General features: G+C 47.5%; 1 protein-coding gene across 1 annotated transcript; it reads left to right on the forward strand.

The window, feature by feature from the left end:
• The first annotated feature begins 52555 nt into the window (after positions 1-52555).
• LOC141021937 (uncharacterized) lies at positions 52556-55017 on the forward strand. The gene is made up of 4 exons (XM_073497796.1): positions 52556-53279; positions 53859-54002; positions 54744-54894; positions 55005-55017. The coding sequence occupies exons 1-4, from the start codon at positions 52556-52558 to the stop codon at positions 55015-55017; spliced, it is 1032 nt and encodes a 343-aa protein (XP_073353897.1).
• Positions 55018-60948: the final 5931 nt, after the last annotated feature.

Here is a 60948-nt window from a genome sequence, read left to right on the forward strand (position 1 = left end):
TGGAGGCGCGGGCGGTCGGCGGGGCGCGTGGGGGGTCCCGCGCGGGGCGGCGGCGCCGATCCGTGCCGAGAGGGCCTCCCGCGGGCCCTGCAGGCTTCGCGGGAGGAGGCGGCGAAGTGGGGCGCGGTTCGCCACATGGCGGCGCGCGGTTGGACAAGGGGACGGCGGCGGACGTGCCCGTCGGTGGAGGAGAAGGTGTCCGGCGGCGCGAGGGGGATTTCTAGGGTTTCAACCGTGATTTTGGAGGGGGAGATGCATTTATATAGGTAGAGGGAGTTTGGAGTGTCCAAAAGGAGTGTAGTTTTCGGCCACGCGATCGTGATCCGACGACGGAGGACATGGGAGTGGTTCGGAAGGGTTATTGGGCCGTTTTGGAGGGGTGTTGGGCTGCAACACACATGAGGCCTTTGCGGCTCCCTGGTTAACCATTGGAGTATCAAACGGCCTCTAAATGGAACGGAACTTGACGGGTGGTCTACCGGTGGTGTACCAAGGCCACTTGGCAAATCTCGGTCCATTCCGAGAATGTTTAACACCCGCTCACGAAAAGAGATAAGAGGGTTGCGCCAGTGCATGTGGGAGTGTCGGATTGCGAAACGGACAACAGGGAAAATGCTCGGATGCATGAGACGAACACGTATGCAAATGCGATGCACATAATGACATGGAATGAAATGCATGACATGAACAAAATGCAAAACAAAGACAAAACCCAACCACGAACTGAATCTCATAACTTAAAGCCGAAAATGGCAAGAGTCGGAGTTACAAATATGGCAAGTTACATCCGGGGTGTTACAACACTCCACCACTACGAGAGGATCTCGTCCCCAGATCTAGGACTGAAAGAACTCCAGATATTCGGAATGGAGGTGGTCCTCGCGCTCCCAGGTGGCTTCTCAGTCGGAATGGTGTGACCACTTCACTTTCAGGAATTTGATTGACTTGTTGCGAGTCTTGCGCTCAGTCAAGAATAGCAACGGGGTGCTCATGATAAGACATATCTTCTTGGAGGTCAATCTCTTCGAAGTTGATGGTGCGCTCAGGCGTCTTGAAGCACTTGCGAAGCTGTGACGCGTGGAACACATCGTGCACTTTTGAGAAGATGGAGGGAAGCTCAAGTTGATAGGCGTGGTCGCCTCTTTTGCCAATGATTTTGAAAGGACCCACGTATCTAGGGGCAAGCTTCCCTTTGATACCGAAACGACGAGTGCCTTTCATTGGAGAGACGCGGAGGTAGACATGGTCTCCGATCTCGAAAGCCAAGTCACGGTGCTTGCTATCATAGTAACTCTTTTGACGCGATTGCGCGACTTTGAGATTTTCACGGATGACTTTACACATTTCTTCAGCCTCTATGATTAAGTCGTTGCCAAGCAGTTGGCGTTCACCCGTCTCTGACTAATTGAGAGGAGTACGACACTTTCTGCCATAGAGAATCTCGAATGGGGCCTTGCCCGAACTCGCTTGGAAGCTGTTGTTGTAGGAGAACTCGACATATGGAAGACAATCTTCCCACTTCATACCGAAAGAGATGACACAAGCCCTGAGCATGTCTTCAAGGATTTGATTGACTCGCTCGACTTGGCCACTAGTTTGAGGATGGAAAGTTGTGCTGAAGCGAATGTTAGTGCCCATGGCCTTCTGAAAGGAGTCCCAGAATTTAGAGGTGAAAATGCTTCCGCGGTCCGAAGAGATCAATTGCGGAATGCCGTGCAAGGAGACAATTCTAGAGGTGTATAACTCTGCCAGCTGAGCTGCTGTGATAGATTCTTTGATTGGAAGGAAATGAGCCACTTTTGTAAGCTTGTCGATGACAATGAAGATAGCATCATTTCCGCGCTTGGACTTGGGAAATCCAGTCATGAAGTCCATTTCGATATGATCAAACTTCCATTCTGGAATAGCAAGAGGTTGGAGGAGACCAGCTGGTCATTGGTGTTCTGCTTTCACCCTTCGACAGACATCACATTCGTTCACGAATTGAGCGATTTCTCGCTTCATTCGAGTCCACCAATACGACTGCTTGAGGTCATGGTACATCTTCGTACTTCCAGGATGAATGGAAAGAAGAGAATTGTGCGCTTCGTTCATTATGACCTTCCTTAGATCACCTTTAGGAACCACAATCCGGTCCTCGAAGAATAAAGTGTCTGTCATCAATGCGATAGCACTTGTATTTGGAGAGGCCCTTGGCAATACCATGTTTCACCTTCTTCACAATAGTGTCAAGGAGTTGTGCCTCACAAATTTGGTCTTCCAAAGTTGGAGTGACTTGAAGGTTGGCAAGAAAACCTTGAGGAACAACTTGGAGATTGAGTTTGCGGAAAGCTTCACCAAGATCCGGTTGGAAGGGCTTGAGAATTAAGCTGTTGCAGTAAGCCTTTCTGCTCAAAGTGTCTGCAATCACATTCACCTTGCCAGGAGTATATTCAATACTTGGATTGTACTCTTGAATCATTTCGACCCATCAAGTTTGCCTGAGGTTGAGGTTGGGCTGACTGAAGATGTACTTGAGACTCTTGTGATCGGTGAATATGTCCACTTTCCTTCCCAACAATAGATGTCTCCATGTTATTAATGCATGGACAACTACCGCCAACTCAAGATCGTGAGTGGGGTAGTTCTTTTCGTTGGGCTTCAACTGACGAGAGGTATAGGCCAAAACTTTCTTCTCTTGCATTAACACATCACCGAGACCTTGAAGAGAAGCATCACAGAAAACTTCGAATGGTTTGGATTCATCGGGAGGAGTCAAAACAGGAGCTGTGACTAACTTCTCTTTGAGGGTGTTGAAAGCAACGTCACACTCTGGCGTCCAGACATACTTAACATGCTTCTAGAGGAGGTTGGAAAGAGGCTTTGCAATCTTAGAGAAATTCTCAACGAATCTTCGACAATAGCTTGCAAGCCCAAGAAAACTGTGGAGCTGCTTGACATTCTGAGGAGGTTCCCAATTCACAATTGCAGACACCTTCTCAGGATTAACAGCGATGCCCTTGGCAGAGATGATATGACCAAGGTAAAGAACTTCATCAAGCCAAAACTCACATTTGGAAAACTCGCATAGAATTGATACTCTCGGAGCTTGTCGAGCACCAATCGCAAATGTTTGGCATGGTCCTTCTTATTCTTGGAGAAGACCAAGATATCATCGAGATACACCAGCACGAATTCATTGGTGTAGGGGTTGAAGATGAAGTTCATCATTCGAGAGAATGTTGGAGGAGCATTGACAAGGCCGAAAGACATGACAGTATATTCATAAGAACCAAAGCTTGTTCTGAATGCTGTCTTGGGAATATCCTGTTCGCGAATGAGAATCTGATGATAACCCATACGAAGGTCAAGCTTGGAGAATACTTTAGCACCTTTAAGTTGCTCGAATAGCTCATTGATGTTGGGAAGTGGATACTTGTTCTTTATTGTCTTCTTGTTCAAAGGGCGGTAATCGACACAAAGTCGGTCCGTGCCATCCTTCTTCTGGACAAAAAGAACACCACAACCCCATGGAGATGAACTCGGTCTGATCAGACCCAGACGCTCTTGTTCATCGAGTTGTTTCTTCAATTCCTTCAGCTCCTTTGGTCCAAGCTTGTATGGACGCTTGTAAACTGGTTCAGTGCCAGGCTCAAGATCGATAACGAACTCAACTGGCTGGTGAGGAGGCATTCCCGGAAGCTTTTCTGGAAAGACGTCTTGGTACTCACAAACGACTGGAATCTGAGAGATTGCGTCTAGCTCGCCCTTCTCATTGAGAGAAAACAACCGAATGGTTTCATCACGAGCGGCATAGATGATCACATCCTCAGAAGAGTGTGTCAATTGAATCTCCCTGGCAGCACAATCAAGTTGAGCCTTGTGCTTAGAAAGCCAGTCCATGCCGAGATTTAGATCAATATCCGAGTCACCAAGAACAACTAGAGAAGACAGAAATCTATAGTTGCCCATCTTGATGGAAACATCCGGAATAAAGCTGCTTGAACCCAACACTTTACCCGGAGAAACAATAGACAATGGCCTAGCCAAATCTTCAAAAACAAACTCATGCTTCGATGCAAAAGGTCTTGAAATGAAAGAATGCGATGCACCAGTATCAAATAAGACTTTTGCAGGAAAATCATTAACTGAGAGATTACCCATTATCACATCGGAAGATTCCTCCGCTTGAGCTGCATTCATCATGTTCACCTTTGCAAACTTGGGATTATGCTTGACCACTGCATTGCCAGAAGACTCACAGGAGGAGGAGGCGGAAGGCACCTTTGGTTGAAGCACTTGTTCGCATAGTGACCTTTCTGCTGACATTTGTTGCAACTCACCTCTGAGAGCGGACGATGATAAGGAGCATTTGACCTTGGAGCTTGATTCTGAGACTTGTTCTGATAGCCTGGGTTGGGTGGGTGGGAAGATCCATGGCCACCATTGTTCTTCTGCTGGTAAGGCTGACAAAACGGAGGAGGAGGAGGCAACCAGAACTTCTGTTGCTTAGCTGCCACTAGTGAGGAAGAAGAAGACTGAACTTCGTCCCTGACTCTCTTCTTAGAAGCCTCACACTTGAGTTGGGCAGATTCTTGCTTCTGTGCCATGTTATAGAATTGATCAAACTTAGTCGGCTCAACAAGAACGAGAGCTAACTGCAGATCTTCTCTAAGGCCACCTCTGAATTGATAGATCATACTCTTTTCATCAGGAACGTCTTGTTTAGCGAAGCGAGCAAGTTTCTGAAACTGGATGTTGTATTGATAGACGGACATGCTGCCTTGCTTGAGATTGTGGAACTCCTCACGCTTGCTCTCAACAACACTTTGTGGAATGTGATGAGCTTTGAAGTCTTGGCAGAAATCATCCCAGGTAATCACACGACCTCCTCTGGAATCTTTGTATTGTTGATACCAATCAGCAGCTTGGTCCTTGAGTTGTAAAGAAGCAAACTTGACAAAGTCCTCAGGCCTGACATTGCTACATTCAAAATGCTTGTTGATGTCCACGAGCCAATCATCGGCGTCTGTGGCCTCGGCACAGTAGCTGAAAGACTTCGGCTGATTTGTAAGGAACTGGTTGAGGGTAGCGAATTGAGGCTGATTGTGGAACTGCCCTTGACCTTGATTCCCTTGGTTGCCTTGGCCTTGGTTGCTCTCTTGCAAGAGTTGCAAAAGCATCTGGGCATTGACGTTAGTGGCTGCCATGACAGCTTGCCATGCCTCCGGAGGCGGAGGAGGTGGCGGAGGGTTCGCCTGACTCCCATCATTGCATTCCGGATTCTGACGCGTTGGCGGAGCCATCCTGAAGAGGGTGACATCCGTTAGCATCTTGATAGACAGATAGACAAGTTGAATCAACGGATAGAAATTGCAACATATAGTCTTCACAATAAACATTCGAACAAGGATGAACGAATGAATTCCAAAGCTAACATCACACGTCCATTAAGGTGAGAAGCCACTTGATAAGAGGTTGATGAAAGAAATACCAAGGTACGACTGGAACAAATAAGTGGTAAGGATTACCCAATCACAAACCAAATATCTGCGGGAAGAAATGCTAAGAGCTACTTGAATCCCACCTATAAACTCCCGAAACTTTCTGGTTATGCAATCAGGTGTTGGGGATACAGGGGACGCAATATATCTCACCCAAACTAACAATACCTAGATCCAGCTGTATCCATCCGTCAACACATAACCAAGAAAACTCCGAAAATCGTGTACCTCAACCATCGAAAAGCATCCGTTATACGAGTTATGGCAATACTCCCGAACTCCCGCCCCAGTACTGGGTGGCGTCGAGGTGATCTCACGAACAACTGCATAAAAGAGATTTTCGATGTCGGCGAAACTCAGGTATTCCAGAACTGCAACGATAAAATTGTGACGACAACACCTCGGAGCTCAACTCCCCGGGACACTGCCACAACCCCTAAATGTCAAGAGGCACCAAGAACAATGTTCTCATCACAAAACCATCGGAATGATTCCAAGATACCCGCGTGATCCTAAAAAAAATCATGAAATTTGAGGAGAGGAGAGTCAAAACTTCTACGTCAGGGGGCCTCACCAGAGCGACGAAGGGACTGAGGAGTAAAAAGAATCCTACTCTCCGATATATATAATCCTAAGACTCAAAACATTTTTTTAGACTCAACAACGCCAGCGATTCGATCAAGCAGGGGGCTCCTAAGTCGGAGATGGCTCTGATACCAACTTGTAACGCCCACGATGCGGCTATATCTCCCACGTGTCGAGGCACGACTTGGAGGCATAACCGCATGGTGGTTTTGTCGCAAGAAGGGTCATCTTCACACAATCCCATTTAATGAACAAGAATGAGATAAAGAGTTGGCTTACAGTCGCCACTTCACACAATACATAAATTAAACATACATCATTCAGAGTACAATCAAGGTCCGACTACAGAACCAAAATGAAAGAAGACAACCCCAAATGCTAGATCCCTAGTCGTCCCAACTGGGCTCCACTACTGATCATCAGGAAACGAAACATAGTAACAACGAAGTTCCTCGTCGAACTCCCACTTGAACTCGGTTGCGTCACCTGCGCTGGTATCGTCGGCACCTGCAACTGTTTTGGTAGAATTTGTGAGTCACGAGGACTCAACAATCTCACACCCGTGAGATCAAGACTATTTAAGCTTATAGGAAGGATGGGGTAATGAGGTGGAGCTGCAGCAAGCACTAAGCAAATATGGTGGCTAACATGCGCAAATGAGAGCGAGAAGAGAAGCAACGCACAACCGAGAAGCTAGAAATGATCAAGAAGTGATCCTGAAGCTACTTACGTACAAGCATAACACTAGACCGTGTTCTCTTCCCGGGCTCCACCGAAAAGAGACCATCACGGCTACACACGCAGTTGATGTATTTTAATTAAGTCAAGTGTCAAGTTCTCTACAATCGGACATTAACAAATTCCCATCTGCCACATAACCGCGGGCACGGCTTTCGAAAGATAATACCCTGCAGGGGTGTCCCAACTTAGCCCATCACAAGCTCTCACGGTCAACGAAGGATATTCCTTCTCCCGGGAAGACCCGATCAGGCTCGAAATCCCGGTTACAAGACGTTTCGACAATGATAAAATAAGAACAGCAAAGCCGCCCGACTGTGCCGACAAATCCCGATAGGAGCTGCACATATCTCGTTCTCAGGGCACACCGGATTGTCCAAACTTCCGGTAGGCGAGCCCAGAGTTGCCCCTGGTGGCCGCCGGCAATTGACAGGTTGGACCAACACTCACGACGAGCGCTGGCCCGGGGGGGGGGTAAAATAAGATGACCCTCGGGCTCGCGAAAACCCAAGGGAAAGGCTTAGGTAGGCAAATGTAAAACCAAGGTTGGGCCTTGCTGGAGGAGTTTTATTCAAAGGGAACTATCAAGGGGGTCCCATAAATCCCCAACCGCGTAAGGGACGCAAAATCAAGGAAATAACACCGGTATGACAGAAACTAGGGCGGCAAGAGTGGAACAAAACACCAGGCATAAGGCCGAGCCTTCCACCCTTTACCAAGTATATAGATGCATTAAATAAATAAGAGATATTGTGATACCCCAAAGTATCCATGTTCCAATACGGAACCAACTTCATCTTCACCTGCAACTAACAACGCTATAAGAGGGGCTGAGCAAAAGCGGTAACTTAACCAAACAATGGTTTGCTAGGAAAGGATGGTTAGAGGCTTGACATGGCAATATAGAAGGCATGATATAGCAAGTGGTAGGTAGCGCGGCATAGCAATAGAGCGAACAACTAGCAAGCAAAGATAGAAGTGATTTCGAGGGTATGGTCATCTTGCCTGCAAAGTTCTCAGAGTTGTCGAAAGCTTGATCCACGTAAGCGTTCTCAACAGGTTCCTCGTTCACGTACTCGTCTCCCGGCTCTACCCAAAGCAAGAACACAAGCAAAGGCCCAACAATCAAGTTATGGTGCAACGCACGAGCAACATGATGCAATACATGGCATGATATGCGAGATGTGATATGCAATGCATATGCGTGCTCCGGAAGGGAAAAGATGAACAAGGCATCAAATTGGCAAACCAAGTATGCTGCTGGAAAGATGAGATGATTTCGGTTGAAATCGATATAAAGATCACCGGAATCGGATGCACGGTTCGCAAATGGCAAGCAAAACAAGAATGGCACAATTCTGCGATAAACAGCATGATGCCACTTAGCATGAAACAAGAAACTAAGCTACTGCACTCCAACATATCAACAAGGCATATCACAGTGATGTACTCAAGATGCTTTACAAAACATGAACACTGAGCTGCGGCTAAATCACACCAGAGCAGGTTAAAACAAGCATAGCAAAAGTGCAACAGATATCAGCTTCACAGACTTTGTGAAAATACTAACATGCCAGAAATAACATCAAGAAGCCATGTTTAGAGCAAGAAAACAGCATACTACCGGAATATATCCTAGCAAATAAAGGCATGGCATGAATCTACTGAATGCATAGAACAAAAGTCCCTTACTGATCATGAGCCAAAAAGGCACCAAAGATATGATGACACCCATATAATCATAGCAAGTTTTATTAACAGTTCCAGACTTGGCAGAAAACAGAGCAATGCATAAACAGCATCATGAAGGCAACTTTGCGAGCTCAAACCACTCATCACAAGGTCTTGCATGACAAAACAAGCATATTAACAGAAAGATGACATATTCATGAAGCTAACCATGGCAAGAGCAAGTTCATAACATGCATGGATCACTAGCAACAACCGTGGCAAAATTGATTAACATGTAAACAATCTGCCAGGAACATTTTGTAGCAAAAGTAGAGCAAGAACAAGACATGCTAGGGCACTCCATAATTGCCAAAAGGGGCATGGATGGATAGATCATAACCATATGTTCAAAATATCCTTACTGAAGTATCCCAAAATGAGCATGGATTTTGCTGTAGCATCAGGTTTACATGGCATCAAAATAAGAGCAGAACAAGGACAGCAAAATTCTAAGACCCTGAAATCAGCAATATCACAAAGACTACTTTGCATGCTTGTGCTAGTCACCACAATGATCACAAAAATACATGGCAAGCACCCCTGTAAAGATGGCATGGCATAGATCAAAACACATGTAGAGATCATGCCCATATGAAGCACACAACAAATGTGACAAAAATGACAAATCAACATAAACTGATATGTAACAGGAGCTAACATTTTATAGCACTCTTTCATCAGTGATGTGGTCATCAATATGGACTCAAAAAAGCATGCCACAATGGAACGAAATGAAGAGCACATCATGATGAACATTTTGATATGTCATGCACATGAAACGGAGCTACGGTCACGGAGTTATGATGCAATGAATAGGGCATGAAAATGTTTGGGACTTGGAAGAAAAGCAACCTTCCAGATCTAGGGTTCTTCGCGGTGCACGAACCGAGGTTCGCCGGGGGAGCTCGAACTCGCCGGAGACGGACGCCAGGGTGGATGGAGATGGCCGGAACGGGCGGGGCTCGTCGGATCTGGAGGAGGGAGGAGGCACGCGGGGGCGGCGGGGAGCTCCAGCGGCGCTGGCGGGCGGCGGCCGGCGTGGAGGCGCGGGCGGTCGGCGGGGCGCGTGGGCGGTCCCGCGCGGGGCGGCAGCGCCGATCCGGGCCGGGAGGGCCTCCCGCGGGCCCTGTGGGCTTCGGCGGCGAAGTGGGGCGCGGTTCGCCACATGGCGGCGCGCGGTTGGACGAGGGGACGGCGGCGGACGTGTCCGTCGGTGGAGGAGAAGGTGTCCGGCGGCGCGAGGGGGATTTCTAGGGTTTCAACCATGATTTTGGAGGGGGAGATGCATTTATATAGGTAGAGGGAGTTTGGAGTGTCCAAAAAGAGTGTAGTTTTCGGCCACGCGATCGTGATCCGACGACGGAGGACATGGGAGTGGTTTGGAAGGGTTATTGGGCCGTTTTGGAGGGGTGTTGGGCTGCAACACACATGAGGCCTTTGCGGTTCCCCGGTTAACCGTTGGAGTATCAAACGGCCTCCAAATGGAACGAAACTTGACGGGTGGTCTACCGGTGGTGTACCAAGGCCACTTGGCAAATCTCGGTCCATTCCGAGAACGTTTAACACCCGCTCACGAAAAGAGATAAGAGGGGTGCACCAGTGCATGTGGGAGTGTCAGATTGCAAAACGGACAACGGGGAAAATGCTCGGATGCATTAGACGAACACGTATGCAAATGCGATGCACATAATGACATGGAATGAAATGCATGACATGAACAAAATGCATAACGAAGACAAAACCCAACCACGAAGGGAATCTTATAACTTAAAGCCGAAAATGGCAAGAGTCGGAGTTACAAATATGGCAAGTTACATCCGGGGTGTTACAGTAGGGCCACTGATGGAATACTAGCATCCTATACTAAGCATTTAGGATTGCAGGTAAGGGTAACAATTATAGCAACAATGACAGGCTATGCAGCAGAATAGGATTAACCGAAAGCAGTAACATGCTACACTACTCAAATGCAAGCAGTAGAGAGAAGGAATAGGCGATATCTGGTGATCAAGGGGGGTGCTTGCCAGGTTGCTCTGGCAAGTAGGGGTCGTCAACAACGTAGTCGATCGGGGCACCAGCAGCGGCGTCAATCTCGTAGTCTACCGGAGAGAAGAGGGGGAAGAAACAATGAATACAATGCAAACAGATGCATAACGATGCATGACATGACAACGAACAGTGCTAGGCGTGCCCTAACGCGGTAGGAGGTGATACCGGCGAAGGGGGGAAACATCCGGGAAAGTATCCCCGGTGTTTCGCGTTTTCGGACAAATGAACCGGAGGGGCAAAGTTACATGTTTGCTATGCTAGGGATGTGTGGCGGACGAACGGGTTGCGTATTCGGACTCGTCTTGTCGATCGTAGCAACTTTCATGTACAAAGTTTTTCCATCCGAGTTACGGTTTATTTTATATTAATTTTAAAAGATTTAATCAATTTCTAGAAATAACAGATTTAATTTAATTCGAAAATGCTTATTGCGTCAGCATGACGTCACCCTCACATCAGCAGTCAACCAGCCAGTTTGACTGGTCAAGCTGACGTGAGGGTCCCCCTGTCATTGACTGATTAATTAACTAACAGTTAATTAGGTTAATTATTGATTAGATTAATCTAATTATGAATAATTAAATTAATTAATTTAGTTAAATAAATAAATAATTAAATTTATTATTATTTTTAATCTTTTTTATATAAAACGTTCCAGGGGGTGGGCCCCGGCTGTCATTGGCCCATAGGCCAACCGGGGCGATTCGTTAGCGGGTGTGGGCCGGCCCGACTGGGTATTGACCCAGGCCAGCCACGCTGAGCACGGCCGGTGAGCGGCAGTAGTAGGGGAGGCAGTGCAGCGGCGGGAGCCACGGCGGAGGTGGAGGTGGCCTGGGCGAGGCCAGGGGTAGGCGGCTGCTACCTCTTGAGCACTGCGTTGGTTTTCCCTTGAAGAGGAAAGGGTGATGCAGTAAAGCAGCGTAAGTATTTCCCTCAGTTTTTGAGAACCAAGGTATCAATCCAGTAGGAGGCCACACACGAGTCCCTCGCACCTACACAAACAAATAAATCCTCGCAACCAACGCAATAAAGGGGTTGTCAATCCCTTCACGGTCACTTACGAGAGTGAGATCTGATAGATATGATAAGATAATATTTTTGGTATTTTTATGATAAAGATGCAAAGTAAAATAAAAGCAAAATAAACGGCGCCAGAAATAGCTTGTTGTCGGGAGATTAAATATGATGGAAAATAGACCCGGGGGCCATAGGTTTCACTAGTGGCTTCTCTCGAGAGCATAAGTATTACGGTGGATAAACAAATTACTGTTGAGCAATTGACAGAATTGAGCATAGTTATGAGAATATCTTGGTATGATCATGTATATAGGCATCACGTCCAAGACAAGTAGACCGACTCCTGTCTGCATCTACTACTATTACTCCACACATCGACCGCTATCCAGCATGCATCTAGAGTATTAAGTTCAAAAGACGAAAAGTGCGTGGTATTAGAGAGGCTAGCAATTGTGGAAGGAAGAAAAGTGCGTATAATCCATGGACTCAACATTAGTCATAAAGAACTCATATATTTATTGCAAAAATCTACTAGTTATCAAAGCAAAGTACTACGCGCATGCTCCTAGGGGGATAGATTGGTAGGAAAAGACCATCGCTCGTCCCCGACCGCCACTCATAAGGAAGACAATCAATAAATAAATCATGCTCCGACTTCATCACATAACAGTTCACCATACGTGCATGCTACGGGAATCACAAACTTTAACACAAGTATTTCTCAAATTCACAACTACTCAACTAGCATGACTCTAATATCACCATCTCCATATCTCAAAACAATTATCAAGCATCAAACTTCTCATATTCAACACACTCAAAAGAAGAAGAAAATTACTAGTCTTAAATGCCTAGCACAATTAAAGCAAATTACCATGCTGTTTTGTAGGACCCTCAAAATAATCTAAGTGAAGCATGAGAAAACAATAGTTTCTATAAAACAAATCCACCACCGTGCTCTAAAAGATATCAGTGAAGCACTAGAGCAAAAACTATATAACTCAAAAGATATAAGTGAAGCAGATAGAGTATTCTAATAATTTCCGAATTATGTGTGTCTCTCTCAAAAGGTGTGTACAGCAAGGATGATTGTGGAAAACTAACAAACAAAGACTGGAATAATACAAGACGCTCCAAGCAAAACACATATCATGTGGTGAATAAAAATATATCTCCAAGTACAGTTACCGATGGAAGTAGACGAAAAGAGGGGATGCCTTCCGGGGCATCCCCAAGCTTTGGATTTTAGGTGTCCTTAGATTATCTTGGGGTGCCCTGGGAATCCCCAAGCTTAGGCTCTTGCCACTCCTTGTTCCATAATCCATCAAATCTTTTACCCAAAACTTGAAAACTTCACAACACAAAACTCAGCAGAAAATCTCGTGAGCTCCGTTAGCGAAAGAAAACAAAACACCACTTCAAGGTACTGTAATGAACTCATTATTTATTTATATTGGTGTTAAACCTACTGTATTCCAACTTATCTATGGTTTATAAACTATTTTACTAGCCATAGATTCATCAAAATAAGCAAACAACACACGAAAAACAGAATCTGTCAAAAACAGAACAGTCTGTAGTAATCTGTAACTAACGCAAACTTCTGGAACTCCAAAGATTAATCCAAAATAGGAAGACCTAGACAATTTTCTTATTGATCAGCATCAATTGGAACCAATATTTTATCACGTTCTGGTGATTTTTAACAATTATTTTCGTGAACAGAAAGTTTCTGGAATTTTCAGCAAGATCAAATAACTATCATCCAAGAAGATCCTATAGGTTAAACTTGGCACAAACACTAATTAAAACATAAAAACACATCTAACCAGAGGCTAGATCAAATATTTATTCCTAAAAAGAAGCAAAAAGCAAAAAACTAAAAATAAAATTGGGTTGCCTCCCAACAAGCGCTATCGTTTAACGCCCCTAGCTAGGCATTGATAATTTTAATGATGCTCACAAGAAAGACAAGAATTGAAGCACAAAGAGAGCATCATAAAACACATGACAAACACATCTAAGTCTAACATACTTCCTATGAATAGGCATCTTATAGGAAAAAAATTATCAAGGCAAACAAAAACTAGCATATGCAAGGAAGCGGAAAGAAACAAAAGCATTCTCAACATAACGAGAGGTAATTTAGTAACATGAAAATTTCTACAACCATATTTTCCTCTCTTGTAATAATTACATGTAGGATCATAAGAAAATTCAACAATATAGCTATCACAAAACATATGCTTAACACGATCCACATGTATGCAAAGTTGCCACTCTTCCAAAATAGTGGGATTAACATTAGCTAAAGTCATGACCTCTCCAAACCCACTTTTATCAAAAACTTCATAAGATTGATAAAAATCCAAATATGTGGGATCTATAGTTGGCACTCTTCCAAAACCACTTTCAATAATATTTCAAACACTATTATCAATCTCATATTCATCATGAGGCTTAAATAAATTTTCAAGATCATAAGAAGAATCACCCCAATCATGATCATTGCAACAAGTGGTAGACATAGCAAAACTAGCATCCCCAAGCTTAGGGTTTTGCATATTATTAGCACAATTGACATCAAGATAACTTATAGTAAAATCATTGCGATCATGCTTTTCATCGAAGGAACTATCAAGTATGGGTGCAATAGCAACGATCTCATGTTTAACATAAGTAACTATAGCAAATTCATCTTCATAAATATTGGCATCATGGCCACAAGAATAGCAAGCATCATGTTCATCAAGGGATATTTCAACCAAATCATCGGAATCATCATTATCTATAGATTCATGCATATCATTATTTTCTTCCAAAGCAACGGTCATTCTTTCAATAAATTCTTGGACATAGACATTATGAGCAAAGTTTTCATTGCAATATTTAAGTATGACGGAATTTTCAGATTTGTTGAGAGTAAAATCATACTTTTCAATCAAAGAAGCAACTTCATGAGCACCCTTAAAAACGACAAATTCTTCAATTTGTTCGATATCATAGTAACTATAAACACCCTTTGCATAAGAAGATAAGATTTCATTATCATTGAACTCACATAGGTAGGGAAGGTGTTTTTTAGGGTTCTTAGAGCAACAAGTAAAATCACAAATTTCACAAAGATTCCAAGCATAGCATAGCAAACTATTTATATGATACCATAAGAGCTTCCCTTTTTCAGACAAACGATGACACACAAAATGAGCATGCTCATCTAAAGATTTCCCATCAACTAGGCTAGTTGGGGTTTCAGCACGAGCGCACAAGGATCGAAGATGATCCAAGTAGAACACTTTAAGTGTATCCATATCAATTGATTTTCAGCAAGCGAAGATGCAAGCATATAGAAGGCACATGGTAACACGAGCAAACAAAAGGACGAACGGAAAAGAGAGGGAAAATAAAACGGCAAGGGTGAAGTGGGGGAGAGGAAAACGACATGCAAATGGCAAATAATGTAATGCGGGAGATAAGGGTTTGTGATGGGTACTTGGTATGTTGACTTTTGCGTAGCCTCCCCGACAACGGCGCCATAAACCCTTCTTGCTACCTCTTGAGCATAAGTATTACCCGAGGGCCATAGGTTTCACTAGTAAACGGCGCCAGAAATAGCTTGTTGTCGGGAGATTAAATATGATGGAAAATAGACCCGAGGGCCATAGGTTTCACTAGTAGCTTCTCTCGAGAGCATAAGTATTACGGTGGGTAAACAAATTACTGTTGAGCAATTGACATAATTGAGCATAGTTATGAGAATATCTAGGTATGATCATGTATATAGGCATCACGTCCAAGACAAGTAGACCGACTCCTGCCTGCATCTACTACTATTACTCCACACATCGACCGCTATCCAGCATGCATCTAGAGTATTAAGTTCAAAAGAACAGAGTGATACATCTCCAACATATCTATAATTTATGAAGTATTCATGCTATTATATTATCCATCTTGGATGTTTAATGGGCTTTACTATGCACTTTTATATGATTTTTGGGACTAACCTATTAACCTAGAGCCTAGTGCCAATTTCTGTTTTTTTCCTTGTTTTTGAGTTTTACGGAAAAGGAATACCAAACAGAGTCCAATTGACGTGCCAATTTTTGACGATTTTTTATGGACCAAAAGAAGACCTAGGAGCAAAAGAGTTGGGCCAGAAGAGTCCCGGGCTGCCCACGAGGGTGGGGGCGCGCCCACCCCCTTGGGCGTGGGCCCCTGCCTCATGGACGACCCGGAGACCCCCCCTGACGTGAGACCTACGCCAAAAAATCCTATAAATACTGAAACCTCCAGAAAACAGAATAGATCGGGAGTTCCGCCGCCGCAAGCTTCTGTAGCCACCAAAAACCAATCGGGACCCTATTCCGGCACCCTGCCGGAGGGGGGAACCCTCACGGGTGGCCATCTTCATCATCCCGGCGCTCTCCATGACTAGGAGGGAGTAGTTCACCCTCGGGGCTGAGGGTATGTACCAGTAGCTATGTGTTTGATCTCTCTCTCTCTCTCGTGTTCTTGAGGTGATACGATCTTGATGTATCGCGAGCTTTGCTATTATAGTTGGATCTTATGATGTTTCTCCCCCTCTACTCTCTTGTAATGGATTGAGTTTTCTCTTTGAAGTTATCTTATCGGATTGAGTCTTTAAGGATTTGAGAACACTTGATGTATGTCTTGTCGTGCTTATCTGTGGTGACAATGGGATATCACGTGATCCACTTGATGTATGTTTTGGTGATCAACTTGCGGGTTCCGCCCATGAACCTATGCATAGGGGTTGGCACACGTTTTCGTCTTGACTCTCCGGTAGAAACTTTGGGGCACTCTTCGAAGTTCTTTGTGTTGGTTGAATAGATGAATTTGAGATTGTGTGATGCATATCATATAATCATACCCACGGATACTTTAGGTGAGATTGGAGTATCTAGGTGACATTAGGGTTTTGGTTGATTTGTGACTTAAGGTGTTATTCTAGTACGAACTCTATGATAGATCGATCCGAAAGAATAACTTTGAGGTGGTTTCGTACCCTACCATAATCTCTTCGTTTGTTCTCCGCTATTAGTGGCTTTGGAGTGACTCTTTGTTGCATGTAGAGGGATAGTTATATGATCCAATTATGTTATTATTGTTGAGAGAACTTGCACTAGTGAAAGTATGAACCCTAGGCCTTGTTTCAACGCATTGCAGTACCGTTTGTGCTCACTTTTATCATTAGTTACCTTGCTGTTTTTATATTTTCAAATTACAAAAACCTATATATACTATCCATATTGCACTTGTATCACCATCTCTTCGCCGAACTAGTGCACCTATACAATTTACCATTGTAATATTGGGTGTGTTGGGGACACAGGAGACTCTTTGTTATTTGGTTGCAGGGTTGTTTGAGAGAGACCATCTTCAACCTACGCCTCCCACGGATTGATAAACCTTAGGTCATCCACTTGAGGGAAATTTACTACTGTCCTACAAACCTCTGCACTTGGAGGCCCAACAACGTCTACAAGAAGAAGGTTGTGTAGTAGACATCACTCTACAGGTGTCTCCGATGGTACTTGTTGAGGGAAAAGTTATTTTTGGAAAGAAAGCAATACGGGAGACTTGGAGTGCACGTCAGGGGATGAACGAGGAGAGCACAAGGCAGGGGGCACGCCCACCCCAGCTGGGCGCGCCCTCCACCCTCGTGGGCCCCTCGTGGCTCCCCTTACCGACTTCTTTCGCATGTATATTCCCATATACCCTAAAACCTTCTGAGAGAAGAATAGATCAGGAGTTCCGCCGCCGCAAGCCTCTGTAGCCACCAAAAACTAATCGGGGCCCTGTTCCGGCACCCTGCCGGAGGGGGGGAACCCTCACCAGTGGCCATCTTCATCATCCCGGCGCTCTCCATGACGAGGAGGGAGTAGTTCACCCTCGGGGCTGAGGGTATGTACCAGTAGCTATGTGTTTGATCTCTCTCTCTCTCGTGTTCTTGAGGTGATACGATCTTGATGTTTCGCGAGCTTTGCTATTATAGTTGGATCTTATGATGTTTCTCCCCCTCTACTCTCTTGTAATGGATTGAGTTTTCCCTTTGAAGTTATCTTATCGGATCGAGTCTTTAAGCATTTGAGAACACTTGATTTATGTCTTGCCGTGCTTATCTGTGGTGATAATGGGATATCACGTGATCCACTTGATGTATGTTTTGGTGATCAACTTGCGGGTTCCGCCCATGAACCTATGCATAGGGGTTGGCACACGTTTTTGTCTTGACTCTCCGGTAGAAACTTTGGGGCACTCTTTGAGGTTCTATGTGTTGGTTGAATAGATGAATCTGAGATTGTGTGATGCATATCGTATAATCATACCCACAGATACTTGAGGTGACATTGGAGTATCTAGGTGACACTAGGGTTTTGGTTGATTTGTGTCTTAAGGTGTTATTCTAGTACGAACTCTATGATAGATCGAACGGAAAGAATATCTTCGTGTTATTTTACTACGGACTCTTGAATAGATCGATCAGAAAGGGTAACTTTGAGGTGGTTTCGTACCCTACAATAATCTCTTCGTTTGTTCTCTACTATTAGTGACTTTGGAGTGACTCTTTGTTGCATGTTGAGGGATAGTTATATGATCCAATTATGTTATTATTGTTGAGATAACTTGCACTGGTGAAAGTATGAACCCTAGGCCTTGTTTCCTAGCATTGCAATACCGTTTGTGCTCACTTTTATCATTAGTTACCTTGCTGTTTTTATATTTTCAGATTACAAAAACCTATATCTACCATCCATATTGCACTTGTATCACCATCTCTTCGCCGAATTAGTGCACCTATACAATTTACCATTGTATTGGGTGTGTTGGGGACACAAGAGACTCTTTGTTATTTGGTTGCAGGGTTGTTTGAGAGAGACCATCTTCATCCTACACCTCCCACGGATTGATAAACCTTAGGTCATCCACTTGAGGGAAATTTGCTACTGTCCTACAAACCTCTGCACTTGGAGGCCCAACAACGTCTACAAGAAGAAGGTTGTGTAGTAGACATCACAGAGTAACGCTTTAAGTAAGATGACATGATGTAGAGGGATAAATTCATGCAATATGATATAAACCCCATCTTGTTATCCTCGATGGCAATAATACAATACGTGCCTTGCTGCCCCTACTGTCACTGGGAAAGGACACCGCAAGATTGAACCCAAAGCTAAGCACTTCTCCCATTGCAAGGAAGATCAATCTAGTAGGCCAAACCAAACTGATAATTCGAAGAGACTTGCAAAGATAACCAATCATACATAAAAGAATTCAGAGAAGATTCAAATACTGTTCATAGATAAACTTGATCATAAACCCACATTTCATCGGACTCAACAAACACACCGCAAAAGAAGATTACATCGAATAGATCTCCACAAGAGAGGGGGAGAACATTGTATTGAGATCCAAAAAGAGAGAACAAGCCATCTAGCTAATAACTATGGACCCGAAGGTCTGAGGTAAACTACTCACACATCATCGGAGAGGCTATGGTGTTGATGTAGAAGCCCTCCGTGATCGATGCCCCCTCCGGTGGAGCTCCGGAAAAGGCCCAAAGATGGGATCTCACGGGTACAGAAGGTTGCGGTGGTGGAATTAGGTTTTTGGCTCCGTATCTGGTAGTTTGGGGGTACGTAGGTATATATAGGAGGAAGAAGTACGTCGGTGGAGCAATGTGGGCCCCACGAGGGTGGAGGACGCACCCAGGGGGTAGGCGCGCCCCCCTACCTCGTGCCTTCCTGGTTGATTTCTTGATGTAGGGTCCAAGTCCTCTGGATCACGTTCGTTTCAAAAATCACGTTCCCGAAGGTTTCATTCCGTTTGGACTTCGTTTGATATTATTTTTCTGCGAAACTCTGAAATAGGCAAAAAAACAGCAATTCTGGGCTGGGCCTCCGGTTAATAGGTTAGTCCCAAAAATAATATAGAAGTGTATAATAAAGCCCAATAATGTCCAAAACAGAATATAATATAGCATGGAACAATAAAAAATTATAGATACGTTCGAGACGTATCAGCGGCGCAGGCGCGGGGCGCGCGAGGGGGGTTGTGGGCGCGGCGACTGGAGGCGTCGCGGTTGGGCGAGGCAAGCGGCCAGGCGGAGTGGGGCACGCGCGGGGCGCCGCCAGGGGCGCAAGCAGAGGTAGCGAGCGCGGCGCCCAGCGACAGCAGCAGGCAGCATCGGCACTAGCAGCGGCGGCGCAGCAAGCAGGTTGCAGCGCGGGGAGTGGGGTGGGGGCCGGCGCGAGGCAGGGTAAGCCAGCGCGCGGGCGTGGCCAATGTGGGGCGCACGAGGAAGCAGGAGGCACGGGCGCGCGGCGCGTGAACGCGCGCGCGCTTCGGCGCGGCCAGGAGCAGGGGTGCGGCAACGCGGTTGTGCATGGGCGGGCGGGAGAGCGAGCTCGGCCACAGGGGCTAACGGAGGAGAAGGGGAAGCTCACGGGGTGTCGTAGGGAACGGGGCAGTGGGGCTCGAGGAGGAGGTCGGAGACGTCGTTCCGGCGGGGAGGCAGGCCGTCGTGGTAGCTCCGGGCGGCGGCAGGGTCCGGTGGACGGCGCCGGCGAAGGGCGAGACGGCGGGGACGGGTCCGAGCGGCGCCGCGGGGTGACGGCGACGACATGGAACGCCCCCAATCCCGATCTGGATCGTGGAGGGGTGCGGAGGGGGAGTGCGACGAGTGGGGTGGGCGAAGTGGGGCGACTGGGGGGTTAGGGTTTGCGGGTGGGATGGTCCGGGGTTTGTAGGGGGCGGCTGGGCCGGCCTAGTCGGCCTGGTGGCCAGCTGGGTCGTGTCGGGGGGGGGTCCTTTTATTCCTTTTGTGTTCCGTTTTATCTTTTCCTTTTTATTTATTTTCTTTTATGTTTTCTTTTAGTTTCCTTTTATTTTTGTTTTAGCAAAATAACAAAAATGGCACCTAATTTGATGTTACCAAATACGCCACTGCCACATTAACTTGCTACCCAAGCTAAAATAGTTTCGTAGTTATTTAATATTTAAAAGTACTTAAATAATATTTTTCGCTACTGTTTTATTCATTTTATAGTTTTTAAATAATTTTATAAAGGTGTGGTTTCCCCACCGTAATTACCTATGCAATATTTGGTTCACTCCGAACATTTTAGTATCAATATTTGAAAACCTTTATTGTGACTTGATTTTGAATTCGAATTTGAATCGGTTTCGAGCCAACGTGAGTTTTAACAACAATAACCATGGTGACGTGGCATCATTAGCAGGGAATTACTGTAGCTTAATCATCCGGGCGTCACAAGCATATGCAAGGAAGAAGAAAGAGACGATGGCAATCTCAACATGACGAGAGGTAATTTAGTAAGATAAAAATTTCTACAACCATATTTTCCTCTCTCATAATAATTACATGTAGGATCATAGGCAAATTCAACAAAACAGCTATCACATAACATATACTCAACATGATCCACATGCATGCGAAGTTGACACTCTTTCAAAATAGTGGGATTATCATTAACTAAAGTCATGACCTCTCCAAACCCACTTTTATAAAAAATGCCATAAGATTGAACATTCTCCAAATACGTGGGATCTAAAGTTGACACTCTTCCAAACCCACTTTCAATATTATTGCAAACACAATTATCAATCTCATATTCATCATGGGGCTTAAATAAATTTTCAAGATCATAAGAAGAATCACCCCAATCATGATCATTGCAACAAGTAGTAGATATAGAAAAACTAGCATCCCCAAGCTTAGGGTTTTGCATATTATTAGCACAATTGACATCAAGAGAATTTATAGTAAAATCATTGCAATCATGCTTTTTATTCAAGGAGATATCGTGAATCCCTTCATAAATTTCTTCATCACAATTTTCAGATTCATGAATTTCAAGCAAAACCTCATAAAGATAATCTAGTGCACTCAAATCACTAGAAATTGGTTCATCATAATTGGATCTCTTAAAAAGATTAGCAAGGGGATGAGGATCCATAAACTTTTAGCAGGCGAAGATGCAAGCAAAAAGAAGGCACATGGTAACACAAGATCGAACGGAAGGACGGCGAATAAAACGGCAAAGGTGAAGTGGGGGAGAGGAAAACGAGAGGCAAATGCCAAATAATGTAATGCGACGGATAAGAGTTTGTGATGGGTACTTGGTATGTCTTGACTTGTGTGTATATCTCCCCGGCAACGGCGCCAAAAATCGCTCGTTGTCAGGAGATCAAATCTTGACTTGACTTGGTGTACACCTCCCCGGCAACGGCGCCAGAAACCCTTCTTGCTACCTCTTGAGCATGCGTTGGTTTTCGCTTGAAGAGGAAAGGGTGATGCAGCAAAGTAGCGTAAGTATTTCCCTCAGTTTTTGAGAACCAAGGTATCAATCCAGTAGGAGGATACACGGAAGTCACCTAGTACCTGCACAAACAAATAAGAACCTTGCAACCAACGCGATAAAGGGGTTGTCAATCCCTTCACGGCCACTTATAAAAGTGAGATCTGATAGAGATAGTAAGATAAATATTTTTGGTATTTTTGTTGTATAGATTGACAAGTAAAGATTGCAAAATAAACGGCGACAGAAATAGCTAGTTGACGAGAGATTAATATGATGGAAAATAGACCCGGGGGCCATAGGTTTCACTAGTGGCTTCTCTCAAGATAGCAAATTCTACGGTGGGTGAACAAATTACTGTCGAGCAATTGATAGAAAAGTGCATAGTTATGAGAATATCTAGGCATGATCATGTATATAGGCATCACGTCCGCGTCAAGTAGACCGAAACGATTCTACATCTACTACTATTACTCCACACATCGACCGCTATCCAGCATGCATCTAGAGTATTAAGTTCATAAGAACAGAGTAACGCATTAGGCAAGATGACATGATGTAGAGGGATAAACTCAAGCAATATGATATAAAGCCCATCTTTTTATCCTCGATGGCAACAATACAATACATGTCGTTTCCCCTGCCGTCACTAGGATCGAGCACCGCAAGATTGAACCCAAAGCTAAGCACTTCTCCCATTGTAAGAAAGATCAATCTAGTAGGCCAAACCAAACTGATAATTCGAAGAGACTTGCAAAGATATCAAATCATGCATATAAGAATTCAGAGAAGATTCAAATATTGTTCATAGATAAACTTGATCATAAACCCACAATTCATCGGATCTCGACAAACACACCGCAAAAAGTTATTACATCGAATAGATCTCCAAGAAGATTGAGGAGAACTTTGTATTGAGACCCAAAGAGAGAGAAGAAGCCATCTAGCTAATAACTATGGACCCGAAGGTCTGTGGTAAACTACTCACACATCATCAGAGAGGCTATGGTGTTGATGCAAAAGCCCTCTGTGATCGGTTCCCCCTCCGGCAGAGCGCCGGAAAAGGCCCCAAGATGGGATCTCATGGGTACAGAAGGTTGCGGCGGTGGAAATAGGGTTTCGTGGTGCTCCCGGATGTTTTCGAGGTATATGAGTATATATAGGCGAAAAAGTAGGTCGGTGGAGCCACGAGGGGCCCACGACGGTGGGGGCGTGCCTACTCCCCGGGCGCGCCCTCCTACCTCGTGGCCGCCTCGTTGCTTCCTTGACGTCCACTTCAAGTCTCCTGGATTGAGTTTGTTCCAAAAATGACTCTCCCGAAGGTTTTATTCCGTTTGATATTCCTTTTCTGCGAAACACTAAAATAGACAAAAAAAACAGCAATTTGCACTGGGCCTTTGGTTAGTAGGTTAGTCCCAAAAAAATATAAAAGTGTATAATAAAGCCCATTAAACATCCAAAACAGATAATATAATAGCATGGAACAATAAATAATTATAGATACTTTGGAGACATATCAAAGGCCGGTACAATTATAGTCTAGGGATGTTATATTCTTTGAGGACATATCAAAGGACTGCAAAGTCTTTTGGTGATGATTTCCTCGTGTACCTCGTGGATGATGACACTCCCAGTTCCATTTCAGAAGCTTATGCATCTCCTGATGCTGACTACTGGAAGGATGCGGTCCGTAGCGAGATGGATTCCATCTTGGCTAACGGGACATGGGAAATCACTGATTGTCCTTATGGTTGTCAACCATTGGGATGTAAGTGGGTGTTCAAGAAGAAGCTTAGGCCCAATGGTACTGTTGAGAAGTACACGGCTAGGCTTGTGGCCAAGGGTTATACCCAAAAGGAAGAAGATGATTTCTTCGACACTTACTCACCTGTGGCTAGGCTGACAACCATTCGAGTGTTACTCGCTTTGGCTGCCTCGCATGGTCTTCTCGTTCATCAGATGGACGTTAAGACGGCTTTCCTTAACGGAGAGCTAGACGAGGAAATTTACATGCAACAGCGGATGGCTTTGTAGTAAATGGTCAGGAAAGAAAGGTGTGTAAGCTAGTGAAATCTTTGTATGGCCTGAAACAAGCGCCTAAGCAATGGCATGAGAAGTTCAACACTACTCTGACATCTGCTGGCTTTGTTGTGAACGAAGCTGACAAATGTGTATACTATCGCTATGGTGGGGGCGAAGGAGTTATAATGTGTCTGTATGTCGATGACATACTGATATTTGGGACCCACCTCAAGGTCATTGAGGAGGTCAAGGCTTTTCTATCTCATAACTTTGAGATGAAAGACCTGGGCGTGGCTGATGTTATCTTGAACATCAAGCTACTGAAAAATACTGAGGGTGGAATTACACTTTTGCAATCCCACTATGTTCAGAAGATTTTGAGCCATTTTGGATATTCGGACTACAAACCTTCTGCAACACCATATGATCCTAGCGTGCGGATTCGAAAGTTCGAGGGCACGGCTGTAGATCAATTGAGATATTCTCAAGTGGTTGGTTCACTGATGTACCTAGCATGTGCTACTCGTCCTAACATCTCATTTGCTGTATGCAAACTGAGTCGGTTTGTTTCCAATCCGGGAGATGTGCATTGGCATGCTGTTGAGCGAGTGATGCGTTACTTTCAAGGTACTGCGAACTATGGAATTCACTATTCTGGGTAACCGACGGTACTTGAGGGGTATAGTGACTCGAATTGGATATCTGATGCTGATGAGATGAAAGCCAGAAGTGGACATGTCTTCACACTTGGTGGCGGTGCTGTTTTCTGGAAGTCTTGCAAGCAGACGATCTTAACCAGATCGACTATGGAAGTAGAACTCACAGCATTAGACACATCATGCGTCGAAGCAGAATGGCTTTGAGAGCTTTTGATGGATTTGCCGGTGGTTGATAAACCAGTGCCGGCTGTCCTTATGAACTGTGACAATCAAACAGTGATTGCCAAGGCTAAGAGTTCAAAGGACAACATGAAATCCACAAAGCACATAAGAAGAAGATTGAAATCTGTCAAGAAATCAAGAAACTCCGGAGTAATAGCGTTGGATTATATCCAGACGGCTAAGAATCTCGCAGACCCTTTTACGAAAGGGCTATCACGGATTGTGATAGAAAATGCATCGAGGGAGATGGGTATGAGACCCATGTAAGTTGCCATGGGGGTAACCCAACCTATGTGATCGGAGATCCCATGAATTAGGACCTGGAAAAACAATCCAGCGGTCAACTGAGGAGAGTATCCTTAATAAACCCACTCCGTTGGAGATGCTGTAATACTCTCAATTCTGTAAGGCAGGCTGACTTTTGTCTTAATGTGTTCCAAAGCTTATGTAAGCAAGATGCTAACCTACAGAGCATTCTTTGGAGGAACGCACCTATGTGAGACCGACTGCTGGTCACAGTCTATGAGATTGGGTAATCTCTAGGAAGCTCATGAGAATGTTCGGAGTATGACTAATAAGCTCCGCCCGTGGGGTTTAGCCTTCGGCAGCCACGTATCAACTGACAATAGGCGAAACTTCTGCACGCCAAACTGACAATTCAAGGCATAGTCCATTGTTCAGTTGTGAAGAAGTCTAATCCTGTTGCTCTAGGTGGAAGTTCAACTTAACAGTCTCCACTGAAATTTCTGATATATCAAACATTGTTTGGAACAGTTGACAAACTTATGTGCCTCAAGATCTGGTGGGGGATTGATGGATTATGGATGGGCTTAGGCCCATATAAGACACTAATCCCTGGTTAATCTTGAGGCCCATGTATGAGATGGCAGGTGGTGAGAAGATTAGTCCCACCTTGCTAGTTGAGGAGAGTTGAGACCCCTTTATAAGGGCTGCTCTACCACTTGCCATTGGGAGCTTGGGAAGAGGAGTGGTACACGCGCGCTCCTCCTCCGCCGCCCGCCTCGCCTCGTCACGACGCGCGCGCGCCGCGGGTTGCGGGAATGAGCCGAGCCGAAGCTTATTTTTGCCGCTCAGGAACGAATTAATTAATCAAGGCCACCGTCCGAGACGTTGGACTGTTGCCGGGATTCGTCGACTCCTGCTCATAGATGGTTCGCTTCTATGTTCTATACGTGCTAGTATGCTTAGGTACCGCTATGAGATGCATACCTTTTATGCCATGCTTACTGTTTACTCGTGGATTAGTCTAATCGGGAAAGTGCTAATATTTCCAACATCATTCGTGTCCTTGGTGCAGGGAGTTGCGGTTGAGCCGTGCTAGACTGCTGGTGATGCTCGACACGTGACGCCACAGTCTACAGACGGCGGCGAACGCGGCTTGGTCACGGTGATTGTCGCCGACGCGTCGCATCCACGAGTCCTGGTCGAAGGCAGTATCTGCGAGCGCGCCTGGAAGAGGAGCAGAAGGTCCCATGGTTCGCCCGGACCAGCGGCGAGAAGGCAACGAGCATCGGCGAGAGCATACACGGACTACCGCGTAGCACTTGACGCCACCGATGTCTGCGAGGGCGTGCTTGCGTGCAGTGTCGTAGAGGTGCAGGATGTGCATGGCCGTGCTTGCTTGCTGGCAGCTCTACAAGGCTGAGCATCACCGGCGCCATGTATGCAGGCGAGCACGTGCAACTCCGACGCCTGGTCGTCGGGGACTTTTGGAATTTTGCTAGTAAGCCTTTTGCCCAAAGCCCAACTAAAATTCTGAAATTCTCTTGGCCCATTCATGCACACATGTGAGTGGAGTGAGTGAGACTAAAGTTTAGTCCCACCATGTAAGTTGAGGGAGAGTTGCACCTCTTTTTATAAGGTGAGCTCTTCTACCACTTGTATGAGCATGAGAAGGGGAGACCTACACGCGCGCTCCTCCTCCTCGCTCGCCTCGCCACGCCACGCCTCGTCACGATGTGCCGCATGTTGCGGGATTGAGCCTAGCCGAGGACAGAGCTATGCACGTTGTCTATATTTTTGCTGCTCGGGAAAATTTAATGAGTCATTAATTAATAATTAACGGATGCATTAATTACTGAACCGTTTCTGATTCTTTTGGATCGTGACGACTCGAACGTGGGGTTTACTCCCACGACCTACCCGGCCCACACTATATAGTCAGGCAGACGTCTACCCTAGCCGCCGCCGCTTCATATGGTTTCTCACCACCGTTCCAGATCATTGCGCCGCCAAGCAAGTCTTCTCCATCCCTCCTTTCGGCGTGCACCGGGAGAAGGGACAGCAGGCCTCCGGAACCCCGCCTCTCGTGATCCTGTACGGGAGAGGGGCGATCAGGTTTTTGGGGAGCGCACTCGCGCGACTACTGGCAGCGACGACTTCTTCCCCGACCTCGGCAACCTCATCCTCGACGAAATGGGCGACAACGTCAACACCAGCGGTGCTGCTCCCGCTGCACCATATGTAATTCTGTCCTTCCTGTTCGAGATCGTGGTAGAATTCATGTTTCTAGTATGTGCCTAGATGTGATCTGTTCATCTGCTATGCTAGTTCGCATGATTAGTTCAATCTCTGCTACTGTAGTCATGGTTTATCTTCTGTTTATTCGGATTAAATCTCGTAGTAATTTGCTCATATTTCCAACAATCCAAAAATCTGATAATAGGCAATTTACTCCGAGTGGTTTTGCTGCGCATCTGAAGCCGCCTGCCTTTAAGGGGGTGCAATATAAGAGGTGACGCACGAGAGCAGTCTACTGGTTTCAGACCATGGGCTGCTATGACGCCACTAAGGGCAAGCCTGAGGGCGATCTTAATCCAGCACAACTAGAAGCTTTTGAGTTCTGGATGACTCCATTGTGGATTCGTATATGTCGTTTGAAAACGGCAAGGACATGTGGGCTGCGCTCGAGGCCAAGTTTGGTGCCTCGGACGCTGGCAGCGAGTTGTACGTCATGGAGCAATTCTATGACTACAAGAAGACTGATGAGCGCTCTGTTGTACAACAGGCTCATGAGATACAGTCACTCGCAAAAGAACTTGAGTACTTCAAGTGTGTGTTGCCGGACAAATTTGTTGCCGGAGGCATCATTGCCAAGGTTCCACCTTCATGGAACAATTTTGCTACTTCCCTGAAACACAAGAGACAGGAGTTTTCCGTTGCGGATCTCATTGGTACTCTTGATGTTGAAGAGAAGGCGAGAGCAAAGGACACACTTTCTCGAGTTGCTGAGGGAGCTTCTAGTGCCCACATGGTACAAAAGAAGAACTTCCAGCCCAACAAGTTCAAAAACAACAAGAACAAAACTCAGGGCAAAGGCAAGTTTGATACAAAGAACAAGCCATCACATTCTACCAACTTCAAGAAGAATTCTCATAAGAAGGGGAAGGGACTTTGCCATGTCTGCGGTGATCCTAATCACTGGGCTCCGAAGTGTCCTAACCGCTTTGAGGAGCGCGAACATGAGAAGAGCGGCAAGTCTGCTAATGTTGTCATCGGTGATACTGATATGAAGGAATCAGGGGGATTTTTCCTACCATCCTTTCAGTATTTCAATCCCCTGATTGGTTAATTGATACCGGTGCCAATGTACATGTTTGTGCTGACGCCTCCATGTTTTCTTCTTACCAGGCCACAGGGACTTCTCCCGTGCTGATGGGGAACGGGTCACATGCCATTGTTCGAGGTGTTGGTACGGTCGATCTGAAGTTTACTTCGGGGAAGACCGTGCGTCTGAAGAACGTTCGTCATGTGTTGTCCATCAATAAAAATCTCGTTAGCGGTTCCCGTTTATGTCGAGATGGTTTTAAGTTGGTTTTCGAATCCAATAAAGTTGTAATTTCTAAGTGTGGACAATTTGTTGGAAAAGGCTATGAGAGCGGAGGCTTGTCCGCCTGTCTTTGTCAGATATTTGCACTAAATTTATTAATAATGTTTGCCACAATAATGAGTCTGATATTTGGCATTCACGACTTTGTCACATTAACTTTGGTTGCATGACGCGGCTAGCCAATATGAATTTAATTCCGAAAATCTCTACTGTCAAAGGCTCTAAGTGCCAAGTATGTGTGCAAGCTAAGCAACCTCACAAGTCCCATAAGACTGCAGAGGCAAGAGACTTGGCCCCACTAGAGCTTATACATTCTGATCTTTGTGAGATGAATGGCGTGTTGACAAAAGGTGGAAAGAGATACTTCATGACGTTGATTGATGACTCCACTAGATATTGTTATCTGTATCTTCTGAAATCAAAAGATGAGGCTTTAACTTTCTTCAAAAACTAAAAAGCTGAGGCAGAGAACCAACTTGATCGAAAAATTAAACGGCTTAGGTCCGATCGTGGTGGAGAGTATTTTTCCAATGAATTTGATCTATTTTGTGCGGAACATGGTATAATCCATGAGGGGACGCCTCCCTACTCACCTCAGTCAAATGGGGTAGCCAAAAGAAAGAATCGAACTCTAACTGATATGGTTAACACCATGTTAGACACATCGGGTCTTTCCAAGGAATGGTGGGGGGAGGCGCTAATGACTGCGTGTCATGTCCTAAACCGAGTTCCCACAAAGCATAAGACCATGACTCCATTTGAGGAATGGGAAAGGAAAAGATTGAAACTCTCTTACCTACGTACTTGGGGTTGTTTGGCGAAAGTCAATATACCAATTCCCAAGAAGCGCAAGCTTGGACCAAAAACCGTGGATTGTGTTCTTCTGGGCTATGCTTTTCATAGCGTTGGCTATAGATTTTTGATAATAAAATCTGAGGTATCCGACATGCATGTTGATATGATTATGGAGTCGAATGATGCGACTTTCTTTGAGGACATATTTCCTATGAAGGATATGTCGAGTTCATCAAACCAGGAGATACCTACTCCATCTAGTGGGGAATTCGCTGTAATTCCTGAACCCACCATTGCGATGGAACACGTTGAGAATCCTATTGAGGGTGACAATGGAACTCCCGTGAGGAGTAAGAGAAAGAGGACTGCAAAGTCCTTTGGTGATGATTTCATTGTGTACCTTGTGGATGACACACCCAGGACTATTTCAGAAGCCTATGCATCTCCTGATGCTGACTACTGGAAGGAAGTTGTTCGTAGCGAGATGGATTCCATCTTAGCTAACGGAACCTGGGAGATCACTGACCGTACTTATGGGTGCAAACCTGTAGGATGTAAGTGGGTGGTCAAGAAGAAGCTTAGACCTGATGGTACGATTAAAAAGTACAAGGCACGGCTTGTGGCTAAGGGTTATACCCAGAAAGAAGGTGAATACTTCTTTGATACTTACTCACCCATGGCTAGAGTGACCACAATTCGGGTGCTACTATCACTGGCTGCCTCACATGGTCTTCTCGTTCATCAAATGGACGTTAAGACGGCTTTCCTCAATGGAGAGTTGAAGGAGGAAATTTACATGGATCAGCCAGATGGTTTTGTAGTACCTGGTCAGGAAGGAAAGGTGTGCAAGTTATTAAAGTCTTTATATGGCCTTAAACAAGCTCCTAAGGAGTGGCATGAGAAGTTCGAAAGAACATTAACTCCTGTCGGCTTTGTAGTAAACGATGGTGACAAGTGTGTGTACTATCGCCATGGTGGGGGCGAAGGAGTTATTCTTTGTCTGTATGTCGACGACATATTGATCTTTGGAACCAAACTTGATTTAATCAAGGAGGTTAAGGATTTCTTATCTCGCTGTTTTGAGATGAAGGATCTAGGAGTAGCTGATGTTATCTTAAACATCAAGCTATTGAGAGATGAGAATGGTGGGATCACACTGCTTCAGTCTCACTATGTGGAAAAGGTCTTGAGTCATTTTGGGTATAGCGACTGCACGCCTTCTCCAACTCCATATGATGCTAGTGTGTTGCTTCAAAAGAATCGACGGATTGTTAGAGATCAACTGAGGTATTCTCAGATTAATGGCTCGCTTATGTACTTGGCGAGTGCCACGAGGCCTGACATCTCGTTTGCTGTGAGCAAGCTGAGTCGGTTTGTGTCAAAACGAGGAGATGATCATTGGCATGCGCTTGAGAGATTATGCGCTATTTGAAAGGCACTGCGAGCTATGGGATTCACTACATCGGGTATCCAAGGGTACTAGAGGGTTATAGTGACTCAAACTGGATATCTGATGCTGATGAGATTAAGGCCACAAGTGGTTATGTTTTTACACTTGGTGGTGGCGCTGTTTCCTGGAAGTCTTGCAAGCAGACCATCTTAACGAGGTCAACTATGGAAGCAGAACTCACAGCATTAGACACTACCACTGTTGAAGCAGAGTGGCTTCGTGAACTCTTGATGGACTTACCTATGGTTGAAAAACCAATACCCCTATCCTGATGAACTGTGATAACCAAACTGTGATCGTCAAGATAAACAGTTCGAAGGACAATATGAAGTCCTCAAGGCATGTGAAGAGGAGACTAAAATCTGTCAGAAAATTGAGGAACTCCGGAGTTATTACGTTGGATTATATCCAAACGTCGAAAAACTTGGCAGATCCCTTCACAAAGGGTTTATCACGTAATGTGATAGATAATGCATCGATGGAGATGGGTCTGAGACCCACCGCATGAGTTGTCCATAGTGGTAACCCACTCTATGTGATCGGAGATCCCGTGAAGTAGAAGTGGGAGACAAGCTGTTGGTCAGCTGAGAGGAGAGTATCCCTATAATAAATATCCCACTCCGTGAAGATGCAATACTCTCTTGATCTGCATGGCAGGTTGATACTTATCTTAATGTGTTCCAAGTGGCTTATTCGGGTAAGCAAAGATGTTGTCCTACAGAACATCTCCTGAGGAACACACCTATATGAATTTGACTGTTAAACGTCGCAGTCTGTGAGAATTGGGTGTTCTCTAATAAATTCATGAAAGGCCCTGGAGTATGACGTATACGCTCCACCCGCGGGGAAGCCTTGCGGCAGCCCAGTATCGGTCAAGAATTTGTGTGAAACTAGTCTCGCAGAAAACTTGTAGTTCAAGGCATAGTCCACTATTCAAGTTGTGATCTAGTGTAGCATAAATATCTAAGTGGAAGTTCAACTTCACAGTCTCCACTAAGCACCGGTATATAAACAATGATTTGGAACTAAATGATGAGATGTGCCAATGAGACTTTGTGGGGGATTGTTGGAATTTTGCTAGTAGGCCTTTGGCCCAAAGCCCAACTAAAATTCTAAAATTCTCTTGGCCCATTCATGCACACATGTGAGTGGAGTGAGTGAGACTAAAGTTTAGTCCCACCACGTAAGTTGAGAGAGAGTTGCACCTCTTTATAAGGTGAGCTCTTCTACCACTTGTATGAGCATGAGAAGAGGAGACCTACACGCGCGCTCCTCCTCATCGCTCGCCTCGCCACGCCACGCCTCGTCACGACGCGCCGCGGGTTGTGGGATTGAGCCGAGCCGAGGACAGAGCTATGCACGTTGTCTATAGTTTTGCTGCTCGGGACAAATTAATGAGTCATTAATTAATAATTAACGGACGCGTTAATTACTGAACCGTTTTCGATTCTTTTGGATCGTGACAACTCGGACGTTTTACTCCCACGACCTACCCGGCCTGCACTATATAGTCAGGCAGACGTCTATCCTAGCCGCCGCCGCTTCGTATGGTTTCTCACCACCGTTCCAGATCATTGCGCCGCCAAGCAAGTCTTCTCCATCCCTCCTTTTGGCGTGCACCGGGAGAAGGGACAGCAAGCCTCCGGAACCCCGCCTCTCGTGATCCTGTACGGGAGAGGGGCGATTAGGTTTTTGGGGAGCGCACTCGCGTGACTGCTGGCAGCGACGACTTCGCGAACGATGACTTCTTCCCCGACCTCGGCAACCTCATCCTCGACGACATGGGCGACAAAGTCAACGCCGGCGGTGCTGCTCCCGCTACACCGTATGTGATTCTGTCCTTCCTGTTCGAGATCGTGGTAGAATTCTTGTTTCTAGTATGTGCCCTAGATGTGATCTGTTCATCTGCTATGCTAGTTCGCATGATTAGTTCAATCTCTGCTACTGTAGTCATGATTTATCTTCTGTTTACTTGGATTAAATCTTGTAGTAATTTGCTCATATTTCCAACAGGGACAAGGTGCTCCAGCGTCCTGTGGCCGCTGCACAGGGACGCCTCTCTCTTCCTGCAGTACAAGACGATGAACACCGACCCAGCGATGGCAGTGCTGATCATGCTCCCCACTAAACATGGCACTGAAGTGGGCAGTGACACGGCAGTCAAACCCGAGCAACGTGTCAAGTTTTTAGTCAAAATCATGTCCACATCAGACGAAAACCACCCTAAACTGTATGAGGGACTGAAGTTATCTGGTTTAAGAAGTTGAGCGACTGAAATTATCTGGTTTGAGAAATTGAGGGACTAAGTTTTACTGGTTTTGAAGTTGAAGGACAATTTCTATACTTTCGAAAGAGTTAAGGAACGAAAAATATACTTCTCCCTTTCCCTTTTTTCGTAGATTCATTTATTCAAAACGTTTTATCTCTTAAATTGTGCGTCCAAATCTCGAACCGTTTTCACCGTTGGATTCCTCGCGTCGAGATCTTCAAAACTAGATCACATGTTGATAGATTTTGATGAACCTTTTTTCACGAAAAAAACGGATGAAAAACCCAATCCAGGAGCACGGTTTTTTCCCTTCCGAAAGAGACATGGCCGTGCCTCTGGTGAAACCACAATCGTGCCTCTCGCGGAAGGAAAAAACAGAAAACATGTTTTTTTTGCGTTCTTGAGAGGCACGGCCGTGTCTCTCGCGAAAGCACAACAATGCCTCTCGCAGAAGCAAAACCGTGCCTCTCATGAAGAAAACGCGTTCTTTTCGTTTCCGATAGGCACGGTCGTGCCTCTCGCGTAAAAAAACGAAAGCACGTTTTTTGGCGCAATTTTTTTCTCCAAAAGCTAAGAAAGACCGATGAAAAACCAAAACATCGAAAAAACCAAAAACACGTGCGGAAATATATAAAAACAAAATCCGGAGAAAGTGCCCAGAGTGCGACATGTGACGGCCTGTTTAAGAAGCCGTCTGGATCGGATTTTTTTGACCAGTCAGTGAATGGGGACGTTTGGGACGGGCTTAGGTGCCCGACTGTAAATGCTTCTAGTCTAGAGATGGAAAAGTCATGCGGACGATTGGGCCGGTCTGCCGGGCCTAGCGCTGGCCAAACCGAAAAGCAAAACTGATTGTTAAGGGGGTGTTTGGTTAGACTTTTTTGTGTTGCACTACTGGACTCGGGCACTATGCCTACAGCCCAGGGCCGTCGGCATAGGTCCTTTGCCGTCGGCATAGATCTATGCCTACGGCTGCCGTCGGCATATCCCCGTCGGCGTAGATCACGTCAGCGTAGTCTTGTCAGACCATCGGCGTAGTATAGCCGTCGGCATAGGGGCCTATGCCGACGGCCGGGCGTCAGCCGTCGGCATAGTTTAGCCGTCGGCCGTGTTTTTCGCCTGACGGCAACGGACGGCGCCGTCAAAAGCGCTAACGATTCACGGAATGCCACGTGGCAGAGGTTGGCCGTCGGCATACCTCTGCCACGTGGCACTCCCTGGTGCCTCCTGGTGGCAGGGCTATGCCTACGGCAAAGCCGTAGGCATAGATGAAACCTATGCCGACAGCTTTGCCGTAGGCATAGCCGTGCCACGTGTCGTCCCCTGGTGTCTCCTGGCGGCAGAGCTATGCCTACGGCAAAGCCATTCATCTATGCCGACGGCTTTGCCGTAGGCATAGCCGTGCCACGTGTCGTCCCCTGGTGCCTCCTAGCGGCAGAGCTTGCCTACGGCATAGATTTTTTTTTGATTTTTTTTTTGATTTTTTTTTGATTTTCAAATTTCTGAATTATTTTAACCTCTAATCTCTAATCACCACCCCTCATCACTGCTCAATTTATCCTCTAATCTCTAATCACCCCTCATCATTCCAAATCATCTAACTTCCCGAACGGTCACCCATCCTCCCACTCCCCCAGCCTAAGCACGCTTAACTTCCGGGTTCTATTCTCCTTCGTTTCCAAGTCTGCACTTGTTGCTTTCCTGACAATAGTAAGACGTCAATCGTATTAACCCCCAGGAATTTAGCTTGAGCATGAAGTGACACATTTCACCGTTTGAGTTTGAAACTATTGTTTTTAAAAGCAATAATTATTTAGTAACACTAATATTTCTTGAATAATTAGTTTGACCACTGTTTGACCACAGTTGACCAAAATTCAAAAAAACTGAAATAATTATTTAGTAACACTAATATTCTAGAATAATTAGTTTGACCACAGTTTGACCAGAATGCACCACATTTTTTCCAAATATCAAGGGCAGTCCGGGTAGGGGGAATTGTTCGGATACTTCTCCATCACCAAAAATTATGAAAAATTACCATCGTTCCTATAGCACATGTTCCCACGTCTTGTAAAAAACTCATGATTTTATCGCGATCCGAATATTTAATAATATTCACGCCGCACCGTCTACTACTGTGTCATCGCCGTCCGTGCGGGGGGCCACACCCCGGAGACGCGTGCCGCCTCTTCGGACATGCCACAACACCACCCCCCATGTATGAGGGGCCGGTGCGACGCTACGGTGGCATTGCTACCCCCCTAGGGCCCCCGTCCCGCCTAACCCTGGAGCGATTGACCACGAGATCTAGCCCTTTGACCTCCCACGGGCGGGCTTTGACCAGTGGACCTCTCCACCCGGTTGTGTCAGGTCAGCACAGAGGGACACCTGGGAGCAACATCCGGGCCAAACCCACAGCTACATCCCCTCCGTGTAGACCCGACGCGTCCGTTTCCCCCCTTCAGGTGCCGGCGACGGCGCCGTCCGTGAGCTGGGAGGCCACGCCCCGGAGACGCGTGCCGGGCGTTGGCAACCGCCACAACACCTTCAGACTTGTGAGAAGCCGCATACGCAAGATTGGCGGCATGCTAGCCCACGGAGGCCGCCGGCCACAGTCGTAGACATCCGAAGGGCAATCCGAGTAGAGGGAATTGTTCGGATACTTCTCCATCACCAAAAATTATGAAAAATTACCATCCTTCCTATAGCACATGTTCCCACGTCTTGTAAAAAACTCATGATTTTATCGCGATCCGAATATTTAATAATATTCACGCCGCACCGTCTACTACTGTGTCATCGCCATCCGTGCGGGGGGGCACACCCCGGAGACGCGTGCCGCCTCTTCGGACATGCCACAACACCACCCCCCATGTATGAGGGGCCGGTGCGACGCTCCGGTGGCATTGCTACCCCCCTAGGGCCCCCGTCCCGCCTAACCTTGGAGCGGTTGACCATGAGATCTAGCCCTTTGACCTCCCACGGGCGGGCTTTGACCAGTGGACCTCACCACCCGGTTGTGTCAGGTCAGCACAGAGGGACACCTGGGAGCAACATCCGGGCCAAACCCACAGCTACATCCCCTCCGTGTAGACCCGACGCGTCCGTTTCCCCCCTTCAGGTGCCGGCGACGGCGCCGTCCGTGAGCTGGGAGGCCACGCCCCGGAGACGCGTGCCGGGCGTTTGCAACCGCCACAACACCTTCAGACTTGTGAGAAGCCGCGTACGCAAGATTGGCGGCATGCTAGCCCACGGAGGCCGCCGGCCACAGTCGTAGACATCCGAAGGGCAATCCGAGTAGAGGGAATTGTTCGGATACTTCTCCATAACCAACAATTATGCAAAATTACCATCGTTCCTATAGCACATGTTCCCACGTCTTGTAAAAAACTCATGATTTTATCGCGATCCGAATATTTAATAATATTCACGCCGCACCGTCTACTACTGTGTCATCGCCATCCGTGCGGGGGGGCACACCCCGGAGACGCGTGCCGCCTCTTCGGACATGCCACAACACCACCCCCCATGTATGAGGGGCCGGTGCGACGCTCCGGTGGCATTGCTACCCCCCTAGGGCCCCCGTCCCGCCTAACCTTGGAGCGGTTGACCATGAGATCTAGCCCTTTGACCTCCCACGGGCGGGCTTTGACCAGTGGACCTCACCACCCGGTTGTGTCAGGTCAGCACAGAGGGACACCTGGGAGCAACATCCGGGCCAAACCCACAGCTACATCGCCTCCGTGTAGACCCGACGCGTCCGTTTCCCCCCTTCAGGTGCCGGCGACGGCGCCGTCCGTGAGCTGGGAGGCCACGCCCCGGAGACGCGTGCCGGGCGTTTGCAACCGCCACAACACCTTCAGACTTGTGAGAAGCCCCGTACGCAAGATTGGCGGCATGCTAGCCCAAGGAGGCCGCCGGCCACAGTCGTAGACATGCGAAGGGCAATCCGGGTAGAGGGAATTGTTCGGATACTTCTCCATCACCAACAATTATGCAAAATTACCATCGTTCCTATAGCACATGTTCCCACGTCTTGTAAAAAACTCATGATTTTATCGCGATCCGAATATTTAATAATATTCACGCCGCACCGTTACCGCAGAACGTCTACTACTGTGTCATCGCCGTCCGTGCGGGGGGCCACACCCCGGAGACGTGTGCCGCCTCTTCGGACATGCCACAACACCACCCCCCATGTATGAGGGGCCGGTGCGACGCTCCGGTGGCATTGCTACCCCCCTAGGGCCCCCGTCCCGCCTAACCCTGGAGCGGTTGACCACGAGATCTAGCCCTTTGACCTCCCACGGGCGGGCTTTGGCCAGTGGACCTCTCCACCCGGTTGTGTCAGGTAAGCACAGAGGGACACCTGGGAGCAACATCCGGGCCAAACCCACAGCTACATCCCCTCCGTGTAGACCCGACGCGTCCGTTTCCCCCCTTCAGGTGTCGGCGACGGCGCCGTCCGTGAGCTGGGAGGCCACGCCCCGGAGACGCGAGCCGGGCGTTTGCAACCGCCACAACACCTTCAGACTTGTGAGAAGCCGCGTACGCAAGATTGGCGGCATGCTAGCCCACGGAGGCCGCCGGCCACAGTCGTAGACATCCGAAGGGCAATCCGAGTAGAGGGAATTGTTCGGATACTTCTCCATCACCAAAAATTATGAAAAATTACCATCGTTCCTATAGCACATGTTCCCACGTCTTGTAAAAAACTCATGATTTTATCGCGATCCGAATATTTAATAATATTCACGCCGCACCGTTACCGCAGAACGTCTACTACTGTGTCATCGCCGTCCGTGCGGGGGGCCACACCCCGGAGACGCGTGCCGCCTCTTCGGACATGCCACAACACCACCCCCCATGTATGAGGGGCCGGTGCGACGCTCCGGTGGCATTGCTACCCCCCTAGGGCCCCCGTCCCGCCTAACCCTAGAGCGGTTGACCATGAGATCTAGCCCTTTGACCTCCCACGGGCGGGCTTTGACCAGTGGACCTCTCCACCCGGTTGTGTCAGGTCAGCACAGAGGGACACCTAGGAGCAACATCCGGGCCAAACCCACAGCTACATCCCCTCCGTGTAGACCCGACGCGTTCGTTTCCCCCCTTCAGGTGCCGGCGACGGCGCCGTCCGTGAGCTGGGAGGCCACGCCCCGGAGACGCGTGCCGGGCGTTTGCAACCGCCACAACACCTTTAGACTTGTGAGAAGCCGCGTACGCAAGATTGGCGGCATGCTAGCCCACGGAGGCCGCCGGCCACAGTCGTAGACATGCGAAGGGCAATCCGGGTAGAGGGAATTGTTCGGATACTTATCCATCACCAAAAATTATGAAAAATTACCATCGTTCCTATAGCACATGTTCCCACGTCTTGTAAAAAACTCATGATTTTATCGCGATCTGAATATTTAATAATATTCACGCCGCACCGTTACCGCAGAACGTCTACTACTATGTCATCGCCGTCCGTGCGGGGGGCCACACCCCGGAGACGTATGCCGCCTCTTCGGACATGCCACAACACCACCCCCCATGTATGAGGGGCCGGTGCGACGCTCCGGTGGCCTTGCTATCCCCCTAGGGCCCCCGTCCCGCCTAACCCTGGAGCGGTTGACCACGAGATCTAGCCCTTTGACGTCCCACGGGCGGGCTTTGACCAGTGGACCTCTCCACCTGGTTGTGTCAGGTCAGCACAGAGGGACACCTGGGAGCAACATCCGGGCCAAACCCACAGCTACATCCCCTCCGTGTAGACCCGACGCGTCCGTTTCCCCCCTTCAGGTGCCGGCGACGGCGTCGTCCGTGAGCTGGGAGGCCACGCCCCGGAGACGCGTGCCGGGCGTTTGCAACCGCCACAACACCTTCAGACTTGTGAGAAGCCGCGTACGCAAGATTGGCGGCATGCTAGCCCACGGAGGCCGCCGGCCACAGTCGTAGACATCCGAAGGGCAATCCGAGTAGAGGGAATTGTTCGGATACTTCTCCATAACCAAAAATTATGAAAAATTACCATCGTTCCTATAGCACATGTTCCCACGTCTTGTAAAAAACTCATGATTTTATCGCGATCTGAATATTTAATAATATTCACGCCGCACCGTTACCGCAGAACGTCTACTACTGTGTCATCGCCGTCCGTGAGGGGGGCCACACCCCGGAGACGCGTGCCGCCTCTTCGGACACGCCACAACACCACCCCCATGTATGAGGGGCCGGTGCGACGCTTCGGTGGCATTGCTACCCCCCCAGGGCCCCCGTCCCGCCTAACCCTGGAGCGGTTGACCACGAGATCTAGCCCTTTGGCTTCCCACGGGCGGGCTTTGACCAGTGGACCTCTCCACCCGGTTGTGTCAGGTCAGCACAGAGGGACACCTGGGAGCAACATCCGGGCCAAACCCACAGCTACATCCCCTCCGTGTAGACCCGACGCGTCCGTTTCCCCCCTTCAGGTGCCGGCGACGGCGCCGTCCGTGAGCTGGGAGGCCACGCCCCGGAGACGCGTGCCGGGCGTTTGCAACCGCCACAACACCTTCAGACTTGTGAGAAGCCGCGTATGCAAGATTGGCGGCATGCTAGCCCACGGAGGCCGCTGGCCACAGTCGTAGACATGCGAAGGGCAATCCGGGTAGAGGGAAATTGTTCGGATACTTCTCCATAACCAAAAATTATGAAAAATTACCATCGTTCCTATAGCACATGTTCCCACGTCTTGTAAAAAACTCATGGTTTTATCGCGATTTGAATATTTAATAATATTCACGCCGCACCGTTACCGCAGAACGTCTACTACTGTGTCATCGCCGTCCGTGAGGGGGGCCACACCCCGGAGACGCGTGCCGCCTCTTCGGACACGCCACAACACCACCCCCATGTATGAGGGGCCGGTGCGATGCTTCGGTGGCATTGCTACCCCCCCAGGGCCCCCGTCCCGCCTAACCCTGGAGCGGTTGACCACGAGATCTAGCCCTTTGGCTTCCCACGGGCGGGCTTTGACCAGTGGACCTCTCCACCCGGTTGTGTCAGGTCAGCACAGAGGGACACCTGGGAGCAACATCCGGGCCAGACCCACAGCTACATCCCCTCCGTGTAGACCCGACGCGTCCGTTTCCCCCCGTCAGGTGCCGGCGACGGCGCCGTCCGTGAGCTGGGAGGCCACGCCCCGGAGACGCGTGCCGGGCGTTTGCAACCGCCACAACACCTTCAGACTTGTGAGAAGCCGCGTATGCAAGATTGGCGGCATGCTAGCCCACGGAGGCCGCTGGCCACAGTCGTAGACGTGCGAAGGGCAATCCGGGTAGAGGGAAATTGTTCGGATACTTCTCCATAACCAAAAATTATGCAAAATTACCATCGTTCCTATAGCACATGTTCCCACGTCTTGTAAAAAACTCATGATTTTATCGCGATCTGAATATTTAATAATATTCACGCCGCACCGTTACCGCAGAACGTCTACTACTGTATCATCGCCGTCCGTGAGGGGGGCCACACCCCGGAGACGCGTGCCGCCTCTTCGGACACGCCACAACACCACCCCCATGTATGAGGGGCCGGTGCGACGCTTCGGTGGCATTGGTACCCCCCCAGGGCCCCCGTCCCGCCTAACCCTGGAGCGGTTGACCACGAGATCTAGCCCTTTGGCTTCCCACGGGCGGGCTTTGACCAGTGGACCTCTCCACCCGGTTGTGTCAGGTCAGCACAGAGGGACACCTGGGAGCAACATCCGGGCCAGACCCACAGCTACATCCCCTCCGTGTAGACCCGACGCGTCCGTTTCCCCCCTTCAGGTGCCGGCGACGGCGCCGTCCGTGAGCTGGGAGGCCACGCCCCGGAGACGCGTGCCGGGCGTTTGCAACCGCCACAACACCTTCAGACTTGTGAGAAGCCGCGTATGCAAGATTGGCGGCATGCTAGCCCACGGAGGCCGCTGGCCACAGTCGTAGACGTGCGAAGGGCAATCCGGGTAGAGGGAAATTGTTCGGATACTTCTCCATAACCAAAAATTATGCAAAATTACCATCGTTCCTATAGCACATGTTCCCACGTCTTGTAAAAAACTCATGATTTTATCGCGATCTGAATATTTAATAATATTCACGCCGCACCGTTACCGCAGAACGTCTACTACTGTATCATCGCCGTCCGTGAGGGGGGCCACACCCCGGAGACGCGTGCCGCCTCTTCGGACATGCCACAACACCACCCCCATGTATGAGGGGCCGGTGCGACGCTTCGGTGGCATTGGTACCCCCCAGGGCCCCCGTCCCGCCTAACCCTGGAGCGGTTGACCACGAGATCTAGCCCTTTGACTTCCCACGGGCGGGCTTTGACCAGTGGACCTCTCCACCCGGTTGTGCCACAACACCACCCGGTTGTGGTAGGTCATCCCATAGAAACACTTGGGAGCAACGTCCCCTCCGTATAGACCCGATGCGGCTGTTTCCGCCCTCCAGATGCTGGCGGCGGACCGTCCGTGAGGGGGGCACACCGCGGACGTGAGGGGGTCACACTCCGGAGACGGGTGCCGGGCGTTTGCAACCGCCAGAAAACTTCTGTTGGCATAGCTGTTTTTTATTTTAATAAAATATAAGGACCTATATTCAAAAGAAGATGACGGCACATTATTAATGTGCTCGAAAAAAATACAAACTATATATATATATATATATATATTCATAATCTATGGAAAAAATTACAAACTACATATATATTCATATAATACATAAAAAAAGCATAAAAACATATGTAAAAAAAAGCAGAAAAACAAATGTAAAAAAACACATATAAAAAAATAACTATGCCGACGGCATTGCCGTCGGCATAGAGATGGCAGGGTTTTGGGTGGGCGCCGTGCCGCGGATCGGTGACGTGGCGCCTATGCCGACGGCTGCCGTCGGCATATCTACGCCGCGGATCGGTGACGTGGCATGCGGAGATATGTAAAAAAAAGCAGAAAAACAAATGTAAAAAAAACACATATAAAAAAATAACTATGCCGACGGCATTGCCGTCGGCATAGAGACGGCAGGGTTTTGGGTGGGCGCCGTGCCGCGGATCGGTGACGTGGCGCCTATGCCGACGGCTGCCGTCGGCATATCTACGCCGTGGATCGGTGACGTGGCATGCGGAGATATGTAAAAAAAAGCAGAAAAATAAATGTAAAAAAACACATATAAAAAATAACTATGCCGACGGGGGTTTTGGGTGGGCGTCGTGCCGCGGATCGGTGACGTGGCGCCTATGCCGACGGCCGCCCGTTCCGACCGTCGGCATAGGTTTGACGGCGTCAGCCGCTGGTCACGGGCGGCGTCGCCGGGCCCACAGGTATGCCGACGGCTGCTGTCGGCGTGTCTGCATTTAGGTCGACGGCCGTTCTGTGCCGACGGCTGCCGTCGGCGTAGATCGAGGTAGCCCGACGGCCAGGATAAGCCGACAGCCAGGACTAGGCTGTCGGCATAGCTCCAAGTATGCCGACGGCTGCCGTAGGCATAGTTTTGGCCGTCGGGGTAGGACTGTTTTCCGGTAGTGTTGGGACTAAAAAATCCTAGCAAACCAAATAGGAAAGACTTTTTGAGACTTTTTGCTAAAAATCCTTAGAAGCACCTTCTTAAAAGTCGTTTTCAAAGTCCTAGGCACTAGAAAAAGTCCTAGACCAGAGAACCAAACACCACCTAAGTATATGAAAAGATAGCACCGACTTCAGTTAATTTGTTCAGCGCTGCAAATCCGAAATCGACAAGAAGAAAGTTCCGTAAGTATCGCCATATCTCCGTCTATAAATATAACTGATTAATATATTGCGGGAGACCAGTCGATTCTTCCCAGATCTTCTCGTTAGATAGACAACGTCGCCCGCCGTTGCAGTTTCAGTTCCTTATTAACAACACCGGCCGGAGATAGCGGCGAGAAGCCAAGCCATGTCGAAGCGGCGCAGGTCCGACGACGAGGGCCGAAGGTCGATGCGGTCACACGGCCGGCGGCATTATCTATACATCGTGGTGGATGACTGGACCAAGGGCTACAGCATATACAAGGTGGACGTCGCCGACTTCGATGGCGAATCTGGCGCCGACCTGGACTCGCAGGCCAGCCGCCTCCCCGAACCGCCGGTCTTTCGGCCGGAGTTCCCCCACGACTGTTCATCACGATTCGCCGCTATTGGCGGTAGAATCGTTGCCATGCGCTACAACCAGGAGGAGAACGCCGCCCCCGTCCTCCTGTACGACACGGCGACGGGAGGCCTCGCCCTCGGCCCGCGCACCCCCGCACAAGTACGGTATGTTTCCCACCTTGTGTCCGCCTGCGGAAGGCTATACATCATGGGCGCTAGCGGGGTGTACAAGGGCGGGGATCACTTTGAGGTGCTCGCCGCCGACGAGAAAGGGGTCTGGGTCTGGAACGCCGTCCCCATGGCGCCCTTCACCATCAGTCAGGTCACCTGCCACGCCGCGCACCCGGACGGCCACACGATATTCTTCTCTGCTTTCCATCACGGCACCTACTCGTTCGACACCGACTTGCGAGTGGAAGCGCCACGGCGACTGGATGCTGCCTTTCGAATGGCAGGCCTACTACGACGGCGAGGTGGATGCATGGGTTGGTCTCCACCGAGACTCTGCCGAGCCAGGTACCGTATGCTCCTGCGACGTCGTGTCTGCCGGTGACGATGAAGGACTGCCGGCCCCGGCATGGAAGCTTGCCAAGGAGAAGATGGTGTGCGAGGAGACGGAGAGGACCAAGACCGTCACGCTCACGCGCATGGGGCGCGGCAAGTTCTGCCTCGTCGAGCATCGGTCGCGGAAAGGTGTGCCCACGGACGTCCTTGACTCGCGCTACCTGTTCTACGCGACGACGTTTAAGCTCCGGTACGACAAGAACGGCGGTCTGCGAGCAACGGCGTGCCGGACTCGCTCTTACTCGGTACCTAGGCAAGCGAATGGCCTCAACTGGTGGGTGTTCGGGATCTGATCGTTGATCGATACACTCGCCTGCCTCTGCTGACTGCTATACAGCTTCTAGCCTTCTGCCACCTAGCACGGCCACATATGTACTTATGTAGCTTCTTGATCAAACTTGGAGAGGGGCGAAAAGTGCTCGTGATGGGTACAAGATTGGGTTTGTTTGGTTTCATTCATGTCTTGTTGCTTATCAGTTCATCGTGTACTCCCTCTGCCCTAAAATAAGTGTCTTAAGTATAGTACAACTCTGTGAGTTACTCCCTTCGTTCCAAAATAGATGACCCAACTTTGTACTAATCATCTATTTTGGAACGGAGGGGGTAGTATAAAGTTGAGATACTTATTTTGAGACGGAGGGAGTATTATATTATCAATTTGTCTAATTCACATCTAGATGTTTTTTAAGAATGTCACATCTAAGCTCCCATAAATAACACAGCAACAAAGAACAAAAAAAAGCCTAGGACAAAAAAAAAAGACCACAAACATAGTGGACACAAGGTTAGATGTGTCCTAGACAGACCCTTATATTATATGTTCGGTACGTGGAAGGAGGAAGCATGCGAATCTTTGTAGTATGTATTTGTTTCCAGTTTTGCTAAAGCACATGTGCTATAAGTATTGTATATTTAAGTCTTATATCACTAATCTTACGTGGAGATTCGTGTGGGTATTTTCTTTTTCATTTTTATTTTTAGTTTGTCTAGGACACATCTAAGTGACACAATCAAGCATGAAAAGAAAGAAGAAAATAGCCACACGAATCTCCGTGTAAAATCAAAGACATAGGACTTAAATGTGCAATACTTATGGCATATTTAGATGTGCTTTAGCAAAACTGCTATATATAGTTGAAGATACGGCGATTCTCACGAAACTTTCTTGGCGATTTCGGATTTGCAGCACTAAACGGTGCCAACTTCTCTGCGGCGTCCAAGCCGGACTCGAACACAACATTTCCTTTTCAGTTTTACTGAGTTTAACTTCTTTTTTAGATAATAATACTGATTTGTTTCATTTACTTTTACTCGAACAAAACATTTCCTTGTAAGTTGTTTAGGTCTTCTGCTCTCATTCAGACCATTGACAACATTACTAAGTGACCGAATTTTATTTTTTTTCTTATGTGGTTACTTTGTCTTTGTTTTCCCTCCCGGTTTTCTTTGTTTTTTCTATTTTATTTACCTTTATCATTGGTATTCGACGTTTCTTTCTAAGTTTTCATCTTTCTTTTATTCATTTTTATTTGTTTCATTCTCGGTTTTCCATGTTTTTTTGGTTTTCTTTCTTCTTTCTTCCCTTTTTCTTGGTTTACATTTGGTTTCTTTGTTTCTTTCTCAGTTTCAATCTTTTGCATTGATTTCTTCTATTTTTCATTCTTTTGTTTCTATTTTCTTTGTTTCTATTTTTAGTTTTCGTTAGTTTTCTTTTTCTGTCGATTTCATCGGTTTCTTATTTATTCAACACGCATTAACTTTTTCCAATACAAATTCAACATATGTCTTATACTCCCTTCGTAAACTAATATAAGAGCGTTTAGATCACTACTTTAGTAATCTATAAATGCTCTTATATTAGTTTACATAGGGAGTACATCAGAAACATTTTTATATACACGTTTAACATTTTTGAAATATATGATTAACATATTTTGAGAACTTAATTTTTTATGTCTATTTTTCATATGGATTTTACATTTTTGGCATATATCTAATACATTTTTATACTACACATTTAACATCTTTCAAATACAAGTTTAATAATTTTTTATATATGGTCAACATTTTTTTAAACACAATTAATATTATTTTCAGATGCTTGATTAACATTTTTCAAGTATAACATTAATATTTTTTAATACATGGTCAACATTTTTTCTGCTCACATTTATTTATTTTGAATGCTTTATTAACATTCTTAAGATACAAGATTAAGATTTTTCGAATACATGATCAACATTTTTAAAAATACAAGATTAACATTTCTTGAATACATGGTCAACATTTTATATACACTTTAATTGTTTTTTCAAATAATTGATTAACATGATTCAAATACTTATTTAGCAATATTTTAAATTCTTGACTAACATTTTCTAAATACATGATTAGATGTTTTCACACAAATTGTATATTTTTAGTATGCATGATAAACATTTTCTCGAAACACATTTAACATTTTTCAAACGCTTGTTAACATTTTTTCAGATATATTATGTAAAGCATTTTTTGTAATATATTATTTAGAATATTTGGAAGTATAAAAATGTAAAAAAAAGAAGCAAAAAACAAAAAAAAGCAAAAAAAAAACAAGACAAAATATGTGGTCATGGCTCCCGCGCGCCTGGGCTGGCCCAACTCGGGCCTCACTTCAGGCGAGCATCCTCTCTGTCTCGCATGAAGCGAGACATAGGAGCACCCCTGGAAACTAGGCTGAGTTTTGGACTTCTCCGGTTGGCTGGGGTCAATCACCTTTTCTAACTAGTGTCAAAGAAAACTTTTTTCAGGAGTGCGAGTTCAAGGGCTGATCGGCACCGGCACTAGTGTCATCTGACACCAGCGGTCACACATGAGCTTCGTCCCTAGACGTCGTGCATGGTGATTGATGACGATGAGAATGACAATGACGATGATGATGTACATTTAATGATAGGTAGGGCTTGAAAATTGTTGTTGGCCTGTATATTGATGATGTGGTACATACTAATCCCTCATGGTGTTGGTGAACTTGCGGTGGTAGGATTACGTCCTCTTTTTAGATGTGATGGTAGGATCACACCATAGTAGTTAGGACGAACTTGTGCCGCCTTTTGGGTATATGATCATGCATGTCTATGTTGTTTCTCTTTCAGATGTTGTGTTTCTTTGTTTGCTGCTTGAAATGTTGCTCTCCTGTCAATCTGCAGATGAATTGGTAATGTTGTGTATAAATGTGGTGTTCCAGGAGTATACAATTTATGGTGAACATGCAATGAACAAGTCAAGAGTTACCCATGCTACTCCTTTCAAGGAGGGTTTAAGACAATGCAACAGGCAGATGATGAGTATCACAAATTCCTGCTCGAACAGAACAGCAATGATGAAGTTCGCAAGGTTGCTGCTCAATTTACGTTGTGTGAGCGGAAGAACTTCGTCATCGTGGTAAGGTTGTTGCTAGATTTAGGTTGTGCGGGCCGAAGAACTTTGTCATCACGATCCAGTTCGTTGTGATTATGATGGTGGTGATCGTATGTAATGGAATAAACACTTGTTAGGATGGTAGATGATAAGCTCGCCACATAGGGTACAAGGTTAGTAAAGCCAGTCAAATGTGTGCAACCATAGAACATGTAGTGCATCACAACACCCATACATAGACAACCAAACACGGGGCAGAAATTGTTGCCTTGATGCAGGGAGGCAAGATGCAGACAACCAAATTATATGCAAAACATGCTTTCAAGCCAACATTAGCTCAATACGTCTCATTTATTTTTCTAGAAAAGGAGGATGTACCCCCGGCCTCTGTATATGGATGATGCATGCAACCATTTTATTAATTATTCACAAAGACTTTATAAGGTAATACATCAGTAACCCTGAAGCCACTATCTTGTCAACACCTGTCGCTACTCCTATCCCCTTGATGAAGGGGTGTCGAATGTCCGAGCCTAATACCAAACAGACATCGCACCAAAGCCTAACATCTAAAGTCGGATGTCCCAACCAAGCCACATTACTGAACTAGGGCACACACGGCCCGACGCACTCTTAGTGGGCACCACATGCGCTCGCTTCAAGGGCCGTCGCCTTCGTCTTCCATCGATCCATCTTTAGAGTAGATACCGACGCATCGACCTTGTCAGGCCTCTCTGCCATCGACGCCACCACGACGCCAGACAACGCCGTCCCCCTGCACGAGTCCATTGCCGCATATCGGACAACGAGTCTCCACTGAGCCACGCCGCCGAGATTCGCCACCCTCATTGCGTAGGATGAAGAACCGCTCCACCACCCGCGCACTCGAGTCGGCACCTGCTCCACAACGATGCCTCCAGCAAGGAGCGCAGCACGAGACGTCGCCATTGTCCGATCTGAAAACAGATCTAGGGTTTCCCTTGGAGCAGGCCGAAAGGAGCGACGCGACATGCTATGACGATGCCTTCAACAAGGTAATGGCGCCAAGCGACGCCGCCATCATCCGCCATGACCATAGTCGTGTCTCGGTCTTCAGCAGTTGTCTTGTCGCTCCTAACTCACCACCGGACAGATCTGGGAGCAGACCCGCCGCCACCTCTTGGCCGGCCGCCACAACTATGCGAACGCGTAGCCTGGGCGCCCGCCGCCTCTGCACTGCCCTCCTGGTCGCACCTGACCTGGAAGCCCGACCCAGGGCCAAATATCAGAGAGGGATCCCCAGATCCAGGAGACTGAGCCAAGGCCGCTGAGCTGGGATAACGACCAGGCCACAGCCGTCATCACGCGCCATGATCCGGAGCGCCGCCGCGCCCATCCTACGACGGTGGCCGCCGCCGCCCGCAGCTCCAAGCTGCCGCGCCAAGTGCCCCGCGCGCCCGCGCCACCATAGGGACAAGTGCCCCACCGCCACCGTCCTCGGGGCCGGCCCGGCCTTTGCCAGGAGGTCCCCTCCGGTGGCGGCGAGACTAGAAGGGGAGGGGGATGCACCGCGGCGGCTAGGGTTTTTCCCCCCGAGCCGCTAGGGAGGCGAACAAAGCCTTTCAGCTTCAGTAGGACTAGCACATATGCCCGTGCGTTGCAACGGAAGATAAAATAGTATGCATTTAAAGTCAGTGATAATTATATGTGCAAGCAAAACCCTGTGTGCACACAAAAAATGAATATTTAGCTTCCTGGTTTCGCCGCGTGTGAAGGAATCAATCCGCTATTTTTCCATTTATTGATTGATGGCATTTAAAAGTTTTGTTACGTCATCGTACACCAGAGAATGCCAATGAGTTATTCAATCTACTTTTCCTTCCAATCCTTTCAATGGAGGTGATTTTAAGGTAGGGAGTTTCTGAATATTCTAGGAAACATGAACAATTTTTTAAATCCTTAACAGTTATTGGAAAATTATGTACAATTTTGGAAAAGTGCTAACAAAATATGAAAGGGAACATATTTTAAAATTCATAAACATTTTCTGAAAACACCAACTTTTTTTATAAAAAACATGAACATTATTTAAATTTATGACATTTTTTTAAAACGAAAACATGTGTTGAAAATTCATAAGTTTTTTAGAAAATGTGTATCGTTTATACATGAACATTATTTTTAATTGTAAAACTTTCACTAAAACAAGAATATTTTTCGAATTTGGAGCATTTTTTGAAATGCAATTATCTTTTTAGAAATCTCGAATAATTTTGAAAAAGAATAAAAAAATTGAACATTTTTATGTTTTTTTAGTTCTGGACGCTTTTTTGAGAATTTTTAATTTACAAATAAATTATAAAAGATAAGTAAATTTGGAAGGAAGAAAGAGGTAGGGAAAGAAGAATAAAAATAGAAGTAAAACACAGAAATTAAGAAAAATAGGCCAGCCCATTATTGGTTGTCCTGTGCGAAACTCCTACTATTTGCCGCCTAGTGTGGAAAATAGAACTTTTCAGCTTTTTTTTTAGCATATGTAACCTTTATTAAATCTGGATGTTCATAGGGATACAGATGATGTCGGGCGTATTAGCAAGCCACAGGTGGCGCCCGGGAGACAAAGAAACCGCAGCTTTTGCAAGAGCATGCGCTTCGAAATTATGCTTCCTATTCTCATGAATAAAACGGATATTAGGAAAAAATCTAGCCCTATGATTTATCTCACTCAAAACCGAGGCAAACTGGCAGGGAACATCCAAGCCTATCATGGAAATAACAGCAACACAGTCTGAAGCCACGCATATAGAGTTGAGATTGAGATCCATCGCCAAAGCAAGGGCTTCATTGCATGATTGTGCTTCCAACGAGGGCCGATCCGTGAGACCCTCAAAAACTCTGGCTGAAGCTCCAAGAAAAGCTCCCGCTCTGTCACGGCAGACCATAGCTGCTGCGCCCCTTCTACCAGATCTGGACACGCCTCCATCAACGTTTAGCTTCGCTTCTTCATCGGTTGGAGGAAGCCAACCAGATGATGTCGCTCTAGTCCTCGAGTTTCCCGCTGATACATGCAGGTCCTTTGGCTTTGCATGCAAGTCCCTCAGGCGTGACTTGTGCACAGCCATACAATCAAGATCCACCAGAAATTTCTTGATGAAAACCAAAGTGCTCAAGGGGCTTTGGTACTGCTCATCATGGATAGCACGGCGTCGCGCCCACCATATGGTCCACATTGTGATCAAAATATGAACAACTTCCTGCTCTTTTAGAGTATCCAGTAGCCAGAACATCCACAGTCGAGCATCCTCTGTTCGGTTTGAGATCATTACTTTTCAGCTGTGTGGACAGAAAAGTAAGTTGGCTGGCTTCACTGGGCCGCAGCACGCGGCCCAGTTACGAAAATTCCTTTTTGGCAGACAAACACATAAAATTTAGTACCACCTCGGATAGAAAAAAGATCAACGGTGAACGGATGAAAAAATTGACGCACCTTGCTTTATTAGTAGGGGTATAGATATAGATATAGATTAAGGGACGCCAAGTCCCATCTGAAAAAAAGGAGGCACCGTTCAACAGATCACATATTCGTAAAGAAAAATGTTCAGTATAGGTCGCATACCGTCGCTGCAGGCGAACAACTACTTGGACACTAATTGAAATGCATTGCTTCTCCGTGAAGGGTGTTTCGCTGCTTCTTGTGTCGGCCTTATTTCCGTCCGCGCCAAAAAGGGAAAAAGAAAGATGCGGCCTGAAAGCACGAAGCCAGAAACCCACGTATCTACGCTTCCGCTGCAGATATTGTACGTGTACGTGTACGTGCAACTGTACATGGCCGGCGGACAATTTTCTGCATCGCGCAACATGACAAGAATCTCGTCGGGAGTAGACCAAATATATGGCCCCAGTTTTCTTCTCATTTCTTTTTCTTATATGGTTGTTGGACGTGGCTATAACGTGGCTCTGTTTTCGAATTCCCTCTAATTTTTTCCCCTACGCACGCGGCTAGGGTTTACCTCCTCCTTGGCGATCGCAATCGTCCCGGAGTTCGCTCTTCACGCCGTCGGCAGGCTAGGTTTCGGGGCACCCTCAAGGTCCGTTCCTCCTACCCCAGACGGGATGTCGTCTCCCTCGGACGCACTCCGCTGCGAGCGGCGGCGGCGCGCCGGCCAGTAACCCTGATCTTGGCGACTACTTCAATCAGTTAGACCTTAACGATGAGGACTTCGATGATGTCGAGATTGATGTGGATGACCCAGAGATCAATGAAAGTGTCAGATGGCTTGCTCTAGCTAGGGTGCACACGGAGAAAAATTTCAGTCAATCAGCGTTTTACAAGGACATGCGCGCAGCGTGGAACCCAGCGCAGAGTGTGAGATTCAAACCAGTTGGCCCTAACCGATTCGTCGTCCAAGCGTCTTGCCTGGGGGATTGGGAGCGCATGATGATGCAGGGGCCTTGGCTGTTTCGTAACATGGCTGTTCTGTTGTGTCCTTATGATGGGTTTAGTAAGACAGATGAGATCGAAATTTTTGAGATGCCGATTTGGCTTCAGATCCATAAGGTACCAGAGGCATATTGCAAGGAGTCGGTAGTCGAAAAACTGCTAAAAGATGCTGGTGAGATCATGGACATGCGCTTGAACGGGAACACCCGTGGGGACTATGTCAGGGTGCGAGTGAAGCATGACATCCAACGTCCTCTGACGAAATTTGTGAGTATAGTTCGTGCTAAGGAACGACAAGTTTACCTCGTGAGATATGAGAAGCTTGCAAGATTCTGCAAGGTTTGCGGCCTCATTGGGCATGTGTATAAGGAATGCGGTCTGGGTATCCATGATGAGAGGAAGATGAAATACGGCGATTGGCTGTATGCAGAGGGGCCTAATCAGGGTAGGATGGAGAATCAACCATCCAGGACAAACATGGCTACTCGCCCTAGTGCGAGGCAGGAAACCCCTCATGGTTTAGAAAGGAAGAACAATGAGAGGCAAGAGGATCTGGACCCTGCCCTTGCAGATACGGCTTCTAGTCCAAAGAAACCTGCAAGTACAGGGATGGAGGTTGACAAGGATCCAAGGAAGAGATTAAATATGGATGATGCTGTCGTCGTAGGCCATCCAAACAAACACTCTACCTTATTGGCAATCACAGATGGGTGTGGGGAGGATCTGAAGGAAGGGAACTCCCCCACAAGTAGCACAAGTAGCAAACGTGTCAAGACGGGAAAGGAAAGTGGAAACCATGAGATATCGGCGGCCTCCCTCGAGGAGGACCGCCGGACGCAATGAATATCCTCGCTTGGAACTGCCGGGGGGTGGGGAACCGCCGGACAGTTCGGGAGGTGTTGGCCCTCGTCAAAGCCAATGACCCCAAGCTAGTCTTTTTAAGTGAGACTAGACAGGATGTAGCCAAAGTGGAAAAGCTCAAGTGGAGGTTAGGTTTAAAAGGTTTTCACGGTGTTAGTAGTAATGGAAAAAGTGGAGGCTTGGCTCTCTTCTGGGATGAGTCATTGTCCGTGACAGTTCTTGATGCATGCTGTCATTATATCGATGTACGTGTTGATGATGTTGGTGGAGGAACCTCATGGATAGGGACATTTGTCTATGGCGAACCAAGAGTTGAGAATAGGCAAGCCATGTGGGATCATCTAGTTCGGCTCAGAGCAGTTTCGCAGGAACCGTGGTTCGTCTGTGGAGAATATAACAAAGCCTTGTGGCAACATGAGCATCTCTCGCGATCTCTGCAGTCGGAGACGCAGATGTCAGCGTTTAGGGATTGCCTGCTGCTTTGTGAGCTCATGGACTTGGGATTTGCAGGTGTTCCTTACACATATAATAACGGGCAAGACGGTGACCGCAATGTGCAAGTCAAATTGGACCGTGCTTGTGCGGATGAAACATGGAAGGACCTGTTTCCAGCAACGAGGGTGCTGCATCTCGCAACGCCCTGCTCAGATCATGCACCCCTACTTGTCCAGTTGGGGGATGTTCAAGCATTTCGAACGAAAGGTAATGCGCCACGGTACGAAATCATGTGGGAGCGCCACCGAGGCCTTCCAGACGTGGTTGCTAACTCATGGGTAAAGCATAAGCCGAGTGGAGGGCTCGGTTCAGTGGCTGCGTCTTTGCAACATGTTATGAATGATTTGAAAGACTGGAGTAGGGAGAACTTTGGTAATGTATTGAAAGAAATAGAAGAGCTAAGGAGTCAACTAGCTGCACTACAATTAACTGGGGCTGATCGGTCTGAGGTCCGGAATAAGACGAATCAGTTAGACGAACTCCTATACAGAGAAGAAATGATGTGGCTGCAGCGATCACGTATTACGTGGCTAATGGAGGGTGGACGTAACACGAAATAATTGCACCGTAGAGCAATCTGGAGGGCGAGAAGGAACCATATTCAGCGCCTGAAAAAGATGGATGGATCTTGGTGCTCTGTACCCTCAGAGATGGAGAGGATGGCATAGTCATACTTCAAGGAAGTATACACCAAGGACCCTACGCTGGACCCATTGGTCGTTTTGGATTGTATCCAGCAAAGGGTTACGACAAATATGAATGATGCTCTCAGTTTGCCGTTTGCAGACAAAGAGATTGCGGACGCGCTCTTCCAAATAGGGCCTTTAAAGGCTCCAGCGGTGGATGGATTCCCGGCGCGTTTCTATCAGCGTAACTGGGATGTTCTTAGAGCAGAGATTATTGCGGCAGTTAAGGAGTTCTTTGTCACAGGTATAATGCCAGATGGTGTCAATGATACGGCGGTGGTATTAATACCGAAAATTCCACATTCTCGTGAACTAAAAGATTTCCGCCCTATCAGTCTTTGCAATGTGGTATATAAAATCGTGTCTAAGTGCATGGTGAACAGGTTGCAACCTTTCTTAGCAGAGCTAATATCGGAAAATCAAAGTGCATTTATTCCGGGCAGGCTTATTACGGATAACTCGATTATTGCCTTCGAATGTATCCATCATATACAATCTGTTAAGGAAAATTCACCGGCTTTGTGTGCTTACAAGCTTGACCTTTCGAAGGCATATGACCGAGTTGATTGGGACTTTCTTGAGAAGGCTCTTCTCAAATGGGGCTTCTCCCAGTTCTGGGTCTCTCGTGTTATGGCGTGTATATCATCTGTTAAATACTCTGTGAAGTTCAATGGCAAGCTACTGGAATCTTTTACCCCGTCCCGGGGTCTCCGGCAAGGTGATCCGTTATCCCCCTTTCTTTTCCTTTTTGTTGCGGATGCTCTATCAAGGTTGATCAATAAATCAATGGAAGAGGATGGATTGAAAGGGGTGAAAATTTGTAGAGGTGCTCCGGAAATATCCCATCTTTTATTCGCGGATGATTCACTCTTGTTTTTTCAAGCTTCTGAACAGCAGGCAATTTTGGTTAAAGGTTTGTTGAACACTTATGCGGCGGCTACTGGCCAATTAATAAATCATTCAAAGTGCTCCATCCTTTTTTCAGATCATTGCTCGCCCACAGTTGCTTCTAATGTTAAGGGTGTTCTGGAAATTACACAGGAGGTCTTCGAGCCTAAGTATCTAGGCCTCCCTGTGCCGGAGGGAAGAATGCATAAGGGTAATTTTGAAACTATCCAGGAAAGATTAAGGAAGAGGTTAATCGACTTGAGTGAGCAATATATGTCATCAGGTAACAAGGAGATTTTAATTAAATCAGTTGCTCAAGCTATACCAGCTTATATCATGAGTGTTTTCAAACTCCCAGGATCGATTTGTGATGAGTTAACCCGCATGATGCGTCAGTACTGGTGGGAAGTTGACAAGGGGAAGCGTAAAATGGCATGGCTGAGTTGGGACAAAATGCGCCTACCCAAATCTATGGGAGGCATGGGCTTCAGGGATATGGGGGATTTTAACCAAGCCCTACTCGCAAAACAAGCATGGCGCCTTTTAGATACGCCAGACAGTTTATGTGCTAGGCTCCTAAAGGCGAAATACTTCTCGGCTGGTAATTTACTGGATTCGGTGTTCTCTAACAATGGATCCGCAGTGTGGAAAGGGATTTTATACGGTCTGGACCTCGTGAAGAAGGGGGTTATTTGGCGAGTGGGGGATGGGGCGCTCATCCGTACTTGGCGCGACCCTTGGATTCCAAGAGCAACCTCATTCCGCCCCATCACTCCTAAATGCACATCCCGGCTAAACCATGTGTCAGAGTTCTTAGATGATAACGGTGCATGGCGGATGGATCGGTTGAGAGAATTTTTTGGCCTATGGACATAGATTATATTGTGAAAATAAGGACGTCCCCAAGGCAGCGTTCTGATTTCGTATCGTGGTTCCCAGAGAAGAACGGCCAATTCTCGGTCAGGAGTGCTTACAGACTTGCCACATATGATCATAACATAGCGTTTGCGGGGGGAGCTTCCTGTTCAGCACCAAGTGGAGCGAGATCAATTTGGAATGCTGTATGGAAATCGTCGGTACCTCAGAAGATGAAAATCATGGCTTGGAAGGTAGTTGCAGGCGCCTTGCCAACAACGCAATGTAAAAACTTGAGACATATTTCCACGCGCTCGACCTGTCCTTTATGTGGTGTGGAAGAGGAGGGTTCTTTTCATGCGTTGGTTACATGCACTAATGCGCGTATGATTTGGCTGAATATGAGAACTAGGTGGCCTTTGCCCTCTGATGAAATTCTCATTGACAATGGCAAGGATTGGTTGCTGCATGTGCTGGTTAACTGTACGGATGAGGTCCGGGATATGGTGATTATGGTAGTCTGGCGAATCTGGCAACTGCGAACAGATCAGTCACATGGCAAGGAAATCCCACCAACGGATGTCACGGTGGAGTTCCTCGATAGCTACTACAGGTCTATCAAACTTGCAGGCCGGTTTAGCACAGAGGAAATAATCAAGGGGAAGATGACAGTGTCTGCCGTGTGTTCAGGCTCTTTAGACAAAGCGAAGACCCCGACCATGCCATGGCCAGCACCCCAGCCGGGCTATGTTGACTATCCGTCGATGGGTCCTTCCTGGAGTCCGATGGGTCAGCGGCTGCTGGCATGATTCTCCGTGAGGACAAAGGCAAGATCATTTTTTCAGCGTACCGCTATATCTTTCATTGCAACGATTCGCTGGAAGCGGAAATACACGCCCTCATGCAGGGCATGGCCTTGGCTATACAGAATACCTCATTTCCGGTGGTCGTTCAGTCAGATTCTGCTGAAGCACTCTCAATCTTGTCTAACAATGGCCTAGTGAAGTCAGCTTATGGGCAGTTGGTGCTTGAGATTAAGGAGTTGATGAGTAGTAGGGAGTTCTTACCACAGAAAATTCACCGTAGTCAGAATTGTGTCGCAGATCGTTTGGCCACTTATAGCCGATCAGAGAGAACCACAGCGGTGTGGTTATAGTCGGCTCCACCTTGTATTGAGGAGTTGTGGCCTCTTGATTGTAACACTATTACTTTGCAATAAAAACTCCCTTTACCGCGAAAAAAAAACGTGGCTCTGTTTTCATATCTGGCTGCGGTCTTGTCGATCGTACGTTAACAAGTTAACTATGTGAAAACCAGGACGCAGTGCCAAGGCACTGCAGCTGTCGATCGACAATTGGCTCGGAACCCTACGGGAAACTGTAGGAAAATATTCAGAGGATAAAGTACTGTAATGTCGCCGAAGTACGGATTTGCCAGCTTGAAAAGAAAGCAAGAAACAACAAGTTTATACATTTATCCCAACGAGAAAGCTATGCAAGTACAAATATTTCCAAAAACAAATACGTATGTGATCACATTTGGATTTAAGGACTGATTAAAGTCGTAAACAAGTAGTCCCTCCGGGGACATCCAATTAAAAGAAGGTGTAAACAAGTAGCAACATTCGCTTATTTTCTTCTTCTTAGCTATTACAAATGGCAACTCGACTAAGCTCAAAAGTTCAGTCTGGTACAACAAGTAGCAACATTCGCTTATTTTCTTCTTCTTAGCTATATATTGTGGTTTGTGCAATAGTGCAAGCAAGATATGCAGAAAAGGAAATATGTTCACAGGATGTTACAATGTTGTTTTCCGAAGACAATGAATTGTACGGAATATGAGCAATTTTCCATATATTGTATTTCAACAAAACATGATGAACATAGCAGGCATGATAATCGGACCAACGGAAGTACTAAGAACATCTACAACCGGACTAGACAAAGGTGAACCCCTAAACGTCTGCCAGCGCATCCGGACGCGTCCGTGGACAGCGCCAGCCCGCCCCTCATTTGTCATGCAAAAACATGCCCATAGATCATATAGCACACAACCAATTAATCTCCAATTCAACAAACCAATATACTCCACTATTCAACCATTCAATATATGCCAAAATAAAATTCATCATTTCATACATAGGCAATACACAAATCAACCAATCGGCTCTCTTGTTGTGCACGTTGATCTCCTTCCTCTCGTTGTGGAACAACTTCTTGTTTTCCTCATCCAAGAGGCTAGTATCCCGCGACATGATCCGGGAATCCTCCATGTCCCTCGCAAGCCTCGGTTTCTCTTTCTCAAGCTCAATTGATTCCAATGTCTTCGCCTTTTCAAACTCCTATTTTGCCCATTTTTCTTCCTTCTCTATTTCTATTTTCTCCCTCTCAATCCTCCACCTCTCCTGCAACCTCTGTCAGCCGAACAACAGCCTCTTCCTTTGCACATTCAAGAAGAGCCTGTACCTCTCCTCCTCCTTCTTCTCCTTGATGGAAAAAAATGTCTGTCGATGTGAGGAACTTTGTTCTTACCGCGCCATCACGCGCGGCCTTCTCCTTCTCCCACTTATTTCCCATCACCCGCCGTTCCTCTTTGCCATGACCTCTTGCCCCCGCCCCTCCACTTGGGTCATCATGTCCATCCAATTCAATAAATTGATGGGATCTTGAGCCATCGTTGTTCTTCATCACTACAAAAAAAAAGACACATCCGTGACATTTTGGGCCGAACGAATTTTTTTTCTGTCATGCATATGACACTTCTATGACGATAATTGTGACAAAACCCGGTATCATCATAGATGTGGTGGGCTCCTACTTATATGACAAAAAATCATGACAGAAAATGGGCTTTTCGTCCTGGGCGGGCCGGAGACGCAGCTGCATGACATTCTTTGGGCCGTCCATGATGGAAAAAACCGTGGTAGAAGCGAGGGCGAGGAAAATTTCGGGGAGTTCCCGGTTACGGTGGGAGGTCGGGGGCCGAGCGATGCACGTTTCTCTCATACACGTACGCACGTGTGTGCGAGGCGTTGGCTCTAACTGAACCCGAGCGAGGCGTTGGGCTCTAACTGAACCCAAGCGATTGCACTGCAGGCTACGCGTTACTGAACTCGAGCGATCGATCGATGGCTGTTAACTGAACCGATCGAGCAATTCCTTCGCTACTGCTGCTAACTGAAGCCGATCGATTGGATGAACAGTGAGCGTTGCAGGGGGGGGGGGGTTGGATGAACAGTGAGCGGTGGCGTTTCCTCTGGATAAACAGGACCCCGTGGTGTGGAGGGCTGGATGAACAGTAGACGGTGGAGGGGTGCCCGTGGAGGGGTGGTTGAACAGGACCCCGTGGTGTGATGGGCTGGATGAACAGTAGACGGTGGAGGGGTGGTTGAACAGTAGCCGGCGGAGTAGCGCGCGGTGGAGGCTGGATTAACAGGAGCCCGTGGAGGCTGGAGGAGGTCGACGGTAGCCCGTGGAGGCTGGAGGAGGTCGATGGTGGAGATGAACAGTATCCCGGGGAGTCCCATTTTGCGGTACGCCACACCCCTCCCGATGAACAGGACCCCCGTTTCGACCGTAGGAGGTCCGTTTCGTCCGTTTTGCGGTACGCCACACCCCTCCCGATCAACAGGACCCCCGTTTCGACCGTAGGAGGTCCGTTTCGTCCGTTTTGCGGTACGCCACACCCCTCCCGATCAACAGGACCCCCGTTTTGACCGTAAGAGGTCCGTTTCCTCCGTTTTACGGTACGCCACACCCCTCCCGATCAACAGGACCCCAGTTTCGACCGTAGGAGGTCCGTTTCCTCCGTTTTGCGGTACGCCACACACCTCCCGATCAACAGGACCCCCGTTTCGACCGTAGGAGGTCCGTTTCCTCCGTTTTGTGGTACGCCACACCCCTCCCCATGAACACGACGCATTCCGTTGCCTCCCCATGAACACGACGACGACGCTGTTTCTCCGTTCCGACCCAGCCATGTACACGAGCCCTCGCCATACGTATGCGCGAGTAGGCTTTCGAGACCCTGCCCGTATGTACGTACGTGGCCGTATTTTCTTTCTTGCACCTTGGTCGCTGTACGTACGTGTACATGCTACGTGCGCGCCTCTACTACGACACGTACGAGCCTCTACTACGACACGTGCACGCCTCTACATCGACCAGTATATATGTACGTACACGTTCGCGACCAGAATGACAACGCTACGTATGCTTCGACCAGGTGGGTCCCGACTGTCAGGCACTTCCTTGCATGCGAAGATGTAGCTGGTGGGTCCTAGCAGTCAGGGGGCGAATAGTTTTATTTTGTTTTTGTCCGGACGCAATTCCTTGCGTGCGAAGATGTAGCTGGTGGGTCCCAGCAGTCAGGGGGGCGAATCGTTTTTTTTGCCCGGGCGCACTTCCTTGCGTGCGAAGGTGTAACTGGTGGGTCCCAGCAGTCAGGGGGGAAACTTTTTTTTGCGAAATACGGTGGCCCGTCCGGTGGGACCCTGCTGTCAGGTGGAGGAATCATTATTTTCCACGTAATAAGGAGGCACTTCCTTGCTTCCGCCGTGGACCCAGCTGTCAGCCTCTCCACGTACAGTCCATGTCCGATGGAAGTTGTTCCTTGACCACGTTGACCACGCCGCGGCGAGAGCACCAGGGTGGTGGACGACGGCGAGGCCTAGGAAGGGGACGACACGGAGCCGGTGAAGACGCGGCAGTGGATACCCACGCGGAGAGGAGTATGAGGGTTCACTCGTTCGGCTACGGTGTGAGGCTGCCGTCGCCGCAGGGCCTGGCCAGCGGTGGGAATAGTAGGGGGCGGTGAGGCCTCCGCGGCAGCATAGCTGGCCACGGGAGGCAGGAGCAGGCGGCACGACCGGCGCTGCTTTGGGCGGCTGGAGCAAGAAGACCAGAGGTTGAAGAAGCACTACGGCCGTTGGATGGACATCGTACGGTCACTGGAGCTAGAATCGTTCATATTGACTAAGTTGACAAAGCCCTCCGTCCCCGTCAACTTAGTAGGCCCACAAGTCAGCCTCCCACCAAGGTGGGTCCCAGCTAGCTGGGGGAGTATTCATTTTTGTGTGCATAATAAGTAGGCACTTCCGGTGGGTCCGAGCTGACAGCAGGGGGAACGTTTTTTTCACGAAATACGGTGGCCCGTCCGGTGGGTCCCAGCAGTCAGGGGGGAAACGTTTTTTTCGCGAAATAAGGTGGCCCGTCCGGTGGGTCCCCGCTGTCAGGTGGAGAAATAATTATTTTGCGCGTAATAAGGAGGCACTTCCTTGCGGCCGCCGTGGACCCAGCTGTCAGCCTCTCCACGTACAGTACTCTTCCGATGGAAGTTGGTCGTTAACCACGTTGACCACGCCGCACCGAGAGCACCAGGGCGGTGGACGACGGTGAGGCCTAGGAAGGGGACGACGCGGAGCCAGGGAAGACGCAACAGAGGAAGCC

The sequence above is a fragment of the Aegilops tauschii genome, chromosome 4 (assembly GCF_002575655.3).
Source record: "Aegilops tauschii subsp. strangulata cultivar AL8/78 chromosome 4, Aet v6.0, whole genome shotgun sequence".
Lineage (NCBI taxonomy): Eukaryota > Viridiplantae > Streptophyta > Magnoliopsida > Poales > Poaceae > Aegilops > Aegilops tauschii.

Coding starts and splice junctions, on each gene's coding strand:
- LOC141021937 (XM_073497796.1), top strand. CDS start 52,556: ATGAATATCCTCGCTTGGAACTGCCGGGGGGTGGGGAACCGCCGGACA. Junction 53,280..53,858: donor TCAAGCATTTCGAACGAAAG/GTAATGCGCCAC, acceptor TGCCGTTTGCAG/ACAAAGAGATTGCGGACGCG. Junction 54,003..54,743: donor TAAGGAGTTCTTTGTCACAG/GTATAATGCCAG, acceptor TCCTTTTTTCAG/ATCATTGCTCGCCCACAGTT.